At 33.7% G+C, this 71,699-nt stretch overlaps 5 protein-coding genes and 1 long non-coding RNA gene across 10 annotated transcripts; 2 read left to right on the top strand and 4 right to left on the bottom strand.

Annotated features, from left to right (window-relative positions):
• Nucleotides 1-18,359: 18,359 nt before the first annotated feature.
• On the top strand, nucleotides 18,360-23,907 carry LOC129301973 (IAA-amino acid hydrolase ILR1-like 6). Its single transcript, XM_054940623.1, has 5 exons — nucleotides 18,360-18,950; nucleotides 19,634-19,759; nucleotides 22,504-22,818; nucleotides 22,919-23,047; nucleotides 23,137-23,907. Exons 1-5 carry the CDS (start codon nucleotides 18,399-18,401, stop codon nucleotides 23,500-23,502), a joined length of 1,488 nt encoding a protein of 495 aa, XP_054796598.1. The 5' UTR covers nucleotides 18,360-18,398; the 3' UTR covers nucleotides 23,503-23,907.
• A 227-nt stretch (nucleotides 23,908-24,134) lies between these two features.
• On the bottom strand, nucleotides 24,135-29,635 carry LOC129301975 (delta-aminolevulinic acid dehydratase, chloroplastic). 2 transcript variants are annotated; one of them, XM_054940624.1, is made up of 13 exons: nucleotides 29,499-29,635; nucleotides 28,899-29,246; nucleotides 28,626-28,737; nucleotides 28,428-28,501; nucleotides 27,727-27,795; nucleotides 27,564-27,647; nucleotides 27,400-27,469; nucleotides 27,105-27,160; nucleotides 26,583-26,704; nucleotides 25,943-26,014; nucleotides 25,762-25,843; nucleotides 25,599-25,676; nucleotides 24,135-24,748 (listed from the first exon to the last, which is right to left on the bottom strand). In XM_054940624.1, exons 2-13 carry the CDS (start codon nucleotides 29,208-29,210, stop codon nucleotides 24,581-24,583), a joined length of 1,299 nt encoding a protein of 432 aa, XP_054796599.1. In that variant the 5' UTR covers nucleotides 29,211-29,246; nucleotides 29,499-29,635; the 3' UTR covers nucleotides 24,135-24,580. The 2 variants fall into 2 exon arrangements, with proteins under 2 accessions (XP_054796599.1, XP_054796600.1); XM_054940625.1 differs by having other exon boundaries at nucleotides 29,362-29,502.
• Nucleotides 29,636-35,321: 5,686 nt separating this feature from the next.
• LOC129302364 (uncharacterized) lies at nucleotides 35,322-36,564 on the bottom strand. Its single transcript, XR_008591268.1, has 3 exons — nucleotides 36,511-36,564; nucleotides 35,813-35,881; nucleotides 35,322-35,358 (listed from the first exon to the last, which is right to left on the bottom strand). It is a non-coding gene; the product is annotated as an uncharacterized LOC129302364 (long non-coding RNA).
• A 10,498-nt stretch (nucleotides 36,565-47,062) lies between these two features.
• LOC129303510 (two-component response regulator ARR17-like) lies at nucleotides 47,063-49,797 on the top strand. 4 transcript variants are annotated; one of them, XM_054942872.1, is made up of 5 exons: nucleotides 47,063-47,559; nucleotides 47,688-47,809; nucleotides 48,813-48,890; nucleotides 49,219-49,292; nucleotides 49,443-49,797. In XM_054942872.1, exons 1-5 carry the CDS (start codon nucleotides 47,352-47,354, stop codon nucleotides 49,705-49,707), a joined length of 747 nt encoding a protein of 248 aa, XP_054798847.1. In that variant the 5' UTR covers nucleotides 47,063-47,351; the 3' UTR covers nucleotides 49,708-49,797. The 4 variants fall into 4 exon arrangements, with proteins under 4 accessions (XP_054798847.1, XP_054798850.1, XP_054798849.1 ...); XM_054942873.1 differs by having other exon boundaries at nucleotides 47,066-47,559; nucleotides 49,225-49,292; XM_054942875.1 differs by lacking the exon at nucleotides 48,813-48,890 and having other exon boundaries at nucleotides 49,225-49,292.
• A 3,478-nt stretch (nucleotides 49,798-53,275) lies between these two features.
• LOC129303749 (protein disulfide-isomerase) lies at nucleotides 53,276-57,944 on the bottom strand. Its single transcript, XM_054943262.1, has 11 exons — nucleotides 57,680-57,944; nucleotides 57,114-57,144; nucleotides 56,742-57,029; nucleotides 56,465-56,653; nucleotides 56,240-56,365; nucleotides 55,832-55,969; nucleotides 55,631-55,750; nucleotides 55,397-55,514; nucleotides 54,501-54,613; nucleotides 53,726-53,945; nucleotides 53,276-53,570 (listed from the first exon to the last, which is right to left on the bottom strand). The coding sequence occupies exons 1-10, from the start codon at nucleotides 57,862-57,864 to the stop codon at nucleotides 53,730-53,732; spliced, it is 1,524 nt and encodes a 507-aa protein (XP_054799237.1). The 5' UTR covers nucleotides 57,865-57,944; the 3' UTR covers nucleotides 53,276-53,570; nucleotides 53,726-53,729.
• Nucleotides 57,945-60,714: 2,770 nt separating this feature from the next.
• On the bottom strand, nucleotides 60,715-66,366 carry LOC129303489 (protein ALTERED PHOSPHATE STARVATION RESPONSE 1). Its single transcript, XM_054942845.1, has 4 exons — nucleotides 64,222-66,366; nucleotides 63,036-63,250; nucleotides 62,519-62,742; nucleotides 60,715-61,917 (listed from the first exon to the last, which is right to left on the bottom strand). The coding sequence occupies exons 1-4, from the start codon at nucleotides 65,639-65,641 to the stop codon at nucleotides 61,122-61,124; spliced, it is 2,655 nt and encodes an 884-aa protein (XP_054798820.1). The 5' UTR covers nucleotides 65,642-66,366; the 3' UTR covers nucleotides 60,715-61,121.
• Nucleotides 66,367-71,699: the final 5,333 nt, after the last annotated feature.

The raw sequence follows: 71,699 nt of genomic DNA, 5'->3' as shown, positions 1-71,699 counted from the left end.
TCTTGACTCCTAACATATACTCTACTTTGCCTATATCTTTCATTTTAAAATTCAGTGATATCTTTCATATCTTTGGTTTAACTACCTTGAGGCTAGTTCTGGCTAACAGTATGTCATTAACATACAAGGATAATATGATAAATTCACCCCCAAACTGCTTAATGTACACATAATGGTCTTTTTCAATCATTTCAAAGTTGAACAAAGTTACAGCTTTATGAAAACTCAAGTTTCATTGCCTAAATGATTGCTTCAACCTATATAAAGATTAAAGAAGCTTGCATACTTTGTACATTTTACCTTTCATTATGAAGCCTTTTAGTTGCTCTATAAAGATTTTCTCATCTAGTCCCTATTAAGGAAAATAGTCTTTACATTTATCTAATGTAATTCTAAATCTAAATTTGCTACCATAGCTAAAATTAACCTGATTGAGTTAAAACGTAAAACTAGTGAGAAAGTATCCTCATAGTTTACACCTTCTCATTACATATACCCTTTTGACATCGAGCACGCTTTTGTTTTGATCCATCCACATTTCTTTTATATTTGGGAACTTATTTTCTCTCAATTGCCTTTAGGCTAGGTGATAGGTCAATTAAATCTCTAACTTAGTTGGTCTTCACGAAATCCATTTTCTCTTGCATGGCCTTTTTTCAATTTTCCTTAACAAGTCTTGTTAGTGCCTCTTTGAAACTTTTAGGATTATCATCGTCTCTATCCAGACTGATAATCAATGTTGCTCCTTCAACTAAGAATCATCTTCTTAGAGCCTTATCCCTTTTATTTATATTTGAACGAGGTTTTCATGTGAAAATGACTCATTTCTCCTACTCAGATCAGTAGACTAAAGAATATTCACTAGTTCCTCATTGAGTTGATCATCAATAATCTTGTAGAGATTTTTTGATCGGTTAATCTCTCCCTTGTTAAGGAATTTAGTTTCTAAGAGCACTATTTCCTTAATTCAACCTTGGTCACTGAGAACTCATCATTTTCACCAACAAAGATGAAACCCTGTAAGTATTTAGAGTATCTCATAAAGATACACTTCTTTTTAGGACCTAATTTTTGATGTTTTTGGGAAGAATTGTGGACCTATGCTATTGACCTTATGGTCTTAAGACAGTTAAATCTAGTTTGTGGCTTGTCCATAGATTATAAGGTGTACTTATAACTGATTAGGAGGATACACATTTGAGTATGAAAGCTACTGTCATTGGTATGTTCCCCTAATACAAGATTGGTAGGTTTACTTATGCCATCATTAACCTAACCATATTAAGGATAGTTCTGTTTCTCCTTTTAACAACTCCATTCTGTTTAAGGAGTGACCGAGATAGTAAGCTATCTTATTATTCCTTTCTCCTCATAGAGGCCTTTAATTGTTCTAACAAATATTCTTTACCTCGGTAGTTTGTAAAGCCTTGACCTTATGACTTAACTCATTCTCTATCACGTTGAGGTATTTTCTAAAGCACAATAATGCTTTATATTTGTGAGAAATCAAATAATTGTAGCCATCTTATGAAAAATCATCAATGAAGTTAATAAAATACCATCCTCTATGTCGAGCCTTCACACTTACAGGTCCACAAACGTCATAGTGTACTAATTTCAAAGGAAATTTAAATGATAAATTTTATCTTAGCCATAATGCCAAAATCATGAAATAATGACATTTTATTCAGCATTTAATTAAGAAAATAACATATATAAGATTTTGTTGAATTTCCAATGCATAAAGTATGTCATGTAGGTGTTAATGCCTATAATTTTGGCTCTAGCATTGTTCCCAACATAAAACTACATGCTTCTTGCCAATAATTGAGGAAAAATTTATGAAGTTCTAACAGCATCATCTTACGTGGTTGGTTATCCTTGAGACTATAATGCACATAGTATTAGCTTCAGCTATGATGGTTGTACTTGAAACCTACTCAAAGTGTGAAGAATTGTGTTTTAGTATGTTTTCTTGCTCAGGATAGTCCATGGTGAAGTGCCCCTTCCTTTTAGAGAGTGAAATATTTGATCATCTTTAGGTTAAATTTCTTTGCACGTTTCTTAATTTTCTCAAAAAAGCTTGCTTGCCATTTTAGGCCTTTGGTCCACATTTCTCTTATAGACTCTTGGCTTTCTTGGGCTTAGATTGGGAGTATGAATTCTCCATTCCTTCAATTAAGTATGCCCAGCTGTTGGATTTTACGGCATCCAACCTCTCATCCTCAAGTTTAATGTGCTCAATCACTTTGTTAAAGGTCACAGAGCATTCACTGTGTGTCAGGTTTATCTCCATGTGTCTCATTTAGCTGGCAAGAACCCTATCACTACTCACACTTGTTTATCAAAAAGAGCATACCTTACCTGCTTTAACTCTCTTATCATGTTTGACTTCTCATAAAAGTATTGCCTAATTGAAATATTAGGCTTTAACTTATTTATGTCAAATTTAATGGTGAGCTTCTTCAGGTTTGTAGCAAAGGTTCTATTAAACTTGTCATTTTAAGGCTATCCTCGTGCATTGAGAAGTTAAATGGTACTCAAACTCACATATGATATCATCATCCATCATAGTTAGCATGGTAATGCGAATGATATTGTTCTTTTCCTTTCAACAAGCACAAATTTTCTATTCCCTTCAATTCTCAAATCTGGTTACGGGATCACAGTTGCCAAAACATCCATGATGTCATGTTCTTATAGAACATAAGAGATTTTACAATACCATATATTGTGGTTATCTTTTTTAAGCTTATCACCCTTGTTAAGCTCAGCATTTATGGATTTCATTGCTATTTAATTCACAACTCAATTATATAGACAATTATGCATACTTAGTTTGGTATACAATATTTTAACTTATTCAAGTCATGTTGCCAATTGGATTGTAGAGTTCATTAGATTCTTGTTCAGAAAACAACTAGGTTAACTCTAATCGCAATCTTCCTAGCTAGACTGCCTCCTTCCTTGTTAGAATCTTTATTAAATTTATGTCTCTTTGTGTCCTTCTATAGATAATGTTCTAGAAGAACTCCATTCAAATAAAACACTTTAAGTAATTAAAATATTAAATAAATAACTAATATATGTAAAATAAAGCAATTAGATAACAATTATTTATAAATTTTAAATAAATAAGCAAATAACCAATATCTATAAAGTAATTATGGAACAAATACCTATAAAAGTCTAACAATTAATTAAAATTAAACTTAAAAACTTAATAATTAATTGTCTTAAAGATGATACGACAATAAATTTAAAAAACTCATAAAGGAAAAATAGGTTATGATCAAAAGCTTTGTTTCACCTTTGTCGATACCACTCAAAATTTTCTTTTAAGATTCTCTCTAAATATCAGTGGCATAGCTGTTGTCCCTCTTGTTTAGTTCTTGTTGGAACTCCCTGATGGCCATCAATAGAAACATGAGCTAGAAACTATCATGCAAGAAGATATTATAACTTTTTAATATAACCTTAAGGTCTTCGACATACATGATTTTATCCACATTTCTTTCTGCAAGATCTCCAGTCACAGAATGGGTCAATGGTTGATTAACCTCCTTATTTAAAGGTTTCTTGATCTTGCAAGATCCTTGACTAGAGTTAGGACTTTTCCTATCAACTCTACTAATAGAAAATGGTTCTATTAAAGCCTTTATTTGCTTCAAAGCCATTATTTCTCTTACCTTCTCTCATGAAGGATTACTAAACAATGTGTGGTCTGATGGGTTCTCTTCACTCTCAAGTGAATAATTAGTTAAAGGAAAGTATTTTGAAGACTCAAAACTATCAGACATGTTTAATTAATGTCAATGACAAAATTAAGAAAGCCCTTATAATTTTCTGCAAAGAAAATGGTGAAAAATTGGTCAAAAGCACATATAAAACACTTACAACTTGAATCAAAACCAAGTAAATAATATATCATTGTGTAAATCATGAATTTAGAAATTTTTATGTCTAAATTGTGCCTTAAAAAGAGCCCCTATATGCCTCTAGAAGATCTTGGAATAAAAAATTCATGAAAATTTGCATAAATGGGACAAAGCCTCCTTAGTGTAATCTACACATGCCACCATGGAGGATGAATTTTGCCACATGCACCTCCCCATTAGATCCCTCTTACTTTCACGAGTCCAATTTTGTGTTTACTTTATCCAATGGGTGAACACGTAGCCAACACATACTACCCAGGTGAGTAAAACAAAAAAATTAATTATTAATTAATTAAAAAAATTAACCATTGACTAGTCAATAGTCTAGTTAAAAATGGATAGGAGATAAACCTTGTCAAAATTGGTACCCAACTTAATGCTTTGCATTTCACATATGAAACACAGTACCTTCCTTAGTCAAAAATGACACGTCGTCATGGTCATCCCTAACCTCTCGACGGGTTATCTAACACAGTTTTAGACCTAACAGTGGACCCAAAAATCTACTACTGCTTTTCAGCCATAACTCCTTCGTTCAAACTTCATTTGATGTGATTCTAGTCTTACTAGAACCTTAGCTTCTCTTGTCTCTCTACACAACCATACTAATTTTGCAAGCTAAAAATGCAGATTTTAAAGACCTAAATTTTTGAAAGATTTCCTCCTATATATTCATAACAGTGGCTTTAACAAAGGTTTTAGACCCATCTAAAGGTTGTTTTTGACCCACAAGAACATAGGGAGGGAGAAGGGAAAGCCCAAGGATATATAAACACATATATATGAAGAACTAAACTTAAGAACCTAGAAAACAAAAATCTAGAAAAAATAACAAAGGCAAAAAAAAATGCCAGCAGCATGCAAAGAAATATATAAACCCATTTATTATAAGCACAACGTAATTTAGAAGCATTTTGAGAAGTCAACTAAGTCCTAAATTGAGGTAAAGGAGCCCATTGATTAACGAATGGTCGAAGGAGGAGAGTTTATGCACTATGCACATTCAAGCATAAATAAAATAGAGCGATGACAAAATTAAAAAAATTATCAGTATGCTCATAATCACAATTGAAGAAACAACATGGCTTTGATATCATTGAAGGAATATTAAATAAATAATAAATTGAATAACAAAGTCTTATCAGATTTGGGTATAACAAAATCTACCTGACGATCCACACAAGTTTAGACTACTAGAGTCTAGATTATAGTGCAACCGATGCACCAAAAAAAGAAAGAGAGGGAGAGGAAGAACGAATTAGAGAACTGTTCGCTCTGGAGTAAGTTTTACCTCTAACCACCCGTCTTTATTTATAGTGAAAGGAGGCCATATCTAAAAAAAATCCAATTAATATTAATTTGTCTCATTATGGAGGGAATAAACTAATTAGAGTAATCATCATTAGTGCTTTGCAGAGGAATATTTCTATTTTTGGTATTCAATCAGAAATTATTCTCACATTAATTTCTTATTTCAGTCCACTCATTATTATGGAAATAATGTTGGATCCACTGATTGCTTTAACATAATTGATTTGATTCCCATTAAGGACAGATCTGTAATTCCAACAGTAACAAAATGCTCTTAATATAAATTTTTAATAACACAACTCATCATTTCTCATATTGCATATAATGCACTAGAATCGAAAATTAAAGCCACTTAGCTGAAGGGATGGGGTATTAGTATTATGTTTAAATTAAATTAATTATAGTTTAATGGATCGTATGCATACATACCATTATCCAAACAAAAGTAACACAATTTGAGACGACAAGGAAGAAGTTTTAAAAAATAAGGGCAAGCAGTACAGAGGAGAGAGGGGCATGATTTGTGAATGGGATGAATGACGCGGTCAGATAAGTGGGAGTCATGGGAGTTAGTTCGGAGTCATTTTCATGACGTGTGATTTAATTTCAAATTAGATAGATAGATGGCGTAGTAATCAGAGCATCATCATCCATCCAATATATTAATTAAATCATTAACAGTGGTTTGGTACCTATAACATGGTTCCCGTTAAGAAAGGTTTTAGATTTGATGATTATATTTAATACAAGTATTATATTGAGTGTTTGTATTATTTAAATCATCAAAATCTAAATCAAGGATTTAGATTAACTCACTCACTCATTAATATCAAGTAAAGTATAAATTGATAACCATTAATTTAAATTTTAATGAATCAGATAGTATAAAACCTCAATATATATATTAAGTATAGTTATTGAATTCAAATCCTGTCAATAGCACATAAGCCTTACTAGCACTTGTGTATGTTACTATTTACTCTACTTGCTTTGACATGTCTTGATCAATTATTTATTTCCCTCTTTTTTGTCCTTTACTTGACAGTGCTTCTTAACTTTTTAAGGTAACCTATACCATATATATCAACTACCCTTCATTACTCTATCAAATCCCATATAACTCTTCTTTTTTAATTAATTTATACCAACTACCTTATTTGGCTATTCGCTTCACTGTAAACTTTAGAACTTTAAATTTGTGCAGACAATCTAATACCATTCATTGATCTATTATTTCACTAAACTAGGGTACGTGGTTTTTCCTGCCAATGACAATTACTCGAATCTTTTTTAGCTTTATTTCTATACAATTTCAATCACATGTTGTTGTAGATCTATCACCATGTATACATCATCTATGAATGAATGATATTTCTTGTCATGATGGTATGAAGAATCCAATAAGTTCATGTTATTTACATGTGCACAATAAGAGACGTATATTTAATGGTCCGGAAGTCTCGTGCGGCTTTTGATTTTCAAGCACTAATTCCTTGGTTCATTGGTTGATTGCTCATGCCCTGTGTCATTGTTAAGTTTCAACATTGCCTTAATGCTTCTTATTAAGCCTTTTGAGCCAAGTCATTTGATATACGGTATCACAACTTAGTCCTTGGATGTCCCCCACATGCAATTGTCCCCATGCATAAAGGATAAAGACGAGCTAAGTGATCAATCTGTGACTTGATCGTTAACGTAAATCAAGTTCCCTTGAAATCATAGTGTCACTATGGATGGCGTCATGCATAGCACAATGATCACTGATTTTTCATCAAATATGATTTTCCTCAAGTGAAACACAGGATGTACGTCATTAACAGCGAGTATTTTCTTACCGTGATCAGGATATCTCATATGCAGAGAAAGTGTATATTTTATCCAATTACCCCCTAAAAGCGTATATTCCTGCTATTTTGAAAATAAAATGATAATTGTGTTAATTAACAAAACTAATTTATGTTATGTGCTTTCCTTTTTCTATTGAGAAAAATGCAGCTACATCCACTAGTAATGATTGATATGGAGGGTGGGCTTGAAAAGATTTCAGAAACTAATGATTTGGAAGAAAGATAATATAATGAATAGGGAATTAAATTAAAATGAATACACACACACACACACACACACACACACACACACAAGCTTATCATGCATAACACTTTGAACTAAAATGTTGAGAGTCTTGTTAAGCATTAGAATATTTAAAGTATGTATACTTAATAAAGATAAACTTAAAAACTTGTTTGAATTTTTAGATATACTTAATGAAATTTTTAATTCTGATAAAAATATTAGAAATAATTTATAAATAAGATCAGAAATTACCATAGCAATTGATTACAATGTCAAAATTCAAGAGACATAACATAACTATCGCACACTTCCCCTCATCTTTATCTTCTTTCTACCTAAACAGACGTGAAAAACCAAAACATAAAATTTACAAGTGCTAGTTTCCTATGAAAAAGGGGAAAAGATGCTCTAAGAACTGCAATTCCAAAAGCCTATGCAAGCTACAAGAAACGGCAAGATTAAGAAAGGGAGAATTTCATTTAAGGACTATAGATGTGACATGTTTACAAATGAGACCCAAAAAAACAATGAAAATTCACTGCAAGAATTTGGAACTAAAGTGAAATGACCAAATTGTATTGAACGTTTAAATAAAAAGAAAGAGTTGTTTGAGGGAACCATTTTTGCGGAAGCTTTAACTAAACTTCTCACCACTTGTACAAAGTTATCATCGGAGGCTATTTTGCGAATCTTGCGGGTTTTGCCTATGTTATTTCATGTGATACAAGCCTTCTATTGGATAAATGAAAGATACGGTGGCCTTCAAAATAGGTTATTCAAGGTTCGCATCATCATTTCCATTAGTGTTTAAGTGGAAGAAGAGAGGAAGATTGAAATGTAAGTTTGTTCAACTGGAACCTTGTATTATTTTTTTTCCCATTGATCATTTAGTGTAGTGCTTTTCCCCCTTGTTTTAGTATTTCTTGGATTTAGATTGTCACTTGCTTTCGTTATTGGTTTTAAATCCCCACCTGATTTTGAAAGATAGGAGAAGTTATGGTTGCTGAATGAAAAACAATGTTACAAAATTTACTAGTTCCTGATACTAATTTAACAACTAAGATGCCTACATGCTTGTCTATCAACTGTCAGACTCACTAAACAAGTGTCAAAACCATAACAAGTAGTGATATGAAATTAACAAACATATTAACAAAATGCCTTGTTGTGCATGTGCTAACAAGTGATTAAACAAGAATGGTGCGGGGGAATAATAAGATATTAGAATGTTAAAAATTTAACACAATGGTGGTTCAATTGTGACAAGTTGTTGAAATATAGTTGATTGTTAAGAAATTTTGTTGAGATTTATATATGAAGGTGTAAAAAGGTGTGGTCTTTGTGTTAAATTAACAAGTTTCCTTATGGAAATTAATAAAATTTTTTAGTATGAATTGATAAGTGTATGGTTGGTCAATGAAAACTTTCAAGGTTGTCTTTCAAATACTATATTATTAATGACAAGTTGACCACATGACATTAACAAGTGAAATTCAATATAAACACTACTAAAAAAATGTTTTTTATGTCACCTTTTAACATTAGTTTTATAAAAAAAATTGTTGTGATAAATCAAGTAGTGGCAAAACTGTAAATATTCAATATTTTTAAATGAAAATTATGTCACATTTGACATTAGTTATATAATAATCGATGTCAGATGTAATTTCCATCTCAATTCTAATTTTCAAATGAACTGACATGGAAACAAGGTTTTCAACATCAGTTACTCCTCAACCAACATTAAAAACCAGCTCTTAAAAGAATTTTAAAAAAAACTTGCATTCTCGACATTGGTTTTAAAAGAATTGACCTTGAATATATAAATGACATTAGTTATATACATAACCAACATTGTTTCTTGGATTTTAACTTAGTTTCGTGCATGTCAATCCCCATTCTTTTCTTCTTCTTCCCCCCTCTCTCTTAGTTTTAAACTTCCCAAAGCGATCTCTCCTCTACAATCGAACTCTTCGGGTTGAAGCCTTTTCCGTCACTGTTGTCATTTTCTCCATTTTCTTTATTCTTTCTTTTATTGTCAGTGAATCTTTTATTTCAATGGGTGTTTGCTTCTTTCTCTTCCTCCATTATTGGGCGTTACTTTAAGTTGGTTTTTTAGGTTGTAATTACTTGTTCATAGATTCTAAGTAAGTATCATTTTTTTTTCTATTTTCTCTTTGATTCATGAAAATTATATTGGCTAGTGATATATATATATATATATATTATTTTGCTGTTTTTTATTTTTTAAAATTAATATGATTCTTTTCTTTCTTTAAAATGTTTCTCGATAGAGAAATTAAATTTATTGTGATGAATTTGTACTTGTTTAGATTAATTAAATCTGTTATAATGATTTTTATGCTATGAATGTTGTTGGATGGCATAATGAAATTTATAGCTGTTAAGAAAAATTGTTATATATTTAATTTTATTTAAATTTACTTAAATTTTTAAATTACTTGAGATTTGAGTTAAACTCGAGTGTGATTGAAATTTTGAGAGGTCTTATTTTAAGAAAAAACTCTATCAATTTTTTTAATATTTATAAAGTTTATATCCACAATAATTGTTGTTAAATTTTTTTAACTATAATTTTCAAATAACCATTGTTAACAATTCATCTTAAAGTTTATTTTAAAAAAAATCAATTGTTTTTTGGGACTTCCCATGTTGATTATATAAACAATCCATGTGAAAAGTAATTTTCACATCTGTTAAATAACCAACATAAAAAGTTTACTTTTCACTTTCCTTTTGTTACTTCTCTTTAACAACAGATGTTAAAAGTTTAAAATAACTATTATCAATGGCAAACCTACATATTGTTGAGGGTGGACAATTGCCCCCCCTCAAATTGGGAAAATTATAAAGAGAGGTAGGGGTTTTAAAAATTTGCCCTCATTGTTCCTATGATTTTGAACCTATTAAACCCAAACTAAAATGTATTTTAGTTCAAAAATATTTAGGTCTTTTATATTTCTTATAGATTTTAATTTTAAATTTATTATGTTTAAATTTAGATTACTTTTATAAGAACATAATTTTTATTTTTATTTTTAATATTTTACAAATCTAAAGTCAAACTAAATAATAAATAACCTTAATAAAAAGAAAATCTAAAATTTTCAAACATACGAAAACTAAAAGAAGACCAAAAGACAAAAAGATAAGGAGACTCTTCATTAGAAAACAGAGTCTGAGATGAGAGATAGAGTGAATAGCATGAGAATGTGAGGTTAAGTGGGTGAAATTAATTAAAGCTAATAATGATATTACCTATTTCCGCACTAACTATAGAAAAAGTCTTTGTTGCTAAGTTTGTAAAAAATCAGTTGCATAATCGAATGAAAAACCTATGGTTTAATTGCATTGATAATGAGCTGATCATTCAACAATTTCAAAACATGAAGCCACATAGAGAAAACTTGTAAGGTATGTAAATATTTATTTTATATATTAAATTTTTATTTTTTAATTATTTTTATATTTTATATAATTTATGCTCCCACTGACTCAGGCTCCTGTGTCCGCCACTGAATGTTGTTAAAAATTCTTTTTCAAGTAATGAAAATATTATTAATTATAAGCTTAATGATACTTTATTGTTAATCTATGGAGGGGTAATAAAATAATGAACGAGGAGGAAAAATGATGTCGTGGGCCAAGAATGGCATAAATGAGGAAATGGGCCTTGAGGGATAAGAAGCAATACAAACAACAAACTTTGGAGTTAAGAGAAGGAAGAGTCATGAAAAAGTTCGAGAAAGAATTATAACGGGATGATAAATTCAAGTATATGTGTGATGGATTGATGGTATGAAGAAAGCATGGAAGGGGATGTGACATGAAGATAGGGAAAAATAAGAACGGTGCAAATTGGAAATGATTATAGGTACGTGTTATGTTGTTATCTTTATGTAATTAGTCAAGTGTACATGTGTAAACTTCAATGGCAATTTTGTAGATCATATGTTATTCTTGCTTGGCATGACAAAAGATGGTTCATGGACCTATCACTAGAGTTACAAGTAATAGTGTTGTTATCACTACTTGTTGAATCTTTTATATTACTTGTAAATTTGATAACATTACTTGTTAATTAATACACCTATGTTGCTCAATAATAACAATTGAGGGGAAATTTTAGAGGAAAAATGAAATGGAAAATTATATATATATATATATATATATATTAAGTATTTACTCTTACAGGTAAAACCCTTAACATCACTTGGTCAATCTGTGACATTATTTGCTAAATCCTTAATGTCATTTGTAAATTCATCAAGCCTAGTTAAATCTATAGCTTGTTAAATGGTCATTTTAGCTTGTAAAACGAATTACATTAATTACTTCTTAAAAAAATTTATTATTATTAATTCTCTTATGTTACTTGTTAAGTCCATTACATTACTTTTTAATAATCTAACTCGTCAATCACTACTGCTCCACATGAATTGATAATTAAAGTTCAATTGAGTATTTAACAAGTGGTGTTTTGGTGGCATTAACCTATTCTAAGTACCATGGTCAAGTTTAATCAGATGTATAACTTAAATTGAAGAGTATTTGTCACAATATAATTGTAAGTTATTTGGGTGTTTTAACAAGTATGACATTCTAAAATCACAAGTTCTCATAAAATTTACCAAGCCTAGTAATGTCTGACTAACCAACACAAGTTTCCTAGTAATGTTAAGAGTTTAACAAGATAAGTTACGAATTTAATAAGTTATGTTAGGAAATTTACCGGCAGGGTGAACATTAAAATAACATAATTTTCATTTGAAGTTTTCTCCTAACATATTTCATGTCAAGTAATTACTTACCAAAACAAATTAAATAATTTACAAGTCATGCTAATGTGAAACAATGCCTATTAGGGATTTGACAATTCAATTTAGGGATTTAACAAGTAATATTTGGAATTTTACAAACAAGGTTGGATGCTAAAATAGCAAGTTTAATTTTCGCAAGTTTCCTTCAAACATTTTCTGAGTCTTGTAAAAAAGTAGCACCAACACGTTTTGTCAATTAATTAACTTATTGATATTTTCAGAATGATAATGAAAATAGACTTGTTATTGGTTTAACACTCGACAGTTAAATAACTAAGGCTTGTAAAAAAAAAAGTAACATAACTTGTCAATTGTTTAAACAATACTCCTCATTAATTAATAGACTTGTTAGATATTAAAAGAAAAATTGCATATATTTAAAAACATAGATTTCATTCTTATGGGTGAAAATTATATGGGAATTTTATGACTTGTCAATTGATTAAATGATATTAGTCATGATAATTGTTAATTTTGTTTCCACTTGCAATATCACTATCACAGGATAGGTTTTTAACAGTGGGTAAAAAACACTTTTAACAGTGATTTTATGTCCATTGTTGTTTCAGGGGATATTAAAAGTATATGACTTTCAACAATGAGTTTATGTTTGCTATTGAAAATTGGTCGCTTAATTTTTTTTTAAAAAAAGAAGACTTTTAACAACGGTTATGGTCAAAACATCTATATTAAAGTATAAAATTATAATTAAAGCATTAACCAATTAATTCAAGTAACAATAAAATTAGCTTTTAAAAAATATAGTTACCTTATTTGTAAATTCAATTATTCCCAATGTAAAAATAATAATAAAAGTAATTCAATAATAATTATTTAAATAATAATTAAAAATAAAAATATAATTAAATAATAATTAATCTATAATAATTAATAATTAAAAAAAGAAAAGTACTTAAAGCAATGGAGTAATGGAAGAGAGTGAATGAGATCTACTAAGGGGGAGAGGGTGTGGGGGTCGAGGGAGAGGGAACAGGGGGCGACAGGGTGGGGGGTCTTGAGGGGGCTAAGGGCAAGGGAGGAGGGGCGACGAGGTTAGAAGAAGGGAGGGGGGATTGAATAGGGGAGCCAAAAAGGGAGGGGGGTGATAGGGTTAAAGGAAGGGGGATTGGGCTAAGGCGCCGAAGGGGGAGAGGAGGCGTTAGGGTTGGGGGGTGACGGCTTGGGGGACTGGGTGTTGAGGGAGAGGGGGGATCAACGGGGTAGGGCTAGGGGGCAACGGGGTTAGTAGAGGGGAGGGGGCAATGGGATCAAGGGGGACTGGGTAAGGGGGAAGGGGCGACACTCTAAGGGAAGTAAGGGGGAGGGAACAAGGAGATGCAAGTATAAAGGCGATAGCGATGGCGATGAGGTGTGGTGAAGGAGGAGGAAGATGATGAATAATTGAGGGGGGTGAGGACGAGTTTTTTATTTTTTAAAAAATTTTGAATTATTTTTAATAGTGGGTAACACATCACCGATATTGAAAGTTGGAATTTGAACAGCGGGTAACGTGTCACTCGACTGTTGAATATAAAAAAATTTATTTTTTTAATTATAGTTGTTCGACAGTAGGTGGCCTCTACCTGCAGTTGAACAAACACTTTCAACAATGGGTAGAGGCCACTCATTATTAAAAGTGTCATTTTTTATTTTTTTTCAAATGCATCTTTCAATAGTGGGTGGAGGCCACCTACTATTGAAAGAGCAATTTTTTTATTTTTTTAATTAATATTTTTAACAGTGTGTGCAAAAACACTAGGTGGTTTGCACCCACTATTGAAAGTTCTATTTTCAACGGCGAACAGCAGCACCCACTGTTGAAAGTTGAATATTTTTATTTTTTTAAATTCATCTTTTCAACAGTGGGTATATCGTGCCCGTTGTTGAAAGTAGAGTTTCAACAATAGGTTGCCTTCAGCCACTGTTAAAATTTGTTTAAAGTTATAAAAAATACCACCGCCTCTACTTTCAATAGTGGATGTGTGTTACTCGATGTTAAAAGTGTTCAATAAAATTTAAATTTTGCACTAGTGTATGAACTTGTTGTTTTAGTTATGATAGTTGGTAATCATGTTTCCACTCGTAATCAAAATTGTATATGTTAGATCCATGTAATTGTATCTTTAATCATGTTTATATTATTCTGTATTTCACTTGAAGTGGGCTCAGGGCAACATGAAAATTAATTTGAAATTGACAGGTTGAAAAATGCATGGGAAAAGCTTATGACAACTTGAAATTGACTTGTTAAATGCTTTGCTTAACTTGTAATTTTCATAACTTTTACTTGTTAATATGCATTAGGGAATCTGATCATGCATAAGGGGACTTGTCACAACATAAATTTTACTTGTTAAAACCCTTGTTCATCTTGTCATATTAGTAAGTTTAACTTGTCTATTTGAAAGAGTCAGCCAGCTACACCTTATCAGCAAGCTAAGGTTTTTGATATAGAAGGCAACTTGATATAAACTTAATCCCATGTTCATCCCTTCTTTTTTGTTGAGACTTGCTATCTAAAACATGAGTGAGGATTTCAGCAGCTTTAATATACTATTTGGATAACCTGCCAGAAATGTAGAAGTTATTTTAATTGACCTAGTGGATGAGTTGTATGGGATTTGCTTGATGAAGACGAGGGAGTTTGCTTCAATTGATGATGGGAGGGGTGACTTGGGAAGTTCATCAGGGATGTGCGAAGTTAGGTCTAATCAAGTAGGGGTAGATCTTATGCAGAAACACAATTTTTATATCTTTTGAAATTAAGGGTAGTTAGATTTTGTTTTTTCAAAATTATTTTTAATACAATCAAGAAATCCTGCAGATTAATTTCAAAGTAGGTTAAGGATCAAAATGTTCTGAAGTGTATATAAAAGGTCATAAATAACTTTAAGAGCTCGTTTGAATTTCAATTGAATATACTCCCTTCATTAAAAAATATAAGGCATTTTTAACCGAATCTCACCCTCAATAAAGTAGTTACCTACTTTCAAACTAATCATATTTTTTCATATTTATTCCTATTAAACACCGTATAATAAATATAAAATTACTATCAATAGGGACACTTTTGAAAAAAAAAGCAATAATCACACCTCAAAAGACTATAAATGTCTTACATTTTTAACATCCAACTCTTCAAAAAATGCCTTACATTTATAAATGGAGGGAGTATTTGATTATAAAAATAATTGATTAAATGATTAATTTTAATCATAATTAATTATGTTATAATACAATCTGTTTAAATACTATTTTTTTAAAATTAATTTTAATAGAATTGATTATGTTTAGATAATTTATTCAAAATTAATTTTAACTATATAAATTACTATAAAGGACATTACTTTTTAAAATTAAATTATTAATATATTTGTGTCTAATATTATTAGATTTGTCAAATTTTATTTAAGAAGTAAAATATGTTATTTAAATTACATATCTAATTAATTATAAAAATTAAATTATATTAATATTAATAATTTAATTTACGTAAATAAATAACGTAGTATATATTAGTTCAAATAAATTTAATAAAAAAGAAAGATTTAGTTCTTAAATACCAAATCTAAATTTTGTAATAACCAATGAAGATAATGATATACAAATTGATCTCTAATGACACTATGGATATAAGTCATATTTGATGAATATGATAAGCACTGTCTTAAAATTTTGACAACATAAAAAATATAACAATGTAACAAATGACGCAAAATCTTTCTCTTTGAATCTTGCAACAATCTTTGTAATAATCCTAAATTTTAAATTAAATTAAGTAATTTTTTTCTATCACTTAATATTTTATTTGAATTAGTTTTATAATAAGTGCTAAGTGAAAAATAGTAGTTGACAAAAATTTATGCTAGCAATATTTTTAAAGATTTAAAGTTTAAATTTTATTAAGAAAAAAAGAGAAAAGAAAAGAGTTTGATTTTATGATTATTAAAATTTATGCCTTATAATTTTTTCTTAAACCTTTCTTTATAATTTTGCCCTATTAATGCCTTTTGATTAGTTTTTTTCACATAAGCTCATATTCCTAACTTTTGAAAAAAAATCAAATTTAACCAAAAAATCGATTAAATGGTTTTTCAAGCGTTTGGATACCAACTTAAAAAATCAATTTTTTGAGTAAAAAAATCGATTATACACGTATCAAAACAGACACCAATTAAGAGTCTTTTTATGTCCTTCAACCTTAAAAGATTCCTCCCCGTTTACCCTACCATTATCTTCTCCATTCCTTGGAGTTAGTGGAGCTCATAATTTATTTTTTAAATATTTTTTATTCTCTCCCTTCCCCTCTTCAACCCCCCCCCCCGGGGCGCCTCCCTCTCCTTTGTTTTCCGGCCCCTTCCTTCCGTCATTCAGTTCTGCCTAACTTCACCGTTGGGAGTCCACGATGCGTCGTCAACTCTGCTCACAAGGCACCTCATTCATCTCGCCACTGTGCTTTGCTTTCCATGGCATGTCACTCTCATTTCCACCGTGACCATTCATACCCGCCATCACAACCTCCGACATCGCTGTTCGTAGCTCCACATCTTTCGTCGCAAATTCTTGTCCGTTGTCACCCATAGCTACTTCTGCCGTGACCCCACCCTTCATTCACCTTCCTTCCTTCCTTCCTCAAGTTGTTGCTAGATTTGAAAGTTGAGCGGCAACGAGTCTGCAGAGGGAAAGCAAATGTGATTCCAACGAGCAAACCAGAGCCTTCGAGCTATAGTGAGATATATATGAGATTGAGGACGCATGTGAAGCTTGTTGCTGGTGAGTCTTCATTGTCACGATGATGACGGGAAGGAATGAGAGTCTTCATTGTCACTCCTTTACTTTTCTCTTTTTCCTAGTCTCAGCTCTCTCTCTCTTCCATTCACTCTCTCCCATGTCCAGCTGCCTCTTTGTTCAGAATTAATGGTTCCTTATCCTTATCTTGAAGTTGTTCATCACTTATTTGCTTTTACTGGCTCGTCACACGAGCGAGATTGTTAAGTAGAGGAAGAGATTGTCTGACAGGAGGACCGACTGTGGAAGGAGGAGGAGGAGGGAATTGAATGAAGTAGAAGTGAGGACGCAGGGGGTGAACTTGAAGCACTTTGAGAAGAAATTCGAGTGATGATGAGGGTCTGTCATGATGAAGAAGGTTGAAACCAGTTGTAGCGATGAACGATTTTGAAAGAGAGAGAGAGAGAGAGAGAGAGAGGAGAGGGGAAGGAAGGAGGAAGGAGGGGAGAGAGAGGAGGGGATCTCGACCGGAAGGGAGAGAGAAAGTGGAGGAGGGAGAATAATGTTTATACTATAAAAAATATTAAAAATATTGATGAGACCCATTACCTAATATTTTATAATAAAAAATTAAAAATTTTAAATTTGACCCCACTATCAAAAAAAAATAAATGAGGAGAACAGTGAGGTGATAATTTAAATTAAAGAACAAAATGACTTATAATTTTTACATATAATTTAAAAATAAAAATAGCCTTTGATCTTCTTAAAATTTGTCGCTCCTTTTATAAAATTAAATCTCTTCAGAAATTCTTTACACGAAGATTCTCTTTGAAAACATAAATCTGAAGAGGGTGTGTCCATCTGGAAGTTCTCTCCTATTCTTTTTGCCAATCCCTTTCCTTTCTTTTCTTTTTTTTTTAACCATTAGATCATGATTTAAATAATTCAAATCTGATTTTTTTAAAAATTATTATTAAAATTTTAAATTATAAAAAATATATGAAAAATAAATTTTAAAATTTAATATAAATAATTAAATAATATAATAAAAATAAAAAATAAAATATTTTATAAGATATTAAATTTAAATTATTTAAATTATAATTTAGTGGTTAAAAATTGGAAAGAGAAACGGAAATGGATGAGAAGAGAAGACGATTCTCCCGTGTCCATCAAAGCACGCAGTCAAATGCGTCCGTTTCATTGAAAAACGTTCTTGACAGTGGTGGCCTGGTTGGGTCCCACCCTACACGATTCAGACAGCTCCTGCCATCACTGGGCGTAGTTCTACCCACGTGCTCAAATTGATACCCTTCTTTCGTCTCTACACCCCCAAAAAATGTACTTTTTATTTTCTCCCAAAAATCTTAATATACATAATTCACAATAAAATAATAAAAGCCCAGCAATCTTGTCATCTTGTTATCCCCACGTGTTTAAATTCCAAGGTCTTCATATGATCATTCATCCTCTCCCCTCCTCTCTTGTGCTCGCCTTCTCTGCAATGGTCTTGCCCTTCCACGCTCCGCTTCCTGGCCACATGAATCCACGCAAATACTCGTTTTCCATGGCGATTTTATTCTTATTATACGCTTTGGTTTCCAGAGACTCGACAGCCTTGCCCTCCCAGCGCAGGACTTTCAGTTCTTCCGCTTATGACGGCGCCTTCATCGCCGACCGGAGATGTTACGATCCGGAAGACGACGAGGTGACGACTTCCTTGTCTTTGGCGGTTTGCAAGAACCAGACTCGCCGAGGAACGACGGCGGAGGAGGACTGCTCGGTGTGGAGCAAGGATTGTTCAGAGGCGGTGCTGAGCATAGCGCGGCAGCCGGAGATAGGAGAGTGGTTGAGAGGTGTGAGAAGGAGGATCCACGAGAATCCGGAGCTAGCTTTTGAGGAGTACGAGACGAGCCGTTTGATAAGGGAAGAACTGGATCTGATGCAAGTTAGTTATCGATATCCTCTAGCCAAGACCGGAATTCGAGCCTGGATCGGCACCGGAGGACCACCGTTTGTTGCGATCAGAGCTGACATGGATGCGCTTCCTATTCAGGTTCGCACCGCCTGTTACCTGTACTTTGATTAGCTTGTTTTTTCTGCGGCGGTGGTTTTCCTCTTGGAATGTTCAAACGATTTTCCCCAACTGTCTTTTACTCTGTAATTCATAGATTATAAATATATAATTATGTCTTTGATATTTTAATTTTAGAAAAATAATTATATGATCAACTGGACTGTTTATTATGAAGGTGTTTTGTGTAGTTTGACAATAATATTTTGTATAATTTAATTTATCTTTTTTTAATGATGACATAGAATATTCTATTCAGTCTTAATTAGTTTTGAGATGTCTCCTCTTCTTCTGACATAGATATTATTTGTCTTTTACTTTGTCAAATCTGTGTCAGACATCTTATGAAATGATGTACTTGATTGTATACTTTGTATCACCTGAAATAAAGATAAAAGAACATGAATCATTTTGCAATAATGTGTATTATTTTTTTTCTTCAATGAAATGATATCCAAGTGTGAAGCAATATTTGAGTGCATAATACATAATATGTAGCTTAGAATGTATTTTCACAAATGACTATATAAACGTAGTGATATACAGGTAAGAAAGAAGTGTGGTGATTGTTGTATGTGAAGGACATTTGGTTGTGTGTGTGTGTGTGTGTATTATGTGGACGTGTTAAGAAGAAAAATAGTGATGAAATTGATGGAATGGTATAGGAGGGCGTGGAATGGGAGTACAAATCCAAAGTTGCTGGCAAAATGCATGCTTGTGGGCACGATGCCCATGTGGCCATGCTGATTGGTGCTGCCAAGATCTTGAAGAGCCGCGAGCATTTATTAAAGGTTTTGTTCTTTCCATATCATCTCTCCAGCTTTCGATCTGCTGCCCAGACATATGTAGATTCTTCATCCTCCACACACTCTCACCTCTTTCACATTAATCTTGATCAATGCATTCAGCATCTACCTTCTCCCCCACCAAAAAAAAAAAAAATCTCCCACCTTCTTAGATTATCCTTTTATTAATTAGTTCAGTATCATAAATACAGAAGAATGACGGTAAGTTCTTAATATACCAAAATCTTAAGATAATTTACATGTCAGTAAAAAAGAAATAATTCATGTTTATATATAATATAAAAATTATAAAACGACATTCCGTGTCACTTATTTTTAGACTCAGACCGACACTAATTAAGTAAAATTACTCGAATGCATATCGAATCGTCTTGTTAAATAGAGCCAAGTACTTGCGTGTGTGAGATGGCCGGAGGCGAGAGCATTCTATTTTTTTTACCCTCTGTACGACAAGGATCCCATGTGGGCAGGTCTCTATTTCTGCGAGCCGAGCTGTTAGATAGGGTGGGCTAAATTTGTATTGATGACACTGATTCACCGAAAGTACCCAGGAGGGTAGCTTCGTAGGCTCCTTTTGATCGTGGTCCACGTTATGAATTATCTGATATTTCCTGGGTTGCGCCGCTTCTCCAGTGGAGGGTAATTTCTTCTTCTTTTTCTTTTTTAAAAGGGAAAAAAAAAGCACGTTCTTGAGTGTGAATTTTGCAACTCCCACCGTTCCTCCACCAAAAATTTTGACTCAGAAAAGGGCAGAAGTTGCTCGTGGTTTCCTTTTTTGGTAAAAGAAGTTAAGAAACTTTTAAAAATACAGAAAAGCGTCACATGTAACAATGATACTGTTATCCCACGTGTCCCGGAATATGCGGGGTTATGTGGTCATACTAGGCTTAGTTCGGCTCAAAAGCCAAGGTTGCCACCCTCTTTCTTTTCCTGCAAATTTATCAGTCTTGCTCATGGATTTAAATATATTTTGATTTGATTAGCTGTACAATGTTGCTTTTGATTTTGAATTTTCTCCTTTATTTTGTTTTGTCATTAATTTTTACAGAATATATATAACCAGCACTCTTCCTAGTTCTTTTTTATTTGTATATATCCATTGATTTTCTGTTTATTTATTTCTTGATATATGTATATATATTTCAATCTTAGGTGTTCAGTCAATTCATTTATATCAACTACTTTTCAAAGTCTTTCATCTCTGTTTCTCTTTTAGTTTCTTTATTCTAAATTAACGATTATTACTTTCTACCAACAGCATAATGTGTTGTACCATATTCATTTTAAATTAATTTTATTTCTTTTCTAAAATTAATTTTCGGAATCCGAACTTTCCAGCAACTTACGGTACCGCGTTTTACATACATATCAGCATACCATTTCACGTGTTCATTGCTTGAAGTTTCTTTATTTTCAAAATGGATCTTTCAACCATATTACGTGAAAGAATATCGTAGGGCTTCTCCTTTCAGATTTCTTGTTGTGTAGATCATGTGATCATCGATTTGTTCATCCTTTCTTTTTCATTGACGTTGATTTGTGCGAACATGACTATGCTTGGTGGATTGTCTAGCCTGTTTTAGTGAGCTCGACAAACTAGGGGCACATTTTTCGCATATTTACTTCATTAATAATTTAATAATTAATTAATAAATAAAAACTAATACTTATTAATATGTGTGTCTGTGTGTGTATATATATATATATATATCGAGAAAGAGAGAGAGAGAGAGACGCCACTCACTTATATGCGTGCAGTGCATATTCTTCATGATGATGAGGACGATAAAGAGTTTCGATGACTGATATATATTACTAGCCTGTTCATTATTGCAAAGTACAATAAAGTACATTATACTCTTTGCCATTTGTTGGTTTGAAATTATAATTTTCAAGCATGCTGCTAACGATGAGGAAATAAGACAACAAATTTTAGCTAAAAAATCTATATCTAAATTCCATTCTGCGCATATAATATGATATAAAATCTTAAAAAACCGCAGTATTCATAACTAATGAAAAATGTGGCATATCTTAGATTTCATACTCACATTCTAGTTTAGGTATAAAATTCATGTATTTGCTAATACTTAATTTTAACTAGAGAAACATAAAATGCTTGGAGATGTTAATACCATATCGCTGTCTGGTGCCTTGATAAAAATATGTTATGGGCATTATATCTCCACCCCGGATGAATGAATGCCATGGTAGATGCCACAGCCATTCTGCTGGATCGCCCATTAAATATGATTCATTGCTTTTAATATCGTGGGCGGGAATGGCATCTGCCGCTTTGCTGTGCGAGAACTTGTTCTGAAAGCCGTAATGATGCTGGCCTTGTCTTGTATTGGCCACAGCACGTTGTTATATTCAATGCTGCCCATTCAAGTGAAAGGAATCTCAGAGCATGGGACCAGTTTAAAGTTGGGTGAGGAGCATCCACTTTTCTATCCGTTGAATTTGAAACCCACTGCTAGGGAACAAATTCAGTTTTCTTTATAGCAGCAGGTGCCAGTGATGCATCGGAAGGTGGAATCATTACAAAAAGTTATACGATTATTTAATTCTTCACTTTCTCTAATCAGGATCTTGTGATCTTAACTTACCAGGGGGTAAAAAAAAAAAAAATTAAACCATGTTGCATGGAAATCTAGTCACGTCTAAGTGCAGCACCGAAAGGCTGTCTTGTTTTCTTCTGACTCTCATCTTTGTGGTGTCCATCACAGGGGACTGTAATCCTGATATTCCAGCCAGCGGAGGAAGCGGGTAATGGAGCCAAGAGAATGATACAGGACGGTGCCTTAGAGGACGTGGAGGCTATATTCGCTGTTCACGTGTCCCATGAACATCCAACTGCCATAATTGGATCCAGGCCCGGCCCTCTGCTTGCCGGCTGTGGATTTTTCAGGGCCGTGATTAGTGGGAAGAAGGCTCGCGCCGATAACCCCCACCGCTCCGTTGATCCTGTTCTGGCCGGTTCCGCTATTGTCACCAGCTTGCAGGGTATTGTCTCTCGCGAAGCCAATCCATTGGACTCACAGGTCTCACTTCGTGCCATATACCTTGTCTTTCCAAAATTCCTAACCTGATCTCCATCTCTTGATTACTTCAACAATTTCGTCGTTTTCATGAATAATTCAGGTTGTCTCGGTCACTTCATTCAATGGAGGCGACAGTCTGGACATGATACCGGACACGGTGGTCCTAGGTGGAACCTTCAGAGCTTTCTCCAACACTAGCTTTTATCAGCTTCTTGAAAGGATAGAGCAGGTTAGCCTCCCAAATCTGAATCAGTTTCTGCTTTTGATGTTCTAGACAGCAAATCAGTCAATCAAGTGAGAATGCATTGTGTCTGGCAGGTGATTCTGGAACAGGCCAGTGTGTACAGATGCTCGGCGGAAGTGGACTTCTTTGAAAAGGAATATACCATCTATCCTCCCACAGTTAACGATGACCGAATGTACGAACATGTGAAAAAGGTGTCCATGGATTTGCTGGGTCCGTCGAATTTCCGGCAAGTTCCACCGATGATGGGTGCAGAAGATTTCTCGTTTTACTCAGAGGTGGTTCCGGCGGCTTTCTTCTACATCGGAATTAGGAACGAAACGTTGGGATCTACTCACACAGGACACTCCCCATACTTCATGATCGATGAAGACGTTCTTCCCATAGGTGCTGCTACTCATGCCGCCATTGCAGAGAGATACCTCCTCGAACAAGGTTAACGTCCAAAGCATTAACGTGTTTCCCAGCTTGCACATAAATTTACACGCTCTTTCCAGTTAAGGTTGCGAAGCCTTTTTTCCCCTTGTGGAGGGTAGGGCGGCCCGTGGACATGGACTTTGCTTTTCGCCATTTCCCCGTCTATATTTTCTCTTTACTTTTCATCTCAACTATTGAATCCATCCATTTTTGAATGGTTGAGATTAGTGTTTCATAAAATTAATTACTTTATTTATTATATCCCGTGTTCATCAATGTTGAATGGAGGAAAGTCAGGTGCCGCGGACATTGAGCACCCAGAACCAAAACATTAACGTTGGCGGTTGTCTCGATACCTTCCTCATCTAGACAGTTTTGGAGCACGATGTCTCTAGATATAGATTAATAAGGAGGTTCATTTTATTATATCCCTGTTGTGGTGATCGAGTGTTCATGCTTCCCAAATCATTTGAATGCACGAATTTCAATGTTGCATACGCCATTACCACATCGTATCACAGCCTAATAAACCGCTTCTCCAGCCCCGCCAAGTTTTCTTTTTAAAAAAAAAAAAAAAAAACTCATCTCACAAGCCTTTTGGATATGCAGCACAAATCACACAAACACTAGCATGCATGGGGATGCCATTTATGAATGACACGACCTAAGAATTTCTCTCGCGGAGAAACTAGCTTTCCCATAATGCATTATCACGAATGTTGGCTTCTCGAGTAAAGTCAAACTAAATATTCAAAAGGCAATAAACATGACAGCAACTGCTAGCAGCAAAAACGACAATAATTCATGCAAGATACACTTTCACAAAACCTGGTTCCTCTCCCCTGACATGGCAATTGACCACAAAGCTTTGAATCGGGAAGACCATGAGCCCCCGCCTCCATTCAACATTTGTTACCGTTACAAATACAGACTGCATTCTCTCTAAGGAGGAAGGCCTGGTTGGGATCTAGGGATTTGCTTCAAAAGATGCACTTCATTATTGACTAAGTACGCCAAGATTTGAAACACCATCCAATCTAAGTGGTTCAAGCTTTTCAGTCTTGTTGTACACTGGACAATGTCCTGTATATGAAGAGACTTCTACCTCTTCTCTCCGCACAAGCATCTAGCAGCTTGTAGAGCAAAATATGTGAGGATGATGTCAGCGCCAGCCCGTCGGAGGCATAACAGTGATTCCATCATAACTCTTTCTTCATCAATCATTTTAAGTGCACCACCAGCTTTTATCATTGAGTACTCACCAGAAACCTTTGCCATGAAATAAATGAAATTCACACAACTTGTGGGACGCGAAGGAGAAAAACAAACATGCTTTGTTATCTAATTATATCTTATTTTTTTACATAAAGTCGTGAAGAGCTTCTTCATTTTTAAGAGCAAATATGATAAATTGTTAATTATCCACAGCATTGTGTGTGTGTGTGGCAGAAGTTTCACTGCACCAGAAAACCACTGTTCGACAACATTCTTATCTTGGACATGCATACATTCCATTGTAACTGATCTAGCTGTTATTCATCTTCTATTATTTATACACCGGACCCATACTCCACAAGGTCCAAGGAAACAAGGGAGGCAAGAAGAAGAGTAATCAATAGCAGAAAACCTAGAGGCTACGATGTGATAGTTTATAGCTATAAAAAATTGTTTTAGCATATAAAATAAATTACTCCATCCTTTCTCTTCATATTACCTTCTTTCTTCTCATTTCTTTCCTATCAAAAATCCATTGACGCTCAACATGGGGTCTATATCCCCAAATTGGATCAAAGAACTAGACACAATGTCCCAAAAGATAATGGATTGTTGCAGAGAAAGGTTTCCATCTAACCTTTTTAAAAATAATAATAATAATAATAATAATAATAATAATAATAATAATCATGAGATAGAAAACCTAATTCTCAGAGCAATGACAATAGCCATTACATCAACCGAGTAACTTGTGCCCCTGCTTTCTCATTTTTTTCCCACCATAAGAAGATTTCAGTCACCTCTAGGCAGCTTACTACAGCATTAGTCCAAGTTAATTAAACATCCGATCAATCTTTTCATCAGAAAATGTCTTGTTCAGATCTAGAATGAGCCAGAGAAGAACCTGATAAGCTGCAATTGGCAAAGGAGAATTATCCCTCAGCAACCTTATGATGTCCAAATAAGGAAGACCAGGTTTCACCTGCAGATCCATTTTGTTTGCCAAGTTTGAGAGGTTACAAAAAAAAAGTATGTGATATGTTGTATAGATAGATACATCAACCAACCAAGAGGATATCTGCTCCTTCAGATTCATCTTCCCTCATCTCAGTTAAAGCCTCTCTGTAATTTGCGGGATTCATCTGGTAACTTTATGTTGGCCAGCCAAGTTTATGAGCAAAGTCAGCATCGACAATGCACTAAGATATATGATTGAAAGTTTTAGTTAAACAGAACATATGTACGTACGTCTTTTTATCCCCAAACCTGGGGTTAGAGTCGAGGGCCTCCCTAAACGGACCATAAAATGAACTAGCATACCTGTTGCACCAGTATGAAAGAGCTTCAGCATGATGAGTTATCTAGTAGATAAGAAAAGAGAGTCAGGTACAAATCTGCTAAAGCCAACTATTTAAGATACCTTTTTATTGGGCCAGATAAGATGTTATGCATAAACTGCTATAGTAGCAAGGCTGCTAAAAGGCTTACATAGTTTATATGTACATGTCAGAGAAAGAAACCAACTTGTGTACAATGGAATAGCTACACATACAACTAATCAAGGCCAAGCAATTGAAAATTTTGGTCATAGCCCACGCCACAAACAATAGTTTGGCAGGGACCAAAACCAGATCCTTCACAGATAACATTCTCATGCTTTAATTGTTGAACGGATTAATGAAAAATGATCCCCGCCCAATTTCAAAATGTTCATTCAATCCAACAGTTTCTTCTCCTTTGCAAAATTTACATTTATGCCTACATCTTCACTACTGACAATAACTTTAGCAATCTCCCAATGCATGCCACCATAAACATAAAATGAGAGGAAAATAAAGGAAACAATCATGTTTTCTGGCAAAAGAAAAAATCGTGCTATAAAGTTTACTTTGCTGTATAAGACATTATAGAAACATGCTGAAATCCTTCAGCATCAAGAGCTGCCCGCAGTGCTCCAACACGACCATCCATCATATCACTAGGACTGACTACATCAGCTCCAGCTCGGGCCTTTTGTATAAACAATAAAGTAATAATGAATGAAGTTGCCGCCAAGATAATAATAAATGAAGCTAGTAGCTGATATTGAAGACCAAAAATGAAACCATGCAATTTTTTATCCCAGTACTAACATGTGATGAAAATCTTTACCCTTTCTATAACAATGAGACCCCATGTTACCGCCATTAATTTCATAAAATCTAATTCACAAACAATTTAACTTTTAATAACCTAAAATTAGCTACGATCCAGTACTCAATTAAATGGGCAGTGAGTAACTGCTGAAATTCTATGCAAGATGAAGTTTTGGAGGCATTAGTGGAGGTCACCAACATATTATAAAAGTTTAAAAAAAAATATATTACATGCTACAACTTAAAATTAAATTTAATACGTGGAATCAGATTACCTGGGCCACAGCTTGTTTACATAATTGATGAACCGTCTCATCATTCATAATAACTCCTACAAGATGTTGAGGGTATAAATTACAACTGTGCTTTAATGACAGTATATAAAAAAAGCCTCTTCCATCAAGAAGAGTTCAAGCATGCAGAATGGCTAATGGCTTTCTACTCTACTCATCAAAGTTGCTCCACAAATTTCAAAGTTGATCCAGAAAAATCTTAGACAACATTACTATTTCTGCACTTTCTAACAAGAATTGGGACCGCTGTCAAATATAGACAAATTTGATTGCTTACCATCTTCTCTGACTATACCATCATGCCCATCAGAAGAATAAGGATCTAAGGCAACATCCGTATAGATAACCTGAAGAAAGATAATGTAAAAAAGGAAAATGACTTAAAATACTACAGGCACCACAATAGATTGTCCTCAGAGACAGGAAAGTATGTTTACTCACAAGATCAGGGTATTTATCCTTCAGCAAACATATTGCTCGAGGCACTAAACCATTGTCATTGTATGCTTCATCTCCTGTTGGAGACTAAAGGATGAAGGATGTTATTCTAAATGAAGGGCATACACTATAGAAAGGCTATGTTGACAAGCAGCGAGAGTAGAACCTTCAAGGCATCAGGAACTTTGGGGAAGAGCACAATACTATTAACACCAACATCCCTTGCCTTAGCAACCTGGAACACAAAATGTTCACTGAGAACTGCTAAACCTAATTCAAGAAATATCTAGGGTGACATAAATATCAGCCATGAAGATTGGGAATATAGGGGGGGAAATGATTTTCAATGTGCGCCTCATATACTGTAACCAAGTATAATAATCAAATATACAAATTATAAATGGGCATCTTCAGACAATATTGGTCAGTCAATTCTTGAGACATAAAGAAAATTCTGGAGAGAAAAAACTACTCTTTATCAGCAGGAAGAAGCTACAAATATCCTATTTATCAAAAACGTGCCATGAAATAAAGAAGGAAACAATATAGTCCAGGGCAAACGTTCTTGCAAATATTCTTATGCCTAAGAGTGTTAAAAGCCAAACGACCATACAGCACCTCCACAATAAAAACGTTTTTTTTTTAAATCAAATATGGAACTCATTCCCCTTGTCTCTTCCTTTACCACTGCTATTTGAATGATTTTGGCGAAAATTAACATGAGACTGATTCTACTATACTTCGTAAATCCCAACCCATTAAGTTCCTAGGGCGAAGTCTATTAGCATGAAGTGTTAATTAAAGTGATAATGCTTTTAACAACAGATACATAGCTACAACTAAACAGAATCAGTAGCCGATAAAAACCTCTTCCACAAGTCCATGTCTCCACCCAAGCCTATAGCATCCAGGCATAGCCCCTATTGGTGCGTCCTCCTCACCTGAAAGTTCATATGTTCTTAATCCAAATCAAAACAGCACGGGCATAGTATGATGCTCGCAACAAAATAAGGATGTGCGTAATTAGAATACAAATACGTCGAAAGCGTCTAAGTAAAAACCAACCTTCATGAATGAAGAGTGGGTACACGAAATTCGCAGGTGATATATTTGTTTCCTGAAAAGCAGCTCTGAGTGATGCGGACTTACGGTTACGACGCGGACGCCTTTGAATTGGCTGATACAAAACGATTATTTCTGAGCAAGATGTATTAATAACCGAAAATAGTGCAGAAGCAAAAACAATCAAATAAGCCATATTTCGTTAGCGGTAAATACTGTCAAAGCTTGTATCGTTATTAGTACTCATATGACAGTTCAGTTGAACTCTACACTTACGAGCGAAGAGACCACCGGAGTTCCAGCCGGGGGCGCCGGTTTAGGTGGCACCGGCGGCGCCTCTGGGATGTTTCCTGCCACAACGGCAGCTTCACATTCTGCATCGCTCAGCCCCAATTTCTTTACCGACCCCGAAACGCTTTGGTGCTCGCTTGCTCTTACGACAAAAAGGCGTGAAGGTTGGGACTTCACTGCATTGCGAGCGTTGTTGAGTTTAAAATTTGTGGGTGCTTTAAGACCGACATAATTCTGGCAGTCCAAACCCTTAACCGTTCTGACAGTAATGGGCGCATTGGCCACGGTCGACGCCATTGAATTTGCTCGCGAACAGTTGAGAGCCCCAAAATTCTGTATCATATACATTCATATCAGCTCCCGGAACTTGCAAAGTTCGTTCAGCAATTATAACCAAAAGAAAAAAAGTAGGAAAAAGTAAGAACGAAAAATGATATTCCAATCACACCGTGTTTGATGGCCAAATTTACAAGAGGGAGTAGTTTTCAGAAATTAGGATGGTCTCACGACTCGGAGGATGCGAAGTAAATGCAGCGGAATGGAAGGGCATTTCGAGTAAGATCAGTAAGCATGAAAGAATCCTACCTTGGATGCAGAGGTGTATGGGGTATGGAGAGCAGGGCCCGGGGGTAAAGAGGGACGAGAGCCCTATCGGATAGGGAGGAATAGAGTTGACCAATGAGGAGAGAGATGCAGGGACAAGATGATTAGGGCAAAATGTTTTGAAAACCGATCCGGATGTCAAACCGGTTTTTATGGTCCAATTGATTATACTGAATTACTGATGGTAGAATTGATTATATAAAAATTAAATAAAAAATAATATTGACTCTATTTTTATTTATAAAAAAACTAACATTTTAAAAAAATTTATATAAATAAAATTATATTTTTTAATAAATATTTATTGTAAAATTTTTAAATTATCTCTCATAATTTTATCATTTATAATTATAAAAAATAATTTATGAAAGCTTGAATAATACAATTAATGAAAAGCATTGTAGTGCAAATCTTTTATTTTCAAACACAATTAATATAGTTAATTAATTTTTTAAACTGCATGATATAATTTTTTCTCTTATAAATAAAAACAGATAGAGTATATACACAAATATATAAATAAAATATTAATTTTTTAAAAAAACAATAATATATCAACTATCAACCATGATGTATCAACAAACTCATGTTGTAATTTGTTTAATCAACTCAACTCTACTTGCAACAAGCTTGCAATCTCAATACAAAATGTTGGAGCTTGAGATGTGTAGTCACATCATAATTCACAAGCTTTCAATTTTAAAGCTAAAGGCTAGAGAAAAAATCAAAACTTCAACTTAGACCTTAGAGAAAAGATCAAAGATTAAAGAAGAAAAAACAGAATATAACTAGAGTTTGATAGAAAAAAAAATCACGAATTTGGGTGACTGAGCCTAAGAGCTTGTTTGTTTTCTATTTTTTAAAAAATGTTTGTTGTTTTTAAAAATAGAAAAACTTTAAATTTTTTTGGACAAGTGTTTTTCATTTAATTATTTTCAAAATTGTTTCTTTTTTTAAAAAAAATATTTTTTTATTTGTAAAATACAAAATATTTGATTATTGAAAATTATAATTATCTTAATTAATTTTTATTATTAATTATTACTATGAATTGCCTATAGCCATTATTATTAGTACTTTTTTTAATTAATATAATCAAGTAGATTTTTATTTTGTTTTGTTTTAAAAACTGTATTACAAGACAGTTTTTAAAAACAAAAGATGAGAATACAAAACAAACAAGTCATAAATTTCCTTTATTTTTCCTTTTGAGATTTTGACTTGATCTAATTTCCAAATCAAATTTGATTCTCTTACAGCAATTTAGATCAACTCGATTGAAAAACTTAAATGATTCAAATGGTTAAATTAAATCATTTCGTTGAGCAGTCAATGATCAGACCATTTAACCCGGTCTGATTTTCATAACACTAGATTTGGGACAGAGACAAAGGATTCACTAGTCGGGTCCAACTACCCAACGTCCTGCCTCTACGATGACCAACGTGACTCGGTGAGTTGGGCCGGGCTCAATATCACATTAGAGGGCTTGGCCCTACTCTCCAGCAAGTTTTCTGCACAGGGTTAAGAATGAGCCGTTTAAGAACTCAACTGCTCAAAAGAAGATATGGTCTCACTCATGCTTCAATTATTTTTATTTTTGGATTGTATTTGTAAGTTTCTAAGCATTATCTGAAAATATATGATTGTAATATTTAATACGGAAATTTTTTGACGTTATTATTTTTAAAAAATGAATATGGGCAATATTGTAAAAGCAAGCAATAAGAACAAGTAGGCATAAGAGAACAGATAATTATTAACTGACGGGGACAGCACGTCATGGGGATTGCATTTAGCGCTCACCATTCCTATCTGGACCTTTTATTTCTTTTAAATGATATCTGCTGTTAATTTAAAATTATTTTTAAAAATATTTTTATATTAAATTTATTAAAATAAAAATTATAAAAAATATAATATTAAATATGAATTGCTCAAGATTTATTTAGATGATCAATTAATTAAAATTATAAAATTTTTAATATTAAATTAGACTTTTTAAATAATATCAGTAACGTTCGAAGTATATCTTGATAGCCAATTTATAAAAATTATTAAAAATAATATTAAACAGGATTATTTATATTAAATTTGTATTGATCAGATTGGTGATAAACAAATTTGCTAAAGAATTTTGTATTTTCTACATATTTTTTATTTTAATAAATATAAAATAAAAGTAAAAAGTTTAAAGTTGGACAATCTAAATCTTATCAGGAGTGATGAGTATTATAATATTTATCATCTAATAACATAAAAAACAGTTCATATTGAATATTTTAATTTTTATAATTTTTATATATTTTATTTTTATAAATATAATATTAAAATATTTTATAAAAATAATTTTAAATCAATGGCAGGAATTATTTGAAGAGAAATAAATGGCTCAGATCTTTCCACGTCAGTGATGAGTGCACGGAGCTCATCAGAACTGATGGACACCGAATGCATTTCCGAAGGTTTAAGAGGAATTTCAGGAAAAAAAAAATAAGAAGGAAATGTTTTAAAGCCGATCGTGAAAAGGACAGAAATGAAATGAAACATTAACACCAGAATTTGTTATTGTTAACGACTCTTATCCTCATTTGGTTTGGTCGGGAATACGTTCAGTTTGGAGATTTTAGCGGGTTTGACTTCTTAAAAATGAATAAGCGTGCATTATAAACTTTTTACTCATCGTGTGCACAATAATCAAAAGACATCTGGAGGCATCTGGGTTTTGGACGGAGGGAGGGAACGAGGGCACAGCCAGGACAGATCTGGGTTGAAGAGAAGACATTGGAAATTCGATATTTGTCAAGGATATTTTGGTCTTTCAGCTCATGTCTTCCATTTTCGGGATGAATGCCATTTCGTTTATTTTCTTTTTATTTAGGGGGGGTGGGGGGAGAACGAACCATCATTCCATTTCTTTGGTTGCAGACTCATTTCTGGCAACCAAGCGGGGTCTCATATTGTGCATCATTGCACGGCTGTCGGCTATGAATTCTGGCCAGACCTTCAAACCCAATATAGTAATCTGGTCCCCAAAATGAATAATCTAAATTGAAGAACGACGGTGTTTGGAATTAGTCAAAGGCTTCGATTGAAGAGCGAAGTGGGGTCAGTACCGTCTAAAACTCGTGGGATTTTTATGCTTGAAAATCGCGGATGCTTAGGACCATTATTGGGACATAACAATACTGTGATTGATCGGTTGAAGCCAATCACGGATTCGAAGAAGATCCTAATTGCTAGTAAAAGTAAGTTTCTCTGTGCCTTTTTCTGATTCTTCCCGTCTATTCCCATCCTCTTTTCTTTCCCGTGTGTTTGAAATTTTGACTCCTCTGATATTATATATTTATATTTGGTCCCACTTCATCCAAGTGATCGATCTTGAGAAACAACAGCACGAGTCAGGGGAAGCGGTCTAGAAGTTACACTTAATTACCAAGATTAATTTCAAATGCTGAAAAGATTTCAACTTTCGTCTCTTACTTTTTCCTTTTTAATTTGAATGCGATTCTTCAAGCATCTATTATTAAATTTTTCTTGATAAGCATATATACACGAGCATTTTTTCAGGTCCCAAGACGTTTGATTCTTCAAGCCTTCTAGGTAATTTTTTTTGTTTTTGGATAGCTTCTAGGTCAATAAACAGTTTATTAATCGACAAACACCTAAAATTTTTACCACTTTCCTTTTTTGTATAATCACGCTTGCCTGCATGATTTTCGCAAACCTTTTTTTTTTCCCTGTTCCCAAGTTGGACTCCAGCTCAGATTCAAACGACTTAAAACGATTTCACTTTATTTAATTCGATGAATATTCTTCTGGACTTGCTTTTGGTTGCATTAATAAATTTCGTATTTGTGAGAAACGAGAGCTTTTTAATAAACGAAAAGGACTCTGGCAAATTAATAAATAAAAGGGCTGCGCATGAGCACTTTATCAGTCGTGTGCTGAAGATGCATATATGCAAAAGGAGTTGAGTGAAGTGAGATAATAATGAAATATATACGTACTGTATATACATTGTATTTGCGGTTTCAGGAAATAGAAGCTTCACTTTCTGCTTGCAAATTAAAGCAGCCAGACTAGAGTCACACAGAGAGGCTTTCCAATTTCACTTTCATTGGCAATTAAAAAAAAAAAAGTCACTTTCATTCTGCTGCTTTGTACTGAACCATACGCACCACATTCGCTTTTATACACATTAATCGAGTACCAAACACCCACGTCTCGTTGTTTTGACTTTTGACTTGCCCATATGCAGCTATTAAAATCCATCACAGTTATGTGGAAATTGAAACGGTTGAGCTGGCAAGTCGTGTGCACATGTTTTTGCTTTTTTCCCCACTCTCCAAACACATGTATATAAACGCCAGCTATTTTTTCCCACTGCTGTAATAAGACTAGTTAATAATAAGATAAGAATTTTGTTTGACGAATTAATACTCTAAAAATGAAGCTTGCTGGCGCTTGACGAGGTCCACATCGTTGGTTGCTTTAGGGTAACTTGCAGTCAAAGAAAGAATGGAGCTAGGGGCATGCATGTGGATATGCAAATGTTGACCCCTGGCTGATCAGACTGAATTCATGAAACGGGACCCCATTAATGATTGATACGTTATACATGTGTGTGTTTTATCTTATTATTTTTTTCATCTTTCACTTTATGAACGGTTGCGGATATAAAACAAATCTAAATAATTTTTTTATAATTATTTTTATATATAATTTTAATTTAAATCTATCATGTCTCTATTTCAGATTTTAAAAAGATATTTATTATTGTCTAAGATAATACTTTTAGTTGATGATAAGCTTTATATAAGACTGAACAAAACCAAACCGAAACCGAATATCGAATCAAATTGATCAATTAAATTTAGTCTATTTGATTTGATTTATTCGGTTATGCAATTTGATTCGGTTTTTTTCAATAAAAATTTAGATTGGTTGATTCAATTTGGTTTATAAATTTTTGAACTAAATAAATCAAACCAATCAAATTATATATATATATATATTTCTTTTTATATTTTTGAAAAAGTCAATAAATTCTCATCTAAGTGAGTAAAAAAAATATTTTCCTACCGCTTACAGAAGTAGTCTTTTTTTTTTTGTTTAATATGATGTTCTGTTTTCTATTTATATAATTTAGTTTTTAATGCAATAATATTGAGTTTTATAAATTTTTTCATGAATTATGGTATAAGATTGTCATTTTTTGTCATTGGGCGTTCAATATCAAAGGAAAAAATTGGATAAAAGAATATATAAATAATTAAACTCTATAAATGTAACACACCAAAAAAAATTTTTTTTAAATAATTTAACTCAACCATAGTTGGGTTACAGCCACCCAACACATTTTTATATCAATAATTTTGATATAAAATATTTTATAACTGGCTTCAACTCACACACTATAACATTTCAGACAAATTTTTACCTCCCACATGCCATTAGGCTAAATCATATTTGTCCATCCTTATACTCCCAACAAGTAAACTAAATCACATTTGTCCATCCTTATACTCCCAACAAGTAAAATAAGCAATTTAGTCAATTTTCAACACAAGCCAGTTATTTGGCCTTATAATCATGCCATTTTAACCAATCCAAAGTAAACCAAATATTAAAATTACAGTCATCCAAATTGTACCAAAAATAGAAATAGTTTGAAAGACATGATTACATTTATATATTCATATAATTGACAATAAACAAAAAAGCCCTAATATTGGCAATATAACACATTATAAATCATAAATTAAATACCCAAAAGAGACAGTGGATCTATACCACTAAGCCTCTGGGACTCCTCCACGTGTCACTCGTGGCTCTTCTCCTAAAAATTTGTTAACCACATAATGAGACTCAAAAGTCCCAGTAACCAAAGCCAATTTATGATAGTGTATACAAACAGTTAAGTGTGTGCTTACTAAGTGAGAATTAAAAATAATATAATTCCAACAAATATATGAAATATTACAATACACACAAATAACCATCCTTATATCCCTCCATTAACCTCGAGCCGTAGCCCTTACTTGGTGCTAAATTACCCGGCCAAAGGTAGATTAGCCCGAGCCCTTACAAACCACCTATTGAGCTCCAATAGGGGCATACCACGTGGCACATAAATACAACAATAATAGCAAGTCTCCCAACACCTCCCACAATAATTAAATAAATTCATAATAATATTGCACAATTATACAATATTACAAAATTCATAATTTTCTCAATAATCACCCAATTAACAAGAAGTAACACTAATCACAAATTAAAAGCATGGTTACCTTGTGGCTTTTTCAATAAATTATTCCTTAAAATTTCTCTCTCACCACAATCTTCACCAGTAATACAATCTACAAATAACATATTATTTATAAATATCAGTTTCAATTTTTGAAACTAATAAAATAATTCTAATAATAGAATTAAAAATATAATATAATTCCTAATTTTAATCTTAATACAAATCTATAGTTAATAATATTAAGTAAAATTTTTAACTCCTCTTTTAATTATCAATAAACATTGATAATCTAAAAATCAAATTTTAAACTAATTTCTATTATCAAAATTTTCTTTTTATTTTATAAATTCGTACCTAAAATACCCAAAAATTAAAAATTAAGTCTCTAGCTTAGAATCATAATCCTATAACCATAATAATTCATTTCTCATCCCAAATAATCATCTAAACCTCAATAAATCAACATATATTTTCAGATCTAGTTTAGAATTTGATCCACAAGCCACAGATTCAAAGATCATCAATAAATTTATACTCTAGAACATTTATTATACTACTGACAACCTCAAAAACTATATTTATTCAACATAAATTCATCCCTATTCCAGATCTTAAATTTTCTACCACTACAAAATCAGAAACCAAAGAAGAAAGATGACTAAGAAAAATTTTTAGAATACTTACTTAGTCTTGAAAAGCTTAAAATCACACCCTAAATATCCTATTAAAAACTCTTACCTTAAAAATTTAGATATTTCGCACCGGCAACTCGCTTCTCTCCGCCTCAGCTCGCGCGCAGGAAAGGAATTGAAGAAATTAAAGGAAACGGGTGAGTTTTATAAAAATTCAGTGGGTCCCACACATTTTTTTTTATTATTTTCTCTCTCTCCTTTCTTTCTTCTTCTTTTTTTTATTATTATTATATTTTACTGTTGAGGCGGCGGCTGCATTCACATTTTCTTCCTTTCTTTCTTGTTTTTACACCTTTTTTATTATTATAATAATAATTTAATAATATTATTTTATTATTTTTTTTATTTTTTTTAAATTATTTTTTTTTATTTTTCTATTAACCCAAATTAACTATTAAAATTTATATTGGGATGTTACAATAAACTCAAATGAAGGCTTATGAATGGAATAGGCCAATCAAATCAAATCATGATAATTCGATTTAATCAAGTATTTTGATTTGATCTAAATTTTTTATGTAATTCGATCGATCAGTTTTGAAAAAATTGAAACCGAATCAATCAAACCAACCCAATGCTCACCCCTAACTCTATATATATCTTATTTCTCCATCGCAAATAATAGAGGCAATTATTATAATTCTTGTTTTTCATAGTGGAATTTCTTTCTCGTTGCCTATGATTTTTTGTCCCTCACATTAGATGTTTTTCCACATTAAATTTCACGTGTCATGTTTTATATTTTCTCACTCTTTTTTGTAATTTTCAATTGTTTATCCTATTTACCTTCACTTATTATTCGCGCACTTACTAACAAATGATATTAAAGTTAAGTCTCACACAAAACCCATAAGAGCATTATAGTGCAAATGTTTGAAGCCCTGAAACAGGATTGGCTGTGGCTGCAACAGGATGATTGAAGTTCTAAAAAATTGGGCTATATAGCCCTAATAAGTAGGGACTTAATGTTTAGGATATCTTTGATATGAAAAGCTTATGAATTTAGGAAAGATTGTTAGGTTGTTAAAATGTGAGTAAAAATAAGATGATGTGAAAAGTCTTACATAAAATAAAATTAAGTTTAATAATTAATATATAATGAAAAATAATGTTCTATAAATTTAAGTTTTGAAATTTTAGGTTAGATGTAGTGTTTTTCCGCTAATCTTTCTCGTTTTTCCTTCCTCATTGGCCATGGTTTGGGAATCGTTTGGTTTGCAATTTTGTAAATACTGTTTATTTCTTACTTTCTCAACAGGAATCACATTTCCCGATTATAATGGAATGAGAGAGACTCGAGGTTGAGTTGCATGATTAATTTGGTGCAATTAGTCACGACTCACGAATGTGATGCCTGTTCTGGCGACATTCCGTATCTGCTGTTTATACTAATATTTCAAAGTACAGAGACGTGTTGTTTGTTCTTTACTAGCAGCACCATATTAAGGCAACCAAAAAACAAAAAAACAAAAGAAAACGAAGACGGAGAACTATACATATCCATCACATCTGCCAAATGAAATATTTTTTCAAAAAAAAAAACCACAACACAGATAAAAAAATTACTTTATATTATTCTTATGAAAAATATGTCAATGATTAACCATTGATTATACTCATTTTAGTCTTATTTAGAAGGTATATTTAAAAAAAATATTTAATCATATTTATAAATCATGGTGTGATTGTTTAAGTAATATTTAATTTTTTTAAACTATCCTTCATGAGAAAGAAAAGTAATACATATCATTTTTTAAATTTTTTTATATATAGACATATTTAAAATTTTATATATTTTTATTTCTTTTATTATTTTGAGTTTGATGGGAATAACTTACGGAAGGACGGGAGGAAGAAAATTGTGTTGCCAAGGATGATAAAAAAAAAAGATTTATTTTATTTTAGTGAAAATACTATATACTGGGATACCACTTATATGGACGTTGTGATTTGAGATTGAAAATTCATTTTATATCACTTATTTTATTGAAATTTATTTTATTTTCCAAACAGCCAGCGCCTGCGGGGTCCCCCTGAACTAATGAAGCTTACTACTCTCTGCGTTCTCCCAAATTGTCAGTTTTTTTTTTAAATGATTAAATTTTAAAAGTTAACCACATATATGTTTGGAGAGTGGTTTTTACAAGTGTATCAAAATCAAATCATATTTGTTGGAAGGAATTTCATAAAAAGAAAATGAAAACGAGAAGAAGACGACTATACAGAGCTAATCAGAATTCAGAAAGGATCCTAATACAGGCTGGACGGGACGCTTTTTTTTTTTTTTTTTTAAAAAAAAAAACAATTGTGACGAGATTCCGAGTTGCGAAGAGCTTTAAAATGTATAGTCATACATAGATGACCAGAAAAGTAGCAATGTGCGCATGTGTGTGTGGTTGGGCAATCCCTTTGGAAATTGTTTGCAACAAAAGAACAATTTTTTTTTTTTAAAAAAAAGGGACGTCCTCGTTTGCCGTATAATCTAATGAAACCATCCTCGGGTAAAAAAAAAATAAAATAAAATAAAAATAAAAAAAATATCTTATGAGATCTCCTATGATTCGGCTCTCCATCTAGTTAAGGTCAATGTATCATCCTCATTTTCTTGCCTTCTGAATTTGGGGGCCCCGCAATAAATTTGATGCGAGTAAGTCAGCATTATTATTAAATTAATAATTAGCACCTGCCCAAAATGACAATACCATTTTGACTAAAGAGCCCCAACGGATGCAAATTTGGTCTCACAACTTGCATGCATCCACATTATATTGCATAATTTAATAATTCAGATATATTTGTTCGGCTAGAAATAAGTTACTAGGATTTTTTTTAATGCCTCCTTTTCATCTGCTCTAAAGTCTAAACCTCTTTCAATGATATTATAGAACGTCTTGATTTTTGTAGTAAAAATTAAAAAAAATAAAAGAATAGAGATATACTAGTATGTTGAACTCTAAATTTTTCTCTTTTCTCGTTTCCAGTTGAAAAGCTCCCCAGTAGCAGTTCTGATGAATCCGAAGTGCTCGTGGCCCCAATATGATAAATAATTAGAGTGGATTTTCTCTTTCTTTAGGAAACAAGCAGATAAATGATATATGTTCCCTTACACACATGACATGCTTGGTTCTACGCACTGAGCATAAGAGATTTAATTCTTCTATTTTTTTTTTTGGGTTTACCAAAAACAATACGCACAAGTTCTCGGAGTAAATTTATACATCAAAAGGTCTCATGTTAAATATAGCACTATAATTTAGAACTAGTCACGGGCAGCCAAGAAAAGCATCGTCAAGCTGCCAGTTGGCAGAGTCTAGTCTCTATTCTACTTTAATCAACAAATTAACTATGCCCGATTTAATAAAAACGTCCGGTAGCTTGAAACTTGTCCGATATTTGCAGCATTTGATGCCCAGAATCATTGCGGTAAAGGCTAGTCATTGTGATGAAATTTATCTTTGCTAAAATTTTAAAAAATTTCAGTTGGATAAACTGAAATTGTCAGGAAAATAATCTTATACCGACTTTTAATATTGGAAATTAAATTAGAGTTATTTAAAAGCTAAAGGCAATCTTTAAAAACGTAACTCATATAAACTTTTGGCATATAGACATTTAAAAACATGCAAATAAACTCTCTAGAGATTTTTTTTTTAAGTTACCCGATCAGTTTCTGACTTCGGAAAGTTCTCCTAAAGGCCCTCTTGGTCTATAATTTTTTCACAACACCAACTATAATTCCAAAGGCATAATAATAATAATAATAATAATAATAATTTGTTGCTTTTCGAAAATACGAACAATCAATGCATTTATAACAATCTGTAAGCATGGATGTCATATATCATTCCATATTGATACCAACTGAAAATATAATGTTGCTATTTTCACGAAAGAAATCATATGGTGTGCATTTAATTATTATCGCTGTCTCCCTGCATGGCGCGCTTCGTTTGCCCTGTACTTATGTTTATGAATGAAAATTATGTTATTAGACGTCATTTGGTCGTCCGATCGTTCATAACCACTTTCCTTTTATCAAGCAGGTAACCTCGAGTTTTTCCACCTTCCCAAATTAAATCAAATTAAATTTAAAGAAATGATTAACTTTTACATACACATCCATCAACACGACAGGAGAGAGATCAGAGAGAGGTTCGAATGGATGCTTTGTAGTCAGTATACATGCTAGCTAGTATGATGAGGCTCCGTACGCCAGCTACACTCCACAAAGATCTTGCATGCCATGTGTATATGCGCACAAGTCAATACACACAAGACCAGAGACGGATGCAACTTGCACCCCTACAATTTCACTATTGATTTGTATTTTTTTCAAAAAATTTATTTGTAAAAAGTGTGAAAATTCATTTTAACCCCCAACCCCGTATTCAAGATGATTTGTAAGTTCCCCCCCATGCTTGTTTGGATTCACTAGTGCAAAATATGAGTTTAACAACCTGCTTTCAACATTGGTTCACAGACAAATTATGTTGAAAGTGAACTCGATGACATTTCTGTAATTATAAGAGTTTGTTTGACTTTTTTACACTGAATTCAAAGATACTTGACATTGTATTATCTTTTCAACATTGGTTCACATGCAACCCTCTATTACAAGGATTTCCCAAATTTCTTTAAAATTTGACACAAATATAACTTTTAACATTAAGTGTGTAGAAACCAAATGTTGATATATATTTTTAATAAAAAATTGAAAATATAATTATTATGAAAGTATAAATGACATCGGTTAAATAGGTTAACCATGTCGTATGTGTTTAAATTAATCTCCAACAACAGTTCAGGGAACATAGTCTTCTCGCTCATCCCACACAATCGTCTTCGCACTCAGAGAACTCCCTTTTGCTGTCATCTCCTTCTTCTTCCCCCCTTGCTGTTTTCTCCTCCCAATGTTCTGGTCATCTCTGCCTCCTCTCTTCACTCAAATCTTCTCCGTATTGTCTTTGCCTCCTCTCTGCCTCAAGCTTGAGGAAACCTTAATTTCTTTCCTAGTTTCTTTTTAATGTGATTTTTGTTTGCTTTTATTTGATTTTCTTTAAAAGGGTATATGAAAAATCTATACCACCTTGAAGCATCTATTGGTAAATGTTGCCAAAAAAGTTATGGACTTTTATTCTAATTACTTGTCAAATATATATAAAACCAATTGAGCTTCATAAATCTTATTAGGAGAGGAGGCAATTAGGTTAAGACACATGTGGAGTATCAATAAAGAGTATGAATTGTGATGAAGAGCAAGAAGTATATTTATATATATTGAATAATATCATGTGGTCTAAGGGACTTGTAAGTATGGTCCAATGTGGTTTGTAATTTATTGCATTTTATTAAATATTTGTATTAACTATCATATTTTTTTATTAACTATCTCTCACCTTTTCAGCTTCCCTTACCAAATCTTCCCCTCATCGAAACTTCCACAACCTGGCTTTATTGCAATCACAGTCATTATTGACTCCTCTCCAACAAATAATTTTACTAGTCTATGATAAATTATTCAAACAAAAAAAATTGTAAAGGAAAATGATGTTGTGGACATGGAGAATTCAGTGATAATTGAATGAGAAGATTTGGATTGGCTTCTTTAAAAAAGTTAGCTTACCATCGTGTCAATTGAATTATTTATGCTGTGAGTATGTTTTTCTTGAATATAATTAACTTATCAAGTTTAATAAAATATCATGATTGCATTATTATAGATATCTTTATCGTTTGTGCATCACATCTAGCAAAGATGATAAGTTCATCTTCTTTTGCCTGCATCACATGACAGAGAAATGGAATACTCTAAACATAAGGTCTCAGTACCTCTAGCAAAGAATATATGAAGCTAAAACAGTTTTCATGACTTTATGCGTGCACTTGTAAGGAATAATTTGCAATTAATAGTTTTTTTTTTTGCTAAATGTGAATTTATTCTAGCTCACCCTATTTTGTGGGAACCATTTACAGTTAACTGTTCTTTCATTGAAGAGTAATATAGTCCTTTTCTTATCCTCCCTCCATTGCAAACCTCTCAAAGAAATAAAGAAATCACTAGACTTGCAAGTGTACTTATACAAAAACTATTCAATTCAATTTTTTATGGATATGTTAGTAATTAATCTCGTGATCTCGATCACATGGCAATGAAAACATAACAAACAATAATTTTGAAAAAGCACATACATGAACTCAAGAATTTTACGTGGACTGAGCCAAAGGTAAATGAATCTAACACTTAACTAACTTATTCAATTATTAAGATTTATTATTGATTGTTTATATATGTGTGTGTGTGTGTGTGTGTTTATACATAGTCATGGCAATCACAAAAGTTTATTTTGTGTGGCATACACGTGATGAGGTACATGATTAATATCATTACATTAGGAATGATTGAATTTACTAATGAGGTACATATATTTTTCAAAAGTTAATTTCAAAAACTATTTTAATTGTAATTTTATACTTTAATTTATATGTTTGATATTGCAGATTCATTTTTTGAAGAAGAGGTTTATGACATCCTCAAATGTTGGATACAATATTTTGTGAATAATATATGAGATTTAGATAATTTTTTTAAAAATTGTATAGACAATTTGAATTTAATGTAATTTCTATTGAATTTTATATTCTTTATATGTATTGGAATTGACTGAAAGACAATAAATTATATAAAATATTTTTATTTGCAGTAATAGAGAGAATAAGTAGAAACACATGAAACTTCAAAAAAAAAAAAAAAAAGGCTTCCAACGTTGGTTGTTGCCGATATTGAAAGTACCTCTGTTTTTAATAAAAAATTTAAATAATTGGCAACTTTTAATAAAGATTTTGAAAGTGTCGTTGAAAGGAATTGACTCTTAACATTTTCTATAACAATAACGATTTTTTAACTGTTGTTGATATTATTTTTTACCTACGGCCTATCTTGTAATAGTGATATTCGTCAGTGCATAAGACTGCACAAGTTGTGCTGCGCGTGTTTGCTTTGCACATCTGTACTGGCAATATTCACATACAGTTGGATATATAATAAAGGTAAGAGGCATGGAAGACTATGAATATATGTTCATTATATATATATATATATATATATATATGTATGTATGTATGTGTGTGTGTGTATTTATCTCTCCGAATTGATTGACAGCATCAATGTAGCCCATAAAGCAAGAGCATTTATTTCAAGGAGCGTGCAATGCAATATAATGGCTAGTTTCGACAGTTTTGTTTATGAAAGCATAGTTTAATATTTAATCCATTTATTTGTATGATTAAAAACTCACAAAATGTTCTGACAAAAAAAAAAATCTCACGAAATGAGGCGGCGTTGTATATTCTGGACAGGAATATGAGATTGAACATGCACATCATTTATACTCTCTCAATTTAAAAATAATTTAAAAATATAAAATATTTTTTATGAAGTTAGATGTTTATAAATATAAGGTATTTTTATTTTTTTAAATTGTAATCATTATCTTTTTTGAAAAGTGTTCTTATTGATAATGACTTTATATTTATTGTAGAGTGTTTAATAAGGATAAATATAAAAAGATAGGATTAGCTAGAAATTAAATAACTACTTTATTGAAGGGTGAGATTTAGTTAAAAATGTTTCACATTTTTAAATAGAAGGAGTATATCTTGTAAAAAGTATACAGCCCACACTACTAATTGAATGGATGTGCCAGTTAGTTGATTACCAAAAATCGATCGAGGTTCACTGGAATGAAAGCCAATTAGTTCGCCTAACCAAAACAGTTATAACCTTATTTCTCAAGTAATTTGGTCCTCGACCAGACGATCGAATAAAATAATACATGCGTCATTTAATTGTTACTTCTCACCGATCGAACTTGCCAACTAGTTTAATTACAATTATATATTCCTTTAATTTTTTTTATAAATCATTTTTATCAATCTTATCAAAATTAATGCAAAAAAATATAAAAAATAAAAGTATAAAACTTTAAATATGTTCTTAAATAATAAATCTAAAAAGTAATGTTATGTTATTTTTTTCTCTTATAAAGAATAATTTTAAAAATATTTTTTAAATATTACTTAAAAAATTACACTATAACTTATAAATAAAATTAAATAAATCTTTTAAAAAGAATCTTATAAATGATCCTGCAAGGAGTGCATTCAAACATAGCTGCACATATTTTATATCGCTTTCTCTTCTCTTTTGTGTGCCGCGTTGCATGCAGTGTTTCATATATAAAACATACTGATGAACTGTCCCGACTGGAGAGAACACAGCCAAAAGGAAAAGGAATACGAGGGGGAGGTTTTTTTTTAACTTTCTAGTTTAATTAAATCCTCCCCCATAACACACAAAAAAAAAGGTGTTAAAAGCAAGGTAGCATGAAGGGGTAGGGCATAAAAATCGAGGTGAATATTATTGTACATGATAGTTAGGGCTGTGCAAAAGTCTCGTGACCTCGTTCGGTCTGGTCGACCCATAAAAATCCGATCCTGTCCAATTCTGTAAAATGCTGGTCCTATAGGACCAAAAAGACAAGACTGATTTTTCGAATAAGACCAGACTAGAGACCAAGCATCTGGACTAAGTGGTCTGGTTTGGTCCTATATAATTATTTTAATATAATTAAAATTAATTTATAAATTATTAATTATTCTATGGACCAAGTTCAGTCTTGTTAATCTCCGAGTTTTCAAAAGATCAGACCAGACTACGGATTATCTAACCCAGTCCTTTTTATAAAAAGGACCAGATTTCGAATTAGGCTGAAGTTCATTCCTGTCCAGTCTTTCGTGCAGCCCTAATGATAGTGATGTGATCTGACGGTTCATGTGCGACCACGTTACAACGCTGTCCTCCCTGTCAGACGTACGATGGAGTCTACACATGGGAAGGAGAACCACGTGGCAGACAGCAATTGGGCCCCCACTCGAGTGTAAAAATGTATGAGCAAGAGGATTTTGAACAATCCGAATTCTGACCACAGACGGAAAAACTTTCTGCTTTGGACACCCTCGATGGGAACAGATTCGAAATTTGGGAGATCTGAGAGCAGAACGGGAAGGGGGCCCCGCTAAAGATTATATTTGCACGGACCCACTCAAGATTTCATGCACTCGTATTTGTTTCGCGGGCCCCACCTTTCCTGGTCCCCAGTAACAAGCAACAACCTTTATTCATTTTCTTTCTTGTCTCCTTCACTGTTATTAATTCAGCAAGAACATTATCAGCACCCATATCTTTTTTCATCCAAATTGATTCATCTGGATATAATATTATTCTTACTCCGCGGGTCCAGAACTGTTTTGAATCAATGGCCGGCTCTTGTTCCCTTTTCAGCTCTCTCGAATCTTAATCATGGAGTCAGCATCTTGCGAGGTGTTTACCCGAACAGAGGAATAATTAATTGTTAATCCTGTTGTTAGTCATGATCAGAGTTTATACGTACGTACATGGACTGCACGGGTTTTGTTTTTACTTCAATTTCTAGCTTTGTGGTCTTCTTTAATGGGAGCGGTTGGGTCCTGGGCATTGTCAACATTGCGTCCAAATTCAGGCAAGCACGTCCTTTAATGTCATATATTCGGCGAGATCTCGTCCAGATCTTGTTATTGTTGTTTGCGTAATTTTGGGTTCAAATGAAAATGCCCCATTCATGAATTATCATCTTAACCACCTTCCTCCTTCTTTCTCGTCGATGTCCTCGTTTATAGACACGCCACAAACGCAAGTTCATCTCCCAAAACTGTGTCAAACCCAACAAATTAAATTAAATGATCCATACTTTCATTCACTTACTCTAATTACTTTATACATATTTCGCGGTATCAATTCACCACACGCACTCTCGATCTCTTTGTTTGTGTATGTTCGTTCTAGGTCTCTCAACATAAACTGATGCGCAAGCCATGGTTTGGTTGCAGCATCAATTTTTCACCCCACGCGTGTAAATCTCATATTTTACAGTCTCAGCATCCTTAAATGTTTTTCTTATTCGAGGACATGTTTTCTAGCTCTAACACATGTATGTAAAAAAGACTTGGCAATATATTGATAAGAAAAATGACCCCATCATATGTCACTCCATTACTGTAGCTAGGGATAAGACTAATTTTCTTCTGGTAACATTACGCTTTCTCTGATTGACACATATATAGGCCAGGCTTAAACACGTGAACATAAATACAAAATCAATAATGAATATGGCATGCGTTAATGCGTTATAAGATTATAATCATAATAAAATGGTGATGCGGAGTCAGGGTCACATCGATCCTACGTGCACTCCTTTGGGCGACTTAAGTAGGATAAAGTAAGGATGAGGCGAGGCTGTATCTGTGAGTTGTAGCAAATGTAGTACTGCGCAAGTGTGCATTATAGGCTGGCCGGGGTAGGGATAAAAGGAAAAGCAGGGACAAATTATACGGTATTGTAGAAAATGGATAGATGGTTGAATTGCAAGTGTATAAATGGAAAGATTTGAATACAAATTGTGCAGAGAGGGGGAAAAAAATTATATATATATATATATATATATATTTTGGGTGGATTTTGGGGCATGATGGGGGTGTCAAAATGGGAAGAAAATAAAAAGGAAAAGTGTGTGTGGTGGTTGTACCAACGCGGTAGAGAGAATCTAGGGAGAGATTTGAAGGCATGAAGAAGCGCGCACACACTAATAACAACACAACACACACCACTCACTGTGCCCTCACAGTTTTCATTCTCATTTTTCTCATTTCATGCACCCCACCTTCCTTCTCATCAAAAAGCTACATCACAAACGCATGCCCTTCACTCTCATCCCCCCCCCCCAAAAAAAAAATTCTCTCTCCCTCTTTGTATGTTTCAGAATTCACATATACACACAGTTCTACTGACTGATCATGCATAATATGGAGACGGGGAGAGTGGCGGCTACGACGGAGAATTCTTTAACGCTGAGAATGAAGACGGATGCGGAATCGGATGCTGAGGATAGTATTGAACTGCACAAGGAAGAAGATCTGCACCATTTCCATGTCTTGGCAGTCGATGACAGTCTCATCGACCGCAAACTTCTCGAGAAGCTCCTCCAGGTCTCTTCGTGCAAAGGTACCTTCCCTTCCGCTCTACAATTTTTGACTTTAATTTCGATTTCTCCTTCTGGAATTTGGAGCTGTTTTAATTTATGAGGTGTGCGGGTATTTTATGTGTTTCTTTTGTTTCCAAAAATTACCTAGTGACGAGTGTGGACTCCGGCGACAAGGCTTTGAAATATCTCGGTCTTCTTGATGATCTTGATAATGCTTCTTCAACTTCTTCCGACTCATCACCGTCCTCTTCTCACTCACCCCGACAAGAGGTTAATTCATCACCACCTTTCTCATTCTCTCCTAGCTTTTTTCCTCCTCCTCCTCCATGTGCTTGAGTTTGTTTACTGCATTTTTCAGTTGATGTATTGGATCTCAGTCTTCTCATCTTCTGCGGTTAAAATAGTGTTTATGATTTTATCTTATTTTTAACATTTTAATCCTTAATTTCATGCTTGTGATTCAATTTTTATGCAGCATTTTCCTTTGTTTTTGCCTCCTTTTTTAATAATAAACCACAAAAATATGCATGATTGCCGCATGCCTCTTTTTTTTTTCCTTCTTTAGAAAGAACATTGCTGTCGGATGCATAAACAAGCCAAACAAACAAAATGAGGAGATGCAGATGAAGAGGTGCGAAACGGCGGGGAATATCCTTGACCTGATTCAGTTCTGAATGAGAATTAGTTTCTTTTCAAAACATAGGGTACCATGAAAATATAATAATTATTTCTTAACAATATTACTGAATTCAAGTTATTAATCATATATGAACTATATATGTGTATATATATATATATATCGATACTAGAATTCTTCTCGCTATATACATCCAAATTAAGTGCATCTGATGAAAATCATAACCCTGATAACAAAGAGATCCAAACTATGTATACACTCTACGAAAGTAATAGCTAGCTTCTTGATGATGATAATGAATGCTTTAGAGAAATGTGGAGTATAATTACGTGGTCGGAGAAAAACCACTTGCGATATATATCTATATATATAGAGGGGGAGAGAGGGAGGGAGAATGCTTTAATGAGGATTCTACGTACGGCACTTTGCTTAGGCTCCTCGAATCTCTTAATTATTTTGATTCAGCATCTGATATAGTGGTAAATTCACTCTATGGAGATCGTCTCTTTTCCAAGCCCATCAATCGTGGATTTATTCGCTCTTTGCTTTTGATCAGTACGTAACTTTAGTTCCAGATAATATATAAAATGAGCCGTAACAGTAACAATATGTGTTGGATATTGTGTCGAAATGCAGGCAATGAAAGTGAATTTGATCATGACGGACTACTGCATGCCAGGGATGAGTGGCTATGATTTGCTTAAACGAGTCAAGGTCAAAATCCTCATTATTTCCCGACATCTCCCCCAAAATTCCGTCTTTTTTCCCACCACTATTTTTTAAAAACAAATCATTCAATTAGTTAATTATAAATTATGAAAAATCTAAACAATCACACTGAAAACATGCTCAGCAATCAGCATCGCCTTCCTCCTCAAGTGTTTGTTCTTATATGCTGCAGGTTCAGAACTGTTAAGGGAAAAAATATCAAGGAAAATCAATATGAAGTCCATATTTTTTTTCTTTGCTTTTCTGTTAATTTTTATTGGGATTTCTTCTGCTGCTTTTTTTTTAAAAAAAAATTGACGTGGCATATATATAGCTGCAGGGATCTTCTTGGAAACACGTACCAGTGGTGATCATGTCATCAGAGAATGTACCATCCAGAATCAGCATGTGAGTTTTCTTTTTCTTTCTTTTCCGCTTCTGAAATCAGAATGAAGAAGATTCTGGGTAAGATGTTGGATTTTAACAAGAAAAAAGGAAGGCGAGATTCAAAGCAAGAATATTAATTCGTGTTGGATATATATATATATATATATATAGGTGCTTGGAAGGAGGAGCAGAGGAGTTTCTATTGAAGCCACTGAAGTTATCAGACCTGAAGAAGCTTCAGCCGTACCTTGTGAAGTCCCTCAATAAGAATACGAATAATTCAAGCGAACAAGAATCTGGTAACAGTGACGTAGCAACCGACAATGACTGCAATCCCAACAGTAATAACAGCAATTGTATCGCCAAAAGGAAGGCCATGTCTCCTCAACCTTCTGACAGACCCAGACCCAAATTCAAAGGCTTGGCGGTCGTGTAAAACAATAATTAAATATAAAGACGTGATTCGTGCATGTATAAATATATATTTAGTTTATGATAATGATGATCCCAATGGATAGTTTCTTCACTTCGAGAGTTTCAATCATTCCCAGGGCCTCACTATAGTGATACTTTTTAGTGCTCAGTATCTCTCAACTATTCGGACGCATATCTTCATAGATGATAGATCCTTGCCTCTCGCATTTCACGCGACGATACGCGTGCTTCCCTCTTTTGACATTCTAAAACCAGGAATCCTCAACTAAACTTTTTTTCATAAAAAAAGTGATAATATAAAGTAAGCTCCATTCAAATATTTCCAATAGTAACATCGATGTTCTTTTTCTTGTTTGGTCGTGAGTAACATCGATTTTCTATTGATGCATAAGTATCGTAAGTTGAAACGGTGGGATTTAAAGAGAAAGACACTCCAACTGAATTAGTATGCATTGTCATTATTGCGTGTCATAAAATTGCTCGCATAGGTATTTACTCCATGGATATTTCCATATCATATTACCTAACAAATGAAAAGTATTTCATGGCTAAAATTTGCATAAAGAAATAATTTTTAAATACAAATAAAATAAACAAATAATGACAAATATTATTCGGAACATAAAAAATAATCGTGTGGGGTTGATAGGAAAAAAAAACTGTCTCTATAATTTAATTATTAACGTTTACCTATATGCATTACTCTTTTACTAATATTTTTCAAAATTTGATCATTCATGGGAGGTATGGTATATTATTCTTCATGCTAGAACTATTTTTTTTTTTTTTAATATCCATAAACGCCATTCACCAACAATGTCCTCGTTTCCAATTGACTTTTCCCAAAGGGCCAAATGCTTATTTCAGTGATGTACCAGATTATACAACAACTTCTTAGGTAACATTTCGTCCTAAATTTCAATAAATGATTAAAAATATATTTATAAAAGTGGCTTTAATTTGACGTGAAATAAAAATATCCAGGTCCCTATTTGGTTTAGGACATTTTAGTTAATTTATTTTCTTAGAACATCTAAAGTTCTAAGACAGATGAAAGATTAACTGACGGATTAGCTTTAATTTTAGCTTGCATGTCTTAAAAATTCATGGTATTAAAATTCAACTCCAGTAAATCACTGAACCAATTATCTGGCCAGTTCAGTAAATAATTTTAGATGGTCCAACGGGTTGAATTTTATATATATATATATATATATATATGTTTTCACTTTGTTGAGTATAAAATAACATTTTTCACAGTTAAAAAAAATCATGACTGAATTGGCTCCAATTCAACTATTATTTGAATCAATACCTCTTTGAATTGCCATCTTGACTAGTTCAATATGAGACCACTCTGCTTAATTATAATTTTTGAAAGAATCACACTGCAGGCTCCAAAATGGATATTGCACTGCAGGCCCAATATAGTTTATTATTGCACTGCAGGTCCAAAGACTCTTGTTACAATTTTTATTGAGAGCAAAAATATAATTTTACCCTTATGTGATTTGAAAACAAATCATACACAATACAATGTCTATCAATACACAACACAATGTCTATATGGGTCTAGTTAATAAGTAGACTTGAGAAAATGTACAAGTGATGAATACAATATACAATACAATGTATATGAATGTACAATATAATGTTTATGCATTCTCAACTAAATGTGTATGCGTAGACATATATGAACATTATATTGAAAATTCATGAATATAGTATTGTGTATTCATAGATATTGTGTTGTATATGCTCTATGTGACTTTATTTTAACTAACCTATAAATCAAGATATGCATAAACATTGTATTGATAATTCATGAACATCATGTTGTACATCCATGAACATTATGTTATACATGCTCTATGTGATGTATATTTTAATTTATATATCAATTGAACATGCATAGATATTGTGTTGCAAGTCTATGGATACCGTGTTATATATTCATAAATGTTGTATTGTACATGATTTGAGTTTTCAAATTACATAACAGCAAAATTGTACTTTCACTTTCAAAAAATATTGCAACAAGGGTTATTGAGCTTGTAGTGCAATATGAGAATGTATTGAGCTCTAAGTGAAATTTTATATTATTTTAAGGCCTGCAGTGCAATTGTTCCATAATTTTTTCAAGTCACGGACTCTTAAGAAGTTAAAATTTCTCAATTCTCAGAAGGCCGTCGTCTGGATGTCGCGTTCGGTCGATTTCAATTGTGTCGCAGGACATCCAGAGTTGTTTCATACGCTGGCTAGCAGGGACCAAAGACGACGTTGAGCCGGACAAAGTACATGATCTACAAGTTCTCGATCTCGAATCTCCATACCAGAGACTTAACTTCACGGGCCCCAGATAAAATGTGAAAACATTTAGGCCGTTACGAGACTAAACAAGTGATTTCACCGCCAAACTTCGATCCAAAAAAACACAAGTCATTGCCAAACTCGAAAGCAGTCAATAAGCCATTATGGTAAAAGTTGAAAGTTTCTGGTATGGAGTTTTCACTGTCTAAGATGACCGGGAAAATAATGAAATTTGTGTTTTCCATACCAGAAATTTCATTATTTTCCCGGTCATCATAGACAGGGACATGCCATATCAACGTATCATATCAACCTGACCTCAGTTGAAATAATTCATAGATCTGGTCCGGCGTAAGGTCAGGCATAACTGAGGCCTGAGCAAACGTTACTGGTGATAAAAACATTCCTCGCATCTGTCTGATTAACCGGACGCATTTTCACAGCTTACATTTCATAAATAATTCGACTTACTATAATTATTAATTAATCCTCAATGGCTCATGACCAATTCCGGCATTCCCATAGTTCATGCCATGGTGGGTGCGTATAACATTTTCCACAAATGCTGAGCCAAGCATTGTAACGCGTCCATTTCTCGAACATCCTGCTCGTACAGTACATACATCTCCAGGTAGCAACCACAACTTACTGCTTCCGTGTTAACTCCTGTTTTGAATTGTTTTGATACTAATAACTTTTTTTTTTTTTTGTGGGGTCTTGGAAACAAAGGCAAGTACTACTTGAAAACTAGTCACCAGTCATTGGCGAATGAGGGCTACTCCCACAATACAAGCAACCATTTGAAACTGTTTTTATTTTATTCTTCTGAAAACTGATTTTATAAAATGTTTTAAGAACAAAAAAGAATAAAAAGTTTTTTTTTTCATTCTCCCTTATTTTTCAAAACAATAATCACAGAACATTTAAAAATTATTTTTATTTTTCTATTCTCCAAAATAATATTTTATTTTTTTGTTCTCTTTATTCTGGAGAACAAAAAACTATTCTCAAAATAAATTTTCAAACAGGCCCTAACTTTCTGAATGTACTGCTAAGGGCGACCTCAGTTGAGCAGTCCTTGACTCCTCAAGATGGACCCAATTAATGGACCCACGAAAGACAGCCCACGCAAATGAACGAAATGAAACCACGTCATTCCAAGAGTTCATACTTGGGGTACCTAGCGTTGGAAATTCTATGGTCCAGTTACTGATGACTGATAAGATCGAGACAAACACATTCTCCAGAATATCCAAAGATAAAGCAAACTCCAACAATATAACGACAAAATAATTTCATTCGGGTCAAAATTACAGCAGCCATAAATTTTATTAAGTTTAAACTACACTACCCAGAGATAATCCCATCCGATCCATACCAAAAAATCTCCCGCTTTTCACCAAAACATATCTGATCACAGAAAACCGACAAAGTTTATGGTAGGCATAGGGAGATTGGCACCAGGTTTCTCTAACATATTTGATGCAAAGCTACAGAGATAATGTTGACTGACATTTCCTCCATCCTCTCTGCGAGCCACACCAGCTTGCTATCCTGCAGAGGGGAGACAGCTCGATTGTATTATGAATGGGGAACACAGGAAAAAATCGTTCCAGATAACTTCTCTTGTAAGAGTGCGCAGGCCCTCGTGTTCAGCCACGAGCATTATCCGAGCAAACTAAATACAAAGTTCGATACAGATATCTTACCATTTTAAAGCTCATCTTTTGCTTGTTCATCTTTTGTTTGTGCTTCTTGCGGAGCAGGCTCATCAGATTTGTCGCGGTTCTTCTCAATGAAATCGATGATGTCCTCCTTGGTCCTATTGCCATCATATTGTGATATCTTTCCACTGGCTGACCTGAAGTACAAAGTCGGATAGCCTTGCACATCAAAGGTCTCACTAGGTATATCGTTTGCAGTTGCATCCTGGGGTTGACACAAATGAAGTACAGAACAAAGTTAAACAAACAATAAATAATATTGAAAATTGCATACAAGTGCATTTCTTTGAATTCTGCAGACAGTTATCGCTGCTATTATCCTGTTATTTTATAAACAATCATTTTCAGAGTAGCTATCATTACGCTGCTCATGCCAATTTGTTAGAAGTGTTGATAGAAACAGGGGAAAAATATATTTTACCTCCCTGAATTGAGGTCTAATACAACTTAAAGGACCTTAATTTTAAAATGTAACAAAAAAACACACCCACGTTTGATGAGACTAGGAACACCCCCCCCCCCAAAAAAAAAGAAAAAGAAAAATCCAAAAAAGGCCAAGCCCCACACCCACCCTGTGCGTGAAATGAGAATGGGAATCTAGGTCCACATTTTTTCCTAATAGAGAAATGTTTTACATTTTAAACTTCATGCAATAAAGTTATCACTAAGCTTTGGTTTCGGATAACATGCTTTTCCCCACAAAACAAGAAAATCAATAATGATGGAAGAGACTAAGGCATGAAAAAGGACACTATCTTACCAGCTTTGCAATAATAACATCAGCATCATTTTGAAATGAGACTGCAACTTCGTCTAATATAGGAGCCAACTTTTTGCAGTGTCCACACCAAGGTGCATAGAATTCCAGCAGAACTGCAAAGATATCGTCAAAATTAATCTGATGAATGAGATCCAATAACTCACATGCTGAAAGTACGAGAAATGACAGTTCGGATGAATAGTCAATGCAAAACATTGACATGACATAAATTTTAGACATCTTTCTCCGACAAGTCCCAAAGAAAACAAGGAGCATGATCATTAGACCAGTTAGCAGTATAATACTAGGAGAAAAAAATAAATTCTGGTGCATTGTGGGGGAAGAGCATGCTAACTGGTCCACATCAAAAGAGCTTCAAGGAAATGCAAAGAAAATCTATGTTCCTGTTGGCTTGGCCTTTTTAAAAAAGAAGCCTGACAATGCTTTACTTATTTATTTATTTATTGGTGTTCAAAATTCCACCGTTGTCAGAAGCATCTATAGGGGCTTCATTATTTGGTCCAAAAATATCACTTTCTGGGTGTCAAAGAGCAGGCTTACTCAAGTGGGCCACATAAGTCAAGAACATATACAAAACAATTAGATATAGACGAGAAATGGCTGGCTACAAGATTCCAGCTCCGCATAGCCAAGGATTTCAGCAGTAAAATCAAAGCATATAATTTAAAACAAATAATTCAACCCAAGGAAGAAAAAGAGAAAAAAAATCAAGGCCAAATGACGACATACTTGAATTCAAAATATAAAGAGATGCTGCAAGATATGTTATTTAATTTTTATTTTTATTCTTGGTAATGTTGTATTCAATTAAAGAGAAGAGAAATCTATTAGATCATTAAGAAGAAAAATTAACAAATAGAAGCAAAAAAGTATACCATTCTTCTTTGAGTTGAAAACAACATCATCAAGACTGTCAGCTACAACCACTTTAACAGGCTCATTGTTAACCTCAGGAATAGGTTCAGACTTCTTAAATGGTTGGACCTTACCATCCTGAAAATTAAAAGTGCAGAGAGAGATGAGTTCAATGAAGAGTTATCTAAAGCTACACATTCCAACAACCACAAGTTACCAAGATAGAAAAGGAAATAAATAAATAAATAAATAACCTTGTAATCCTTCAACCAAGCAGAAATGTGATCAGACTCCACATTTGGTTTCAAAAACTTCTTTCCATCATTGTGCTGTATGATAATGAGAGGTACTTGATCTTCCTTAAGTCCAAAATACTGCCATGACCAACCAAATTCATTGTCTCAGAAATTGATATTGAGAGAACAATAACAGAATGCAAATAATTGGATACCAACCTGGAAGGCACCTTGACTAGCGTCAACATCTCCCACCAGAAAGCTTATTCCATCTTGTCTGTATTGCTCAGCAGCTTCACGGTATTTTGATTTGAGAGAATCGGCAGCTTCAGTAGTGAAGTTGACAAAGAGCATAGCCTACAATTTTATAATCTTAACTCAAATTACCAGAAGACAAGGGGCTAAAAGATGGGGAAGACAAACCTAAGAAAAAAACAAATAAGGAGTCTAGTGAAAGGATACAAAAAATAGAGCATAATACACTGGTTTTGCAAAATGATGGATGGAGAATTTATACCAGATAAAACTAAGGTGACAGATAAATCAAATTCATTGTTACAATATGAGTAGGATGCACCCTCTGACTTCAAGTTGAAAATGTAGAGATCACCTAGGATAACATATTACCTTAGCATTGGGACTATTAAAGAATTTCATGACGTAAGGGTGGTTGCTTGGGTCATTGTTAAAGATAGTCACAATAGGGATACTGGCTTCTTCAACAAACTTCTCAAGCGCATCCACATGGAAATCCTACAATCATGAAAAAACCACGCCAATTATTCACAATCAGTCAACATAAAATACCAAATCAGATATTGTTGAAAGAATCTGTGAGCGAAGGATCAATACCTGAAAATCAACAAAAAGCTCGTCGAAAGGTTTGAATAATCTAACTAGGGGCCCATTTACAGATGATTCTCCACGAGGAAGGTATTTAGCATCCAAGGTGTGCGCAAAATCATAGTCTGCCCGCAATTTCTCTGCTAAAGCTGTGAAGTTCTCAAACTCTTCCCCAGAAAATTTTGGGAAAATCCCAACCTGTAACCATACGGGAGCAAGTTTGCATGTCGAGTCAAGTCAATAATGGAACAAAGGCTTCAAACAAGCATAGTGATCAACCACTTACAATAACAACTTTATTTTCCCCGATAAATGAGGTAGCATCATCAACAGACTTAATTTCACTTGATGCAGGGCCACTTTGTTTCTTTAAATACTCAACAATGCCGTCTGTTTCCCGAGGACCTTTGTATTCTTGAACATCCTTTCCCCCATTCCTCAGAATCTTAATGGTTGGGAATCCCCTAACATCAAACTGCGTCGCAAGATCTCTGTTTTTTTCTTCATTAGCGTCGACTTTTGCCAACACAACCGGAGGATCATGACTACTTAGGATGGAAGCAGCCTTCTCATACTGCATAAACAAAACATGAAAAGGAATCAGTACTTGCATGATCTAACTTGAGGTGATGTCTGAAGAAAAGGAGATCAATGTTACCTCTGGAGCAAGCTTCTTACAGTGGCCACACCTGACAAGACAAACAGAAAAGAATGAAAACGCATACTACTACTCTGCTTATGGGCCATGAAAATGCATATGCTAATTTGAAAGAAAGAGAATTGTGAAAATATGATTGGATCGCCAAGGGCGATAAGTCTGATCCAATTGTTCTCAGAAAGTAGGGCATTACACTACTATATTCAGTATAAAAATTTACTGTCACTTTTAAGCTCTGAAAGAGAATGGATTTCGATTAGGACACTTCTCTTCCACGGTGCAGAGTAGTATCGTACTCCGAAGAAAGAAGTAGAAAAATCATCAGTTAGAAGCCTAAAACCAATTTTTGACAAATCAATCAAGGATTTCTCAAATTTGAGAATCAAAATCAAAGCAAAATGGGAAAAGAAAGGAAAATTAGTCTAAAATACGAAAATCAGACAACAACAAAAATCATAAAATTCCCGTCTGCAATATGAGATGCAAATTAAAACCATCACAAATGATATAGATCTTGAAACTATTACAGCTCAAACATAAGAATAAAGGAACACAGCCTATCATACCAGGGCGCGTAGAACTCAACAACGATGAAATTGTGCTTGCTGACAGTATCAGAGAAGTTGGAGTGATCCAAGGTCACGACGAACTCCTTGCCTTCTGCCTCTTCTGCGGAGATCTGATTTGGAAAAGACAGGATGAAAGAAAGAACGAATACAAAAAGGAAACAGGAAGAAACCCTATCCGCCATTGTGATGAAACTCTTATTACAAAGCTGTTCTTTGTGGGTTTGAAAGACGGTGGCACTGTTGGGTTTTAAGGAGAAAACATCGCAGTAAAGTAGGTAAGGGAAAGAGAACGAGACAAACAGGGCAAAGACACGTGAGCATCTTTGAGATATTTTAGACCCGAGGGCTGTGATGGATTGTATAGTATAGAGTGGAGGGCAAATGCATTTGCACCACATGGACTCTCTGTCTTACGTGGCACGCCATTATTCGAGGAGTCTCGTCACACTTGTGGTTTTTCCATTTTTTTGGGCCCCCAGTTTGCACCCACTCATAACCATTTTCTCATGCGTGAAATTTTTGCCGCGCTGTTCTCGCGTTCTTTAATTTCAATATCTTGCTCCGCCTCGAGGAGTCTAAAACAGGAAGTCCTCCCTTTTTGATTTTAAAATTGAGATTTTACTTAGCTTTTTTATATAAACGGATAAAAAATGTATTCAAAAACAGCGCAACGTGCAGAAAATTTAAATTGATTTTCTCCGTTGTCAGAATCCAGAGTCGCCTATTTTCTATATTTGATGAGATTTGGCTTCGATTAATTTGACAATGTGGGATGAGTATGATAGCTGTTGGCGTCAATGGATCAGATCAAAACATAAAGAAAAGTAAGGTAGTATTATTATTATTATTTTGATAAACGAAGAGGAACCAGTCTAAAACCGGTTCACATTATTAGAATCAGCAAATAAAAGTCTCGACAGAGTCGGGGGACGAGAAAAACTTGAAAAGCCAGGCCAACTAGTAAGTGTCTGTTTAACAAGATGATCCGCAACAGCATTTCCTGTTCGATTCACGTGGCGAATAATAACTTCCCACTCTCTCTGCACCAGGCTTCGAATCTCGGTGAGAAGGTCATTATCATGGTGAGCGCCATCAAGAGAGTCATTCTCCAATATGAGTTGACGAACTCCTAAGTCCCATGCATGTTTGAGCTCCATGAGAATAGCCCAAAGCTCAGTCTGGAGACTATCATTGCCAACCTGTCCATGCGTGGATAAAACCAGAGATGAACGAACAGATGTAATCCCGAAGCACTCCACCACAGCGTCCCTTAGTCAAGGAATTCGAAAACGCCCCATTAACGTTAATTATAACCCATTCTGGTGGAGGAGGAACCCACGTCGCATGACTTCTTTGATGCAATTGTCCTATAAGATTCACACCACCCAAACTATCTTTCATCGTACCCATACTCGCCATGATTGACTTCATGGCGAAAATTATTTCATTGCTTATATCCTTCCCTTCAAATATTCTCAAGTCCCGACGCTGCCAGATAAGAGCCGGCAGCTGATGCCAAATTTAGATCCCTAGTCCTGCTTCACTCTCCCATTAACGTTGCGAGAATTCCAACTTACCCACTGGCTCAACACAGTATCGAAGAACGCGCCTTCATGCTCAGGTTTAAGGAGTTTGCATCAGTGTTCAAACGTACGTGGGCAATCTCGCAAAACATGAATAAGGGGAGAATGACGTCAAGGTGAATTGATTAATATAATTTCTCAATTTTGTAACTATTTACAACTTATTTTTTAAATTTTAATATAATTAAATAATAAAAAAATTTATTAAAATTTATAATAAAAGTTACAAATTTATCATAATAAAATTATAAAATTAAGAAATTGAGTTATTAAAATTTAATACTTAAAACTTAATTTAAATTAATTAATTCTTTTGAGATCTTTTTATCATTCTCCTTTATTATTATTGTATAATATAGAATAATTTCTTTCTTTCTTTCTTTTTTCTTTTTTTTTTCTGCTAGTGTTTTTAGTCTTCTGATTATAGATCTACTCTGCATTTGGAAATAGTAAAATGCACATTTTCTTTTATATACAGGCAATTGAATTCAAATGAATTTTCTTTATGATATCCCAAACGATTATTGAGAAAGGAAAAAATGACGGCAAGAAACGTTGTCATCTGTTGGTACAGAATAAAAGTGAAAAGCACCCTCAAGTCTGTGGGCATGATCAATTCTGCACTTGTTTCCATTGAAATTCTCATGCTACACTGAAGTCCCAATTTACTTTATTATAAATAAATATTGAAGTGCAATTATTAAACTACCCTTCCTTTTTCCACACACAAAAATTCTTTCCATCGTGAGCAATTGAAGCTCGACGTTGACGAGACTTGTGAAGAATAGTTATGGTGATATTAGACTATTAGAGTCCATAGCCTCTTGAATTGACAGAAGTGTGGCCTTTATTACGTATTAAGAATACGAATTTTTGCACTATTTTTTAAGATTGATAGAAAAAATTACACAATAATCGAATTCAAGATAGTGTAATTACGAGCAGATGACCCTTTACTTTTTTTTAAAAAAAAAACATATGCAAAGCAATGTATTATCATCTTATTATTTAAAAATTTTAGAGTGATGTCAAAAAATAATGGTGCAAAGTTTTTTTAAGAGAATTTTTTCTTGGCCAGAGGGTTTTTAATTCTAAATCTCTACCGGTATTCCGTCTATACTCATCACATAAACTATTCCCATATGACTTTATAACCTCACATTTTGAGGTTCAGATCCAAAAATAGTCTTGGCAAAAAGCCGAAAACAAAAAATCCAAAAAATAGTAAAAAGAACCGAAAAAGAATAGGACGTCCTTTTCCTTTCTTGCTTTTTTTTTTTGTTGGAAGGATAAGAGTTGAAAAGTGCTCTTGAAATTAGACAAACAGAAAGAACGAGGAGCGTGTGAAACAGACTCGTGAATAGACTGCTACAGCCTAACGGGTTAGCCTGCGAATTTACCGGAAAGAATACGTCCAGAACCAGGTCACTAAGAAAATACATCAAGAAGTGCAGGACAAAACAATATAGCTTTTCATTTGCCATGAGAATAGAGCATAGTTTAACTCCCTCTAGTCCTTGTTAAACTTTTCTGAGATCTCTTTCCTATTTCCTACCCATATGAAGACAACATCATATACAGTCTCACTACAACCAATCAACCAATAAATAAATGAATTTTCCTGTACAGATTTTTCCCCCTAACTATAGAACGGGTGCTGCAGGGTATAAAAATTGAACATGATCAGGCACCAAACCCTCACTGCAGAAACTTGTTTCAAGCAAAACCTCCTGAAGGCCTTTCTGGGGGGAAAAAATATCTAGCTGCAAAACTTGTCATAAGGTACAAAATGTCACGCATCATCCCCTTTCTCTCTAAACCTCCCACACTACAAACCCATCAACATACAAGCTTTTCTACGAGTTATCAGAGTTTTGAAGTCTGACTTGCTCGTGTACTGCTACGACTTCTGAAGTGAAATTTTCTAATGTCTTGAAAATAGGAACCAAACCTGTAACTAGACTATTAGAAGCTGCATGATGAACCAGTTTAATAGCTTCTTTATGTCTAGCCCTCTCTTCATGCAATCTCTTTCTTATAGAATCTAAATCAACTTTTAAATCATCTAGTGGTGAAACACCACTGTCAGAGGGAACCTGTGACAATGCACTTTTGCCCGGAAATTTTTCATGTTCATGCACTAACCCTCCCATATTCATGCGCAAAGTTCTAAGCTGCTTCTCAAAGTCTTTCGTGAGATACTCTGCTTTGATCCTTTGGCGTTGCTCCTCATCTTGCCTTTCCCAAAGTTCATGCAGTTTTTGAGCAAATTCACTCATCGCATCTGCCACGCCTCTTTCTGAAATTCTAGTCATTGCTTGACACCAATCATTGCAAATAATGAAAACTGCCGGTGCGCCAATTTGACTAGGAGAAAAAGGAGCAATACCATCAGCAGTTTCTTCAGGTTCCTGAAGAAGGCACCTCATGAGCCATTCATTTAAGTTTTGAACATAGGATTTTTGGGTCTTAACCCAATTGTTGAATTGACTGCACCAATTAAGGAGCTCCATTTCAAGTTCTATGGTAGCCTTCAGACTTGCATCTCTTTGCAAAGCAGTGTTCATCTTAATAGACCGAGTTTTACTCTCCATGATTGCTTGGAACTGTTTTTGGTGGCACTTGAGCATGAATTTCCACATTCTAATCAATCTGCCCACCAAATAGGCTAATTATCAAATAAAGAATAACAAAAGACGAAAAAAATGATTTATTTCAATCACAGGCTTCTAATTATCGTAAATCACTTAAATCAGGCTGAAGACCAACCCAAGAAAAAACATTGCAAATATTTGATAGCAGAAAACTAGTAATTTTTTCCTACCCAATTCATAAAGGACAATGATTATAACGTAGATGCGGTCAATAAGAACTCAATCACTTCCCAGTTGATGAGATATAACCATCAAATCGAATCAAATTCTAATTAATTAAACATAAGATGTATCATAATATAATAGAAAGTAGAAGATATCAATCCTAAATATTTGAGGTCAGGAACATACATTTGTAAAATAAAACTCTTCAACAACATTTAAAACATGCAATCTCATCCAAGTTGTGAGACCTCAAACTCAAATGAATGTCAACTATGATATCGCACTAAAATTTGATGCTCCGAGAAAATTTGAAAACATATTACGCATTTCAATCTAATGTCCAAAGGTCTTCTTTTATTATTGGTAATAGAAAAACGTTACCAAGCATTTATGGATAAACATGGGCATGGCCTATAAATGAAGTAATTTTATACCCTTGAATCAACTCTGAAAGTTGAGGCCGCAATTCTTCATCCCTCAGTTTATGTATCCTACTCGATATAGCATCAACACTTCTAATACAAATATTGATTTTTGTGTGCAACTTTCTGATCGATGCCTCAGTGGCATCAATTTTGCCGGATTCAGCTCCTCGATCATCCAATGTTTTCAGTCTCTTGCACTGTTTTTCATAATCAACTCGTAGCCTCTCCTCATCCTGAGACCAATTCAAAAATATGTACATTTAAGAACAAATTGAAATTGACAAAGTACATTTCATCTTTACATCAATTATAACTAGATCTATCTTTTAACATTCTTTCTAATACCACTCAAGTACGAAGAGGCAATTATATCATAGGAATATATAAAAAGCTTCTGTCCTTAGCTTACATATTAAGTTTATAGCAAATCAATTCAATTAGACATCACTGGCTCCAAGAAAACACAACTTTTTGAACCAGTTAAAGAATAAAAATTTTCAAAAATAACATCAATACTAAAGCATACCTTAACTTCTTTATATAATTTCTTTTCCCATGCATAAAGTTTCTCCAATGTAGATGAAAGGTTTCCAGGAGCTGTTTTGAAATCTTTCACAGGTTCCCCACAATAATCTTTTGCCAATTTCATTGCCTTGGGAGATAAGTTTGTTGATGGTCTGGATGAAGGAAATGAGGGTAACTTGGAAGGTGCTATCATATATAAGATCCTAGAAAAGATAACTGTGCAAAACCACAGAGGGCATTATATCAGTAAACACATCATACACCATTGTCGTGACTTGTAACTGATGCTTCTAACTCACATTATGAAGTTTCAAAAGTAGAGAAGATAAATGAAAACCCCACACCAGGGAAAATGAAGAAATAAAACTGAGACCATGCCAATGGATTATAAACACTCATGATACTAATGAAAACAAGATTCGTGCTATAACCATTCAAATTTGTTATTAAATTACAATACGATATGATATAGACTGCAGTCTATCAGTACTTTCTAGATAATGAGTTTCACTAGGAAGAAAGTGGTTATTGCAAAAGGAACTAATTGAATATAACGGATGCTAAAATAAGATTTTATCCCGTATTATCAATAACACAGCAAATTAAAACATACCTTCCAGAAAAACTCGTGCTTAATCACAATCTGCCACACAAAAGTTTTCAGACAATACAGTTTTACAAAAACTTGATCCATAAAATGAAGTAGATGTCTTCTCACTTCCATCTCGATTAAATGTGAGCCCCATGCATTGCACAGAGTTTAAGAAATGGAATATGATAGCACAACCTTCTATAGATTTGTATGTTTATATTGGGATTTCATTCAAGACATGATAGTTTGTGTAAGCTAACACGCAAAACCTATATCAATCACTATTTATCGTATTGCAATGTTCTTGTTAATTTCTAGTAAAGCTACAAGCATGTTGATGAAGCCAAGAACAAACGAGCCAAAAATGCGAGTAAAATTTAGAATAGATAAGCAGGTTGAGAAGTGTCTCAGATGCTTGTTATGTCTCAGCTACAGAGACTCAGATTAATAGATAGATAAAAGCAACAAGCTCGCATTACGCAATCGAAGTATATATATATCCGAAAAGTAAAACATTCCAAAATGAGAGGTGAAAGGGGCAAGACATCGCCTCACAAGAATACAGAAAAGATATAATCGTGTCCTTCGTTCTTACCTTTAAATCCAGCAGCTCTAGACCGATATGGCGATTTACCAACCTCAAGCAGCAATGCAACCTCTTTTCCATAACCAGAGGCTGTCTCAAATTCATTTTTGATTTCCTCAACAACCTCTCGAAGATCCCTCGTACCATGAGCAAACAAAGTAGTTAAGCTACTCAGCTTGGAAGACTCCCCATCAGCCGCTGTCACAGGTGCATCATCGACCTCAAAACTCACACCCTTCTTCCGCACCTGCTCTTCTGGAGAGCTTTCAGAAACAATTGTATCACTATCAGGACTGCGCTTAATCTCTCTTTCTTGAGCTGACAATGAACTGTCGCTGCCATGAAATGGTACTGTCTTGGAACTTCCCTCACTACTGCTTTGCAACGGCACAGCCTTTGAAGTGCCTTCACCGAAATCTTTATCTCTAACTCGTTCTTTGTCCTCATTAATTTTTTTCTTCTCTTTGACAATATCCTTCACCACTTCTTGTTCAGTTTCGTCTTCCAACTCTGGAATTCCTTCTCTCTCCCTCACTTCCTTCGAATCAGGACTACTTGTCGAAGAACCAAACCCGTATCTGCTCTGTGGGTAGTAACCCGGGTAACCATTATCGTAAGTATCAAACACATTGAGAAAATCCCAAGAGGACACTACAGGGGGTGAAGGCGGCGCCGGAGGAGGAGCCGGCGAAGACGGACCTGGCTGATGATTGTATCGATAATCTCCTCGCCACGGAGAACCCATCTGAAAACCGAAGAAGTCAGAATTCCCGAAAGCACCTTGGTTCCCGTAAGATGGGTCTGCCCATTGCGCAGATGCTGCTACATAACTCTCTGGCTCTTCATACACTACTGACTTTCCAGGAGACGCAGACTTTTTCATGTAGTAAGCGTAGGTATTTACCCCAGAATAGCTCCAATCCTGGGCCGGAGAATAAGCCGCATAAGAACGTCCTCCCTCTTCGCCCCCCGGGCTTTCCTCAACATGAATGTGGCTATCCTCCTCAATGTGAATGTGACCAGACGAAGAATCTAAGTTGGAACCAGAATCAGAACCAGATGACAAATTCAGGTGAGAACCCTCTACCTCTTCTTGCCCGGGAGAATTTTCATGTGCCGAATGCGAAATCGAAGTCGAAGAAGACGAATTTGGGTTCTTTCCCCTCAATTTGGCCCTGTTCCCTTTACCTTCATCAGAGGGCAATGTCAGAACCGGAGAGCTAGGGGACGAAGACCCGGCACCAATTACAAGCTCTTCATCGACGAATTTGCGAAGCGCACCTCCAATGTCTTTAAGGGACTGAAAATATGCGACGTGGGCTGCAGCCAGAGCATATCGTTGCTCCGACGCGGCCTTGAGGAACTCCTTCCGTTCTCTGCAGAGGCTCACCACGGGCAAATCGTCCACCTTGGAGGCTCCGCAGCCCATGTCAGAAGCAACGACCACCTAAAAGACCCAAAACAACGACCTGGGTTGTGGAACAAAGCTTCACGCCCGCTCATTGTCTCCATACCTGGCCGTACAAATGCAGAGGCCGACGAAGCATCGTGAACAAACCCATATCCAAAACTGATTCCCTCCGGAAAAGGTGATATTGACAGAGATAGGAAGCGGGCAATAATGGAAAGAAACACAGGCGGAGGAAGCGCTGCGCAGCATATGAAAACATGCTTGGGTTGGGCTCACTTACAGTACCTTACTATATCTATACACTCCCACTGCAAGTTCCTGAACCTCTGGGTGTATATTAATTATAGAAGGATATAGGCACGGAAATGAGTGAAATAGACGAGAGAAATCAGACCGTTGAGATGGACGAGGTTGAATGATGACCGTCCACAGGAGAAGGGGAAGACTCAGAGAAGGAGAATCATTTCCAATCCAATCAGTCAAGTTACGAGATAGATAGAAGAAGAAATAAAAAATAAGAGGAATGGGCATGGAGATCGGTGATGCTGGGGATCCGTAACTTTTTGCTTTGTTCTTGTGTTTGGCGGGAGGGTTTAGATCTCAGACTTTGCAGAGTTGCAGAAGAAGCAGAAGGCTCGCGGAACCCGCCATTGGTAACGGACCCTTTCATTATTACCATCCTCAGCCTTTTCGTCTCTCTCTTTTCTTTGAAATTCTCTTCGCTGGGGTGCGTTCATGCCTACGCTAACTCCGATAAGCCCCGCTATACTCATTCCACGTGGTTATTGGTCACAATAAAATGGCGTAGGTGCCCCTCCATGAGTGGAGGTCCTACATGGCTTGCATTTTCAAACCCTGATGCGATATTTTATGAAGGTTGTGCTGTATTACCCTTGGGGTTCTCTTGGGAGCACAGCCTTTTTAATTCGAACTTCCTTATAATAATAAATGCATGCTTGGTATCCAATGCTGCGACTTACCAGTAGTATATTCTAAGGGGCCAGAAAAAAAAAAAAAAGCAACAGAGGCACTGGGGACCTTTTTAGCCCAAACCCCACCAGCTGAAGAAACTAGTATATAAAAGGAACACAATAATTGGTTGTAATCGTATGGATTATGGTGACTTAAGTGCAAGTTCATGAACTCATATCCGTGTAAATACAAAATATATATATATATATATATTTGAGATACTTACCTCCAATTAACCTGACAATACTTAAATTAATCCAATCAAAGATAACACAAAATGGTATGGCTTGCTATTGGACTATTGGCAGCTTGCATGTCCAGGCTTGGCATACGCTATTACTTCACGACTGGCTCTGCCATAACAATATTGCACATGTAAAAGAATGGCATAAGGAATTGCTTTTAAAAACAAAACAAAATGACAAGGAATAATAATAATGATAACAACAACAATAATAGTTAGCTTGAATTACGGTCAAAATGATTAAAATTCGAACTACTTTCTACCGTAAAAAAGAATATAACTGCTGAAAATGAGGTAAAAAGCTGACACCGTAACGAGCCTGAGATATGACGTGCGAAACAAGCGTTGCATGCCTTTGGAGTGCAGAGGTGAAAGGTGATGACCACATCGGCAACGGGAGTGCGAATGGGAAAGCACAAAATATATCTAAAAGCCCATAATTTTCGAAAACTACAAATTATTAAGAACTTAAATTGCCTTCCAAGTTTTCAATATTATTAATAAAATTTACTTAAATTGTTATTTATTTTTTAAATATTTTCATTAACTTTGTTTAAGATTACGACAATTTAAACCTTGATTATAAAATATTTAAATTTAATACCGAGAAATGTAAAATTTTAAAATTAATTGAAATTTCTATATTCCTCAACCAAAATTTATAAATGTTAAAAGGGCTAATATAACTTTTAATCCTAGATTTTTTTTAGGACCCATTTATTTAAAATTAAAAAATAAGTAATATTTAGATAATTTACAAATTTTATAAAAAGATATTTATTTTGTGAAAAACAGATCTTATTTTATATCTAGTTAAAATAATAAAAAAATAATTATTAGTTAATTATTTTAAAATTTTATGATATCTTATTTAATTTTTTTTATAAAAATAATTTATTATTATATTCTTTTAAAATTTTATGATATTGTTGTCCTCTTTAAAACACTCTTTCTTATTATCATTTTCAAAAGTTTCTTAAAGTGGCTTTTTAAAACAATCAGAAATATGCATTTTTTAAAATTTAATTATTTTTAAAATATTAAATAAATATAAGTTAAAATATACTTTTAATCTTCTAACCTTATAAAATATTTTAATTTTATAAAGTATCTTTTTAATATTTTAGCCATAATATTATTAGTTTTAAATGATTATTTTTGTATCAATCACCGTTATTTTTTAAAAAAATTAAATTTAATATATCAATATTTAAAAATATTTTATTAATATTTAAAAATTTAATGTAAAAATTTATCAGGATAACTATAACAATATTATGGTTAAAGAGCTAAAGAGACACTTTATAAAGTTAAAAGATTAAAATAAAATATTTTATAAAGTTAAAAGATTAAATATATACTTTGATCATAAATAAAATAAAAATCATAAAAAATTAAAAAAAATAAGTAATCTTATAACCAAAACAAATGAATTCTTAATTATCAGTATAATCATTCAATTTTGATTTAATATAATTCAATATATGTAATTTAATGAGTTAAAAATTATAAAAACTGAGTTTGTATCGCATCAAAAAAATAATAAAAACAGGATTGTTCAGAGTCAAAATTTAATAATGAAATGAATAATTAAGCATAAATTTATATAAAAAAAATAAAAAGTTATACTTTGCCAAACGTATTTCGAGAAACAGGGACATCAAAACAGAGCGGAGTTCATCATTGCTCCCACGAACCCTCCGATTCCTCCCATTTGGCGCCCATGCTGGGGTTATTGAGTGAGACGCATGCCAGTCAATTAAATTAAAATACTATTTTTTCCTTAGTGTCAACAGTCAAGTCCTTTTCTAATAACTTAGTTTTTTTTAATTGAACAAAAAGTCTCGTTATTTATAATTTATTACAGATGTATTGATATGTAACTAAAAGATTGACCGATTGTGGAATTGGACAAAGGAATTACCAACACAAGCGCTGACCACCCACGAATCGTGTATCCCATATATATATATATATATATATACTGTCAAAACTGTTACGGCCGAGGAGAAGAAACAAAGTAACAACATTTTCCGGCTACTCATAATAATTTTCACTGATGCAAATTCCACACGCATGCCTCGTGTTTATTGTGTTCAACACACAAATATATTTGTTGCATATAAAAGTTTTAAGTTTAATGTGACTGGCGAACAATTGAAGGAGGAGCTACCGCCATAAGTTAGTTTGCTTGCTACAAAAGGTTTAATTCTTCAAGCAAAGGGATGTCTTCGAAGGCGAAGAAGTTGCCGATTTTTCGATTAGTCTTATCCGTTCATATCTATCATGGTACTAACGTGTTAGACATAAATGTCACGGGTTTGATAGATTGGGCGGGAAAACATATTATAATTGATATTTGTGTGAATCACGATCAGGACCCATATAAAAAAAAAATTAAATACAGCCAAGTCCAATCAAATAAAAAAATATTTTTTAAAATTAAGATTTACGTATTTTTATCCTACGCTATTTTGAAGGCCTTTTAGTTTTCAATAGCGGCAAAAATGTTGACTATAAATTTCATTTGACCTTCATTGTTTTCACACTCTATAATTAATAATAATATTCTTTTCAACTATTCTTATATTGTCCATTCTTTTATATTTTTTATTTTTAAACTTTCACCGATTAATTACATATTACCTTGGACATTATATGCGAATTGCCTTTTTATATAAAAAAAATATAATACATGTTTTGCAAAACTATTAACTATTTTTCATGTTAATCAGTTCTACACACAATATATTAACAACTTTTGTTTGAGTTATTAACAATACGCACAATATATTACCAACCTACGTTATATACAACATATTGACAACCAAGGGCAATCCTATGTGATGGCCAGTGTGGGCAAATGCCCCCCTAAAATAGAAAATATTACATGAATGTATATGGTAAATTTTGCATTCTGCCCCCACTCATCTCTATTTTTTAAACTCGCTGAAATATAGCCCAAATCAAATCACCATTAAAGCTTTGTACTAAATAAATTGCCCCATTGACCCAGGGTCCTAGGTTCACCACTTTTGACAACTAATGGCGGAGCTAGGATCGTGAGTCGGGGGGTGAAGCCAAGACCTTAATATAAGTAAAATATATTTGTGTTTTCAAAATTCATCAAATTTCTTTCTTTCTTTTTTTGTCTTTGTTCTTTAATTCAACTTTCAATTACATATTTGTAAGTATAGTGAGTTAGTGAAATGCATTCAACAAGTTTATTTTTTATTCTTAAATTTTCATTCTTTATTGCCTTTTTTCCAACTAATATTCCTCGAACGATGATGATGCAAGTCTAGTTTAGTTAAATTAATTTTTTTCTTCTATTGTTGAAGGATTAATAAATAATATTGGCACTTCGTTATGGTAAGATTATAGGTTAATATTCACTAGGCTAAGTTAAAAAATTAAATTTTAGATTTAGACTAAATGTAACATTGAAATGTGTTCAAAGTTTAAAATATTAAAATAAGGGAGGTGTAAAGTATGAAAAAGAGAGGGAGCAAATTTTAAAATATGAAAACATATACCCCCATATATGTTATCTTTTTCCAAGTAAGGGGGCACATGTCCAATCAACAGCATGTGGCTCTGCCACTATTGATAATTACCAATATCATATTGATGATTAATGCTTAAACTATTAACAACACACATAACATATTGTCAACTTACATTATATGAAACATATTGACAATTATCCATAGCATATTGATAGTTAATATTTAGGCTTTTAATAACATATCTTGTCATTTTATAACAGATTTGACAGGTTAACCTGAACCACACAAAACATATTAACCACTACATATGGCATATTGACAACTTATGTTTAGATTATTAACAACAAATCTTATTATTTCATAACAAATTTATCAACATGCAGTGGTTGCTAAATTTGTTTTGAACTATACAAAACATATTGATAACAACCCATAACATTTTGACAACTACTAATCATATAGTGACAACTTATGCTAAACCCATCCACAACACATTTTGATATTTCATAATAGATTTATCAGCCCAACTAAGTAGCACTAAAATTTTAAATACGCAATTACAAATGCAAGGCCAGTAATCACCCATGACAAGCATACTCATCAAGAGATAAAGAGAGACCACCCATGACTGATATACTCACAGTGAGAGAAAGAGACAATTCTATTCTACTAACAAGCAATAAAAGACTAGATTAAAATTTCTTCCTTCACAAATTCCTACCTAGCTCACTTTGAAGAAGATCATGAGAATAGGTTCGGATTCTAGCTACAAGATAATCTTATCTAGCTCATTCCGATGACGATCGCGAGACCTTCATTAGCTGCTTAAGACTCCGTCCCTCATGAAAAATCCCTTCCTCTTTCCTTAATTTTTTACTCTTCATCCAGGTAGGGCAAATAAGTCATTTTAGCTGCAGAATTATTCACACCTAAAGGTCAAGGAACTTCACAGTATTTTTTTCTATTTGGTGAGACTTGATTGTATTTAACTTTCTTCTACAGGACCTGATTTTGATTTTCCTTTGATATTTTGATTGATAATCTTAAAATAAGTTTTTCTAAATATATAAACTAAAATGCTATCTTGATCTCTCAATTGTTTTTAATCAAAATTAAATGAACCCACCATACATTACATGGAACTAGCTTGAATTCCGTACATGGCATGAGTTTGAGATCAAGAGATTCTGTTATATAATATAGACTTGAAATGAAAAGGGAAGAAAAATTGAGTCTTCAAACCATGGATATATGTACATGTATAGTGCAAATAGTTTGGTGAACAAATTTAATCAGTAGTCAAGCACATTAAGATTTACAATCATAAAAACAAAACGAGCCTTTCTTGTGT

The sequence above is a fragment of the Prosopis cineraria genome, unplaced genomic scaffold, assembly GCF_029017545.1.
Source record: "Prosopis cineraria cultivar Desert tree isolate PC_DT_omini unplaced genomic scaffold, ASM2901754v1 PC2, whole genome shotgun sequence".
NCBI classification, from domain to species: Eukaryota; Viridiplantae; Streptophyta; class Magnoliopsida; order Fabales; family Fabaceae; genus Prosopis; species Prosopis cineraria.
This window is presented reverse-complemented; position numbering and strand designations above follow the sequence as displayed.

Excerpts from the sequence above, each read along its gene's own strand:
- LOC129303749 (XM_054943262.1), bottom strand. The coding sequence starts at position 57,864 with ATGGCGGATAGGGTTTCTTCCTGTTTCCTTTTTGTATTCGTTCTTTCT. Across the intron at positions 56,654-56,741 it reads GGGAAAATAAAGTTGTTATT|GTTGGGATTTTCCCAAAATT; the intron begins GTAAGTGGTTGA and ends GTATGGTTACAG. Across the intron at positions 56,366-56,464 it reads AGCTTTTTGTTGATTTTCAG|GATTTCCATGTGGATGCGCT; the intron begins GTATTGATCCTT and ends TCATGATTGTAG.
- LOC129301973 (XM_054940623.1), top strand. The coding sequence starts at position 18,399 with ATGGTCTTGCCCTTCCACGCTCCGCTTCCTGGCCACATGAATCCACGC. Across the intron at positions 19,760-22,503 it reads GCCGCGAGCATTTATTAAAG|GGGACTGTAATCCTGATATT; the intron begins GTTTTGTTCTTT and ends TGTCCATCACAG. Across the intron at positions 22,819-22,918 it reads CCAATCCATTGGACTCACAG|GTTGTCTCGGTCACTTCATT; the intron begins GTCTCACTTCGT and ends TGAATAATTCAG.
- LOC129301975 (XM_054940624.1), bottom strand. The coding sequence starts at position 29,210 with ATGGCGTCGACCGTGGCCAATGCGCCCATTACTGTCAGAACGGTTAAG. Across the intron at positions 28,738-28,898 it reads CTCCGGTGGTCTCTTCGCTC|CCAATTCAAAGGCGTCCGCG; the intron begins GTAAGTGTAGAG and ends GTTTTGTATCAG. Across the intron at positions 27,470-27,563 it reads AGGATAAATACCCTGATCTT|GTTATCTATACGGATGTTGC; the intron begins GTGAGTAAACAT and ends ATCTTTCTTCAG.
- LOC129303489 (XM_054942845.1), bottom strand. The coding sequence starts at position 65,641 with ATGGGCTGCGGAGCCTCCAAGGTGGACGATTTGCCCGTGGTGAGCCTC. Across the intron at positions 62,743-63,035 it reads AATTATATAAAGAAGTTAAG|GATGAGGAGAGGCTACGAGT; the intron begins GTATGCTTTAGT and ends AATTGGTCTCAG. Across the intron at positions 61,918-62,518 it reads CTTTCAGAGTTGATTCAAGG|ATTGATTAGAATGTGGAAAT; the intron begins GTATAAAATTAC and ends TTTGGTGGGCAG.
- LOC129303510 (XM_054942872.1), top strand. The coding sequence starts at position 47,352 with ATGCATAATATGGAGACGGGGAGAGTGGCGGCTACGACGGAGAATTCT. Across the intron at positions 48,891-49,218 it reads ATTTGCTTAAACGAGTCAAG|CTGCAGGGATCTTCTTGGAA; the intron begins GTCAAAATCCTC and ends GCATATATATAG. Across the intron at positions 49,293-49,442 it reads GTACCATCCAGAATCAGCAT|GTGCTTGGAAGGAGGAGCAG; the intron begins GTGAGTTTTCTT and ends ATATATATATAG.